We start from the raw sequence: 72089 nt of genomic DNA on the forward strand, positions 1-72089 counted from the left end.
CTGTCTTCTCTTTAAATTAATAAATAATTTAGTTATCTTCTCGGTATTATATACAATGTCATCAGCCCATCGAAGGAAACGGGGCCTTTTCTCAAGGTACTTTGGGTGATGAATGGAAGTGTGCTCCAGGAACTAAACCTATATAAAATCAAAGTAAATTTTAGCAAATCAATTTGTCAAATTAAATGTTTAATTAGAATTTTTTTAGCACTCATAATTAGCAGAGGCACAAAATCATTGACATAACCAGCTGGCTTGTTCTTTGAAATCTTTGTAAATACATTATTAAACTCTTCAACCAGGCATTCCCAAATCGACCATGCCCAGTTAATTGATGAAAAATCATCAACATTATTTGATATTATTTGTAACAACACAGGGATTTTGAAGTTGTTTTGTTGGAAAAATAAATTTGAACATAGATATATAATAAATATTTTCAACATAGTCTCTAGAGAAGCTTTGTCTAGTCAACTCTAGCATTTCAGACTTTATATCCTTTGAAGTGATGGTTGAAGTGGGCAAGGTAAGCCAGGTAATCTCTTCACCATTATTTGGAAGACCAGAAAGGAGGACCACTTCATCAGCTATAAAAGGTAAAACATGACCCTCTATAATAAAACTTTACTTTGGTATATTCCACATTATCATCAGATGGTAAATAAGTGTGGTGTTTTGCTCGAATCCAGAAAATAAAAGAAATTGGTAGATATTTAGGTTCTTCAATTTGTCTTCAATTTTAAGAGGAATTATCTCGGAAAAAGTATCACAAATTTTTCTAAATGTTGAAATATAGTATCGATAAGATATAGGATGGACGTAAATCTGCATAAATTAAGAAAATAAAATTAAATTAGATAAATAAGTGATACGCATTAATTACGTATAAAAAATGCAATATATATGCAGAGTATATGCAATATATATGCAGAGTAAACACATAATATGGTCATACGGTATGCAAATGTATACGAACAATATCAACATAAATAAAAAATTATTTACACTAATCTTTTTTCTTTATTGGAATTTTTTTATGATTTAAGATTCAAAGTATTTATTATAAAATATTAGGATTTGAGTCTTCAACATATACACAGAGAATAAGCAAAATATATGCAGAATATACACATAATTTATAAAAAATATACGCAAAAAGAACGTAAAAGGTGAGAAAAATATTATATTTTATCATTATCATGATGTTATTATTATTTTTTATTTCTTTAGCAAATATGTGGTGAATACCAAAGAAATATGGAGTATATTTTATCACAATGTAAGCATTAACATACCTTTTTCTTTGCAGGTGAATCATTTCCCATGTCCATTTGAGCAGAAGAGATTGCTGAATGTTTTCTAGAATATTTTTTTGTAGGAACCTCAAAGAACTGGAGCGAATGGCGGAAATTGTTTAGGCACTTGAAATGTGAAAATTTTTCGCCTTTTCATCTTTTTACCATTTTATTGGGCGAGCGGGGCGGGTTTCCCTTCGTCTGCAGTCTCGAAAAGACAAACGGGTCGGGTAGCAAGTCAAATGAATATCCTAACTTTCAACGTAAGCACGCCACGCGTAATGATTTCATTGGCAACCGAACACAGCTCTATGACCAGATTCCACACACAATAATTTCTCCCTCATATGAGGCATTGTCACTTGAATCTTCTTACTCTGGATTTGCCCTTAAAGCATTCTTCTTCTTTTTGAAGTACTTTTTCTCCTTCTTATCCATCTTCCTGTCCTATTCTTTTTCTTTCTTTTTGTTTTCATTTATTAGATTTAGACATTCTTCCCTTATATGTCGAGGCTTTTTACAATGGCAGCACACAATACTTTCACCAATAAAAGATTTTTCAGTATGAAATTTATGAATCTTAGATTTTCATCCCTTGGATTTTCTTATTTGAGCATATATATTTCCAATTATTCTCGAAAGCATAACAACTTAATCATTACTAGCTTCTAAATTTGAAGGTGTGTCATCGACATCCACATCTGCATGCAAAGAGAAAGTCCTTCCTTTTTCTTTCTTTTGAAGATCGTCAATTAGATCTCGTTGAGTAAGTACATATTCATGTTCTATCAAAGAGCCTAAAAGCTGATCAAGTGGATATATATGAAGCTTATCAAATAATGGTTGTTTATGTGTAGAATATCCTTCGGGTAGTGAACCCTTAGGAAAGCTTTATGACAGTGCAAAAAGTGATATACTCTAGGATGTTAAGCCAAAAAATGATCTAAGACTCTAATACTAATTGTAAGTTATTATGGCATCCAACAAGGTCGTGAGTTAAGTGATCTTTGAAATTTTAGTTCTAATAAAATACTAATTTTGATTTTATAAGAAAATGATATGGAAAAAAAATAATTATGATCACGATAAAAAACAAGTGCAAGAAAATAAAAAGAGAAAACAGACCTAATATTTTTATATGGTACGACCGAACCCTAAAACTGACCAATGTCCATGCCTAGCCACCCTTGGCTAGAATTCGATTAATAATCTCAAATGATTACAAGACCTTTGTATTCTCCTATACTTGGGCAAGTACAACCCTTTATACAAACAAAACATGTACTTTCCAACAACATGTGATAATATAAAATATTATAATAATTTATCACTCAATATTTTTTTAAAAAACAAATTCTCATATACACCCAAATAATGGATAACTATTTATATAAAATTTTTGAAGGGACTAAGACAAACCTATCATGTAGAATCATTGTCCTTGCATACAAGCTGGGGGCCCATTATGTCAAATATAATGCTTCAAAGTTGCTCGACAAATGTCCCAATAGCTCACTCAAAGATATAAACATAAGTGACACAATTGTAGAGGAAGCTCGCCTACCAAACAAAATCCATTTTAAGGACTTCAAATAATTCATTTGACCTTTTTGGGGGGGAGTCACCAACCTAACTCCAAAGGAGGTCACCATGACCTCAGTAGAAGCAACCTCTCTAGTAAGCATCAATTATACTAAACACACAAGGGATACTCACCTTGGGAACCACATATTCAGTGGCACATCTTTAGAATCAAAAGGATAGTCACTCTCCCAAAACTCGATGTATCACCAGGGGCAGATTTACACTGGGGGCACTGGGGTCACGTGCCCCCACTGAACTTTTTACTTAATGTCTTATTAAATATATTTATTACTATCTAATTATAACTTAAAGCAAAACTTAGGATTTTCGGCTCTAAAATTAACGCTAGGACGGGAAACCAAAAGGGATGAAACTCAAAAAGTTTAAAATATTTCTCTCTTGCAACCAGAGGGCGGAAGATAAGGAGGACCGCGTAGACTTGCATGCTCGGCGGTAAGAATATGTCACTCCTCTCTCTTCATCTCTCTCTCCTCATGCTCGGCGGTAAGAATCGCGAAGGCGGAAGCCGCCGCTGCTCGCCTACTCCCTAGTATTTTGTATTTGCTGGCCGCTGACGCCCCTGCTTTTTAGATATTTTTTTCTTTGCCATTTAGTGATTAAAGCAGTTTTGCTATTTATTGGTTGCAAGCTGATTTCTGTTGTTTTTTTATTTCTTTCACCCCATTTTGATTTAGTGCCTTAGAAGCTAGAAAGTATTGACATTTTTACATTTTTTTTTCGGAAATTACATGTATATTATTGCTTGGACTTATTTATTCAGATGCAATTTTTCTTATCTACTCCTGTTTTATCCATCGAAACCAGATGCATTTTTTTTTATCTGTGCGGTTTGTCTATATGTGGGCTGATTTTTTGTGATGACTTTGCATATTGAGGTGATATTGAAATTTGAGGAGATATATGTGGATACAGAATTGCGAGTATTCTACTAATCTGTAACAATTGACAGGCATATATTTTAGTTATTAATCAATTTAATAGCATTATTTTTTTATGTAAGTATAAAATTCTTAAACTAGTTGTTATTAAAATTAGAAATGAAAAGATATTTCAAAAGAAAATTCGAATGAGATGATCAGAAACGTTTTTTCGAGGAAAAAAACACTCAAATTCAATCAGTTTTTATAGAAACAAATTTAGCTGATATCCCTGCCGATCCTGCATTGAGAAAAATAATTATGGATTTTCATCCTAATGAGAGGGATAGTGTGCGCAGACATTACTTGCTGAAAGGACCATGCCAACCACGTGATCATGAATTCCCACGTACAAAATTTGGAGATAAATTACGTAGATTTAATCCTGCATGGTTTGATGAACACAAGACTTGGTTAGAATATAGTATAAGCAAAGATGCAGCATTTTGTTTGTTTTGTTATTTGTATAGACCACAAAATGGTGAACAGTCTGGCGATGATAGTTTTGACATGAAGGGTTTTAGAAATTGGAAAAAAAAGGATAGATTTTATATTCATGTTGGTAATATCAACAGTGCACACAACATTGCTAGACGTAAATGTGAAGACCTAATTAATCAAGAAAGAGATATCAGATTTGCTTTTGAAATACCTTCTGATCAAAATCGCAAAGATTATTATACACGATTAAATGCAAGTGTTGATTGTGTACATTTCCTTTTGCAACAAGGTTTAGCATTCCGTGGACATGATGAATCTGAGAATTCAGATAATCAAGGAAACTTTCTTGAACTTTTGCATTTTCTTGCTAGACATAATGAAGATATCAATAAAGTTGTTTAGGAAATTGCTTCTCGAAATAATAAACTAGTAGCTCCAGAAATCTAGAAAGAAATCATAAAAGCTGCAGTAATTAAGGTTTCGAATGTCATAATCAATGAACTAAGAAATAATGTATTTGATGTTTTACTTGATGAATCTCGTGATGTATCAATTAAAGAACAAGTTGTTGTTGCATTACGTTATGTTGATTCACACGGTTGTATTATTGAGCGTTTTATTGGGATCGCTCATGTTAGGGACACTTCAGCTCTAACACTAAAGTTGGCTATTGAATCACTTTTTTCAAAATATGGGTTAAGTGTGGCACAACTACGTGGTCAAGGTTACGATGGAGCAAGTAACATGCGAGGTTAATTTAATGGACTGAAAACATTAATCATGAATGAAAATTATTCAGCTTATTATGTACATTGTTTTGCACACCTACTTCAATTAGCATTAGTTGTAGTAGCAAAGAATCATGTCCTAGTTGCTTCCTTTTTTAATAGTGTGACTAGTTTGTTAAATATCATTGGTTGTCCAAGCAAACGAAGAGATATGCTAAGAGGAAAGCATTATGACAAAATACTTGAGCAACTAGAAAGTGGAGATATTACCAAAGGTAGAGGTTTAAATCAAGAAATTGCTCTTCAAAGGCTAGGAAACACTCGTTGGGGTTCCCATTATAATTCACTGATCAGTTTAATTCTTCTATATGGATCTATAATTGAGGTTCTTGAGATATTGATACATGAGGGATCTAGTAGTGAGAAGAAAGGCGAAGCTTATTCCCTACTTAAAACCATGCAAATTTTTGAATTTGTTTTCAATTTGCATATGATGAAGTCTATATTGAGAGTTAAAAATGAGTTATCACAAGTACAAAAAAAGGATCAAGACATTATAAATGCCATAACTTTGGTCAAAGTTTCTAAACAAAGACTTCAAAATATGATAAATGATGGGTGGGAAAATTTTTTAAAGGAACTTGGATTATTTTGCGAGAAGAATAACATAAATATTCCAGACATAACTGATACATTTGTGCTGCGAGGAAGATCAAGGCGTCATACTGAAAGTATAACAAATAGACATCATTATCAAATCGAATTATTTTACACTGTTATAGATATGCAACTTCAAGAGTTCAACAACAGATTTAATGAAATTAATACTAAATTACTTATGTGTGTGACATGCTTGAATCCGCGTCAAACATTTGCAGCTTTTAATAAAGAACGATTGCTACGTCTTGCAAAATTTTATCCGTCAGATTTTTCAGAAATAGATCTCATTATACTAGACAATCAAATTGAGAATTTCATTGTTGATATGAAATCGAATGATGCATTTATGAGTTTAAAAGGACTTGGAGAACTTGCTCAAAAAATGGTGGAGACTAGGAAAAATGACATTTATCCTTTGGTGTTCTTACTTATAAAGCTTGTTCTGACATTGTCAATTGCTACAACAACAGTTGAACGAGCATTTTCAGCAATGAATATTATAAAGAATCGTTTACGCAATCATATGGGGGACTCTTGAATGAATGACTGTTTACTTACTTAAATTGAAAAGGGTATATTTAATAGTATTGACAACAACTTGATTCTGCAACGATTTCAAAACATGAAGACTCGACGGGAGAAATTATAGATGATAGTTAAGAAGAATCTCAAGAATTATTGTTCTCAATTGTAAGTTTTTTTTGTTTATCATATGTTTTATCTTTTTTCTAATGAATCAAATGATTAAATAAAAAAAATAAAACCGCCCATGCCGGTCCCAAGCCCGAATGAAAAATGTTGAGGGTTTTTTTACTTCAATGATTTGTGCCCCCACTTGAGAAAAATCTTGACTCCGCCCCTGTGTATCACCGCCCTTGATTGAGACCTTAGAACTCGTTGCTTTAGTCGAGAGAATTATGTTACCCTGATTCAAATTTCAATCCAGGAGAAGTAGGCTCACTAGACCTTACATGATTTAGGCCATGTCATTCGCCTCCTTACACCCCAAGAAGCATTCACCCTCTTGTCAGCTGTCACCCTTTCTAAGGCAAAATGTTACCTTCATCAATTTCATGTTAGACAAAACTAACTAGGCATGATCAATCATTTTTATCATACTTGCAAGTCACTACAATTTTTTAAAAATGTTGAAAGAGGTGCAAATTCATAGTGAAGTACTCCTTATTAAAGCCGATGCTGTCACATCATGACCATCATAGAAAATCTATGTAATAATCAATGCTATAGTAAAAATAAGACAATAGCCCTACATATTTTCATAATTGTTTGGCAAACTAATTAAATAATTCCCTTATTTTTTTATCACTCGCCCTCCAAGAGTCAAGTGAATAAGAGAACTAAATGCATACTCGCATATTATCTTCCAATTATTCAACAAATAGTCGGCACCAAAACACCAAGGCTACTCGTCACTACCTATGATAGAGCATTACCAACCATCCTCATCACCTCAACTATAAGAAAATATCTATTCAAGAGGATTCCAACTCAACCATCAAAGTCATCCAACCATGGAACTTACCATCCCCATAACTCGAGCACACTCACCTTACATTCCTAATTAATTAGTTACAACATAGGCCACCAATGACAGACACATTTGTTCAACAAGGTCGGGTATCACCTGCAAACCAACTTGGATCCAACAGAGATTCTTTTTGGTCAACAAATCACCGCCTCGAAATTTTAATTTAAAAAAAAACGAAGATTCTTATAATCCAGAGAAATTTTGATGAAATCATGGATATTTTCTTGATGCAACATTTTGTTTGATCGGAATGCAACAGCATGGAAGATGGACAATTTGCACTGACAATTCTTAACGGATAGACAACAGCAGAACAGTTATTTCAACTGCTTAATTAACAATATTTAACTCAATTCATTGAGACATTGATACAAACGCCATATAGAGAAAATTGTCACGGCTTCGCTTCCTGACGGCTGATTGTTATTGGGTACCAATGTTACGGATAAACAATAATATATACATTTTTGTTTATATGTTAATAACTCAACAACCGCAATGGTGATAGATTAATTAATTAAACTAGCCATTATGAACCCAAATGCCCAATCACACCAACACGGTTAAATCCTTTAGCTGCACCCAACCATACGCACATCGATCTCTGATCTTCTGTATCACTGGTACTGCAAGAGTAACGGCAGAACGGATGATTGGGAAATCCATTTCAAACGCTGCTATTGATTTTTGATCGAGCTGCAGACAATATCAATGAGTTAATACAGAGTTCATACTATAACAGCAAGGAAAACGCCATGAATCTGCTTTCAAGGAGTTACCTTCTCAATGCACCTTGTAGCATCTAGCACAAAAGAGAAGTAAGAAAGTTGCCGATACAAGTCTGCCTCATTGTACTGCAAAAATTGTTGCAAGCAGTTCTTCAGGTTGAGCACAAAATAATAAGAACTGAAATGGCTCAGAGTACCAGATTATATAAGGAATGCTACTAAGAATAGGAAGAAAAATATTACTTGTCTCACAAGGCGACCATTGCAGCGAGGGTAGTTTGGGCAGACAGTGCCTCTTTCAGATTCGCCTATGACGCTAAGGTTCAAGCCACGTGTGGTGTATTTACACATCTCATCATCACACTAATAAAAACATAGAACCCACTATAAGTGAATGAATTTCCAAAGAAACACATAAAACAGAAGATCGTCATAGTTATGAAGGTCAGAAGTTGGAGTTATGATGATTTAGCTCTTACCGTCATCAGTCCTTTATAGTACAAGGAGATGAAACTCTCCGCCTGCCTCTTCACCTGAACCAGAGCGCCCCCATTAGTAGCTAACAACAAACATGATGTGAAACTGTGATAAAAAAAGGTATTCACCTGATTAGCTATCATTGCTGGTGTTATTTTGCAACCCTCAACATGATCTGGGCATCTTGAGCATTGCATTCTGTGCCAAAAGTTTGCATCTGATTTGTTTCCTGCCTGCGATTCAGATGTACTTTCATTTCCCCTGGAAGAAAAGAAGCTGGATACAGGAGGGCAGTCAAACGAGCTAGAGCAGCTTGGGCATGTTAACCGGAGTGGCTCGCAGCCATGATACCTGCAAGGAGTTACTTATTTATTCAAAAACAATATACTCATCAAGAGCAGTCAAATATCAAATTAATTGAAATATTCACCTCTCATCATCATCTATTACAGACACAACTATGTTTGACGAATCCTTAGTACCAGCATCAGATGACTTGTATTGGAACTAAAGAAGGTTTAAGGATCATGTCAATTAACAAGAAATTGAGATGCTAAAAACAGCAAAAACTGTGCATTACCTTTGACGAATCAAGCCCAAGGCAATCAGCTAGCCTTGCTGGACTAGTGCCTTGAATACAAGCGCATAAGCGTGAAACTACTGGATGAATCTGCAGAAAGTTATACACTCTTTCAACTGAAAAGTATTTAACTTAAAAGGAAACGTATGGTCATTCTGGAATACTCTAATGCAATTAGAAACCTGTTGCGACAAGTAATAGTCAATGTCAATAATCCATTCACCATTGTCTCTTGTCAGCTCCTCAGGATGCCTGGCCCTTTGTGCTATTCCACCGGAGGCACCAGAAGAACCATCCTAATAATAATAATAATAAATTAGTTATTAACTAAATCAAACTAATCATCAAAAGATCACATTATCATTCTCATTTAGTATTAGGAGAACTAAAAAGAAACCGACCACTGGTTTTCATCAACTCAGTACATGACAATATATTATTGCTAATATCTTATTTAATAAAAGAGATTAGCATATAATCAAACTTATTAAAATGGATATATTAAAACAGTGATTATTTTCTTATAAGTAAAATAGATCATTTATATCGCAAAAATTATAAAGTTATTCCTAATGAAAGTTTATGTATCCAATATTGCTGATTAGTTTAAGACTTTAAAATGAAGGGATAGAATAAAAAAATGAAATAAAATATTATCCTAAAATTAAATCGGAACATTTAAAAAACACAAACAAAAAATATTTCTAAGAATATTTTGACTATGCATGAGGAAACTAATGTTATGTGGGAAAAAATAACTAGTGTTATTATGAATATTGCAAATGACATGCATGAAATACTAAAAGGAAAAGTCCTTAATAGTAAAGAGTATGTGATTTATTCAACAAATGTAGATGAGATATTTTGATAAACTATTCAATAAAAATTATAAGAATACGATTAACTTTAATAATCTTAACACCCTAAAGAAAAATATAAAATTTTGTTTATCGTCGTATTAATAAAAGCAAAATTAGAGAGGCTTAAAAAAATAAAGTCTAAGAAAGTTGTTGAACATGATGATATTTCAATAAAGGTAAGAAAATGCATAGGAGATTAAAGAACTTCTTAGCTTACGAAATATTTCAATATTATTTTAATGACTAAAAAAATGTCATATGAGTGGAGAAGTATGTAGATCCTTATTTTTAAGAATAAAGGTGATGCACAAGAGTATGTGATTTATAGAGGAATTATATTAATATGTTATACTTTAAATTATGAGAGAGAGTTATTGAGCACAGGTTACGACATGATACTAATATTTCTCAAAATCAATTTGGATTCATGCCGAATACATCTCTATGGAAGCTATAGATCTAGTGAGAGATATGATGGAGAAGTATAGAGAGAATAACGAGGATCAACATATGATATTTGTTTATTTAGAGAACGCATATGATAAAATTCCAAGAGTAGTGCTTTTGAGAGTTGTAGAAAAGAAAAAAATTATTAATGTTTATATTACAGTCATTAAGGATATGTATGCAGGAGTTGTTATTTGTGTTCAAACACAAGGTCATTTGACCAACTATTTTTCTATTTAAGTTGGATTACATCAAGGATTAGCTTTAAGCCCATATAGTGTTGCTTTAATTATGAATGTTCTTGCTAGATATTTGTAAGAGAATGTAACCTAGTGTATGTTTTTTTAATGATGATATTCTTCTTGTTGATAAGATTAGAGAGGGAGTTGAAGGAAAACTTAAAATATGGAGGTCAAACATAGAATCTAAAGATTTTCATTTAAGTAGATCTTAAATTAAATACATGGAGTTTAATTTTAGAAGCATCAAATCTAGCGGGGGATTGTAACTTTTGGACGATCAAGTCACTAAAAAGAGTACACATTTTAGATATCTTAAGCTTATTATTCAAATTAGTGATGGCAAAATGGGAGATATTATAAGTAGAATTCTAGTTTGATGGTTGAAGTGGAGGAATGCATCAGGCCTATTGTGATACAGAATAGTACGTTTCAAACTTAAGGGTAAATTCTATAAAAAGTGGAGAGACTAGCACTACTTCATGGCATAGACTATGTTGCACCGATAAAAGCAACATCATTTGTAGCCTTGTAGCTTATGATATCAAAATTCATCTCGGAAATGAGAGAACCTCGCTCGCAACCGCGGAAGTAAATATGATGCATCATTTTCTTAGATTTTTTTGGTTTTTCAACAGACGAACGTATCGAATACGCGTATTCTTTTGCAATTAAATATTATTTTAATTAGACACAGCTTTGCCGTATCTAACATGTATCAGTGTCGTATCAAAGGCGTATCCGTGTATCGATGTATCGGATACAACACGCCTTCATAAATAGGTGTATCGGTGCACCATAGGGCACAAAATTATGACCATTAAAAGAGAAAAAAAAAACTTAAGCTAAGTGTTGCAAAGATGAGAATGCTTTGCTAGACAAGTGGCTTCACTCTTGGAGAAAGACTGTAAAATGGTATATACGTGAAATGGTTGGAATAGCTCCAATGGCAAATAAGATTAGAGAGTCGCCTTAGATGATTTGGTCACATAAAACAGTGGCCTTCCCATGACCCTGTTAGGAGAGTAGATGCATTTGATTTGGTCTATATTAAGAAAGGTAGAGGTAGACCTACCAAAAAAAATTAGTTAGAAAATATTAGAAATGATCTTTTTATTAGATTTAAATGAGCATTTAACTCTGAACATGACATAATGAAAAAAATCGATTCATGTAGCTGACACCAAATAGTAGGATAAAGGCTTGATGAAGTTAAGGGGCTGTTTGAGATCAGTTTACATTTTTACTTTTTATTTGTGCTTTTATTTTTGAAAAGAAATTAAAATATGTTTAGTATCTTAAATATATGTCATATTGTTTTCATTGAATATTGTGTAAGTCAATTAATGAAGTGAGGGTGGTGAAAAGCGGGCAACAGTGGCAATCAACTACCATCATTGGCAAGTAGGTGGTTGAGAGTTCATGTTTTTTAAAATAAAAAAAGTATATATATATATATATATATATATATATATATGCACGCCCTCTAAAGTTTTGATGCTATGGCTTCTTCCTTTACAGAGAAATCAAATTATCAACCAATTTCTTTCTGTATGTTTTGAATTTATGGCTAATTACATTTTTTATGAGAATACCAAACAATATGAAAAAGCTTATCATCATCAGTATCAAAAGGATGATTCATAAATGTTAATTCTGATGCCAATAAGTATCATGCTGAGTCACTTTCTGTCAGTCTTAAACATAGTTATAGTTAAACATGTTCAATATTATCATCAATAGTTTCAACAAGCATGCATGAAACTCAATCTCAATTGGCAACATTATGGCGAGAACAAATATCTAAAAAAGACATTACCGAAATTCTAAAATCATGAAAGAGGCACTTGCTCATTTACAATCGAAAATCATAAAGAAATAAATGCAAAAAAATTTAGTAGAGCAACCTAACATTACTCCAATAATCAAGACAATGTCAAAGTTTGTCAATGTTGCCTTCATATTTTTATACTCAATTTGTGCTTCCACTTCCACCACAGACCTATCTCAACTCTCAAGACTGTATCCTTTATTTCAACTGAAAAGTTGTTATTAGTCACATATGCTCGTCTTAATTCTACCATTCTTCTCTCAACTCATCCTACCATTGAGTTTGTACAACCACTACTACCATCCATTAATTATAACATGATTTAAGTTAATAACATTCATTGTCAGGACCAATATTTTATATTGCTGCCACGAAAACTTCTGAATATCTACCATCTGCTCCTTGTATCCTCTGTTGTTAATTACATATCTATGCATGAGCTAATTTCACTTCCATCACCACCATGGTACCTTCAAACTCTACAGATAAAGGTTTCTTTTAAGCCCAAATGAATGATGCAAGAAATATGGCTAAAGGATTCTTTTCCAAATTAATAATTAGGCATGAGTATATTTAGTTTAACATGTTTTAGATGTTTTAAATATTTCATCTATATATAATAAAAACATGGTTCACTTCCTTTATAGTTAATAAATCTGAAAAGTATCGAAAGAAATTATATGTAATAAGGATGCATGATTCGCTTATTTAATACATAAAATATTATTTGATCAATCGTGTAAGCACTAAGTTTATATAAAAGGTTATAATCTCGTGTTAAGAAATGTTTATTATTGATTAAAATATTGATTTCTTATTATTTTTCTTGTTTTCTTGGTGGATTATAACTAAATCTCCTCTCCCCTTTGAACCACTCTTTCAATACACATTCACCTCCTTCTTGTTCACGTTAGATCACAAGTAAATGAAGTTTTTGTTTAAATTGAATAGTCCCATATTATTTTAAAATTTAGCTTGCATGGACATGACACTTGTTATTTACTTCGTTATGACAAGCCAAGTCAATTAGATCATTTTGTGTCTGACATTCACAGTGGATCAATATCCAAACTTGACACCAAAGTAAGAATCTAATGACCACCCAAAACAACCCAAATAAGGAGGTCAGATATGATCATAATACGAAGGCTCAAACCAATATAATTCTTTTTTAAGATTGCAAATAAATTTGGTTTAATAAACCACATATTTTCATCTCAATTAAACTAATCTAAAGCCAATAACAAATAAAATATTAGCCAATTTTATCATGATTCAACCTGAACTAATTTGGTTTAATCCTACTTCAATTGACTCATTACGCGATGATTTAGCGTCGCTTGAGAATATGCGGGCTCTGACTATGACCGCAATTTAATTGTGACATTTTGATGTAGGCCAAGGGGGGGGTCAAAACTTCTTGGGTTCTTTGGTCCTTTGGGCTATTGTTGCTTCTCGGGTTGGGCTTTGGCTGCTTTGGTTTTGAGCTGAATTTTTGGGACCTACTTGGTTCTAGCTCATTACTGCTTGAGCTAAAAGTTTAGCTCATTAATTTGAAAAGATATTCTTCTTGATTAGCTCATTAAGTGGAGTTAGTTCCTTGACTTTTCCCCTTCTTTGTGTCTCCTCGGTTTCTTCCTGTGTTGTTTCCCGTGGTTGCTCTTTCTCCCTTGCTGGGTGCTGGTTCTAGTCCCCTTTGTACCCCTTCGGATCCTCCCCTGGCTGCTGGTTCCGGTCCCCTTTGTGCCCCTTCGGTTCCCTGCCTGGCTGCTGGCCCGGTTCCTGTGCAGTCCCTTCGGTTTCCTCCTTGGTTGCTAGTCCCGTGGCTGATTTTTCCCAGTTTTCTATGGCCTTTTGGGTGCTGTTCTGGACTGAAAACTGGCCTAATTTAATGGGTTTAAATGAAGATAATTATGGCTGTTTGGCTACCTCTTATCTCATATATATATTTGATGTTTAGAATGTGAAAGAGAATGTTATGATGGAATTTTTGGAGTCAAAAACCCGAGGGTTTTTCTTCTTTCTTTGGAAAAGCATGCGAGCTTGTTCCGTGCTTATCTTCTCCTCTAGGAAAGCTTGCGAGCTTGTCCTCCCTTCGTCTCGGACTTCTTATCTCCTTCTCCCCGCAAGTGTCCACCCCACCTATATCTTTCGTCTCAAGCAAAGAAGACCTCCTTTAGGTGTTGTTTGTGTTTGCGTTTGTTAGTGTCAAAAGTTATAAGTGTCGTTTTATATTATAAAAGTGAAGTTGTATTTCATTTTTGTTGTATTTTGTCTTAAATGTCATATTTTGTCTAATTTTGAGAACTTTATGTAATTTTCTTATTATCCTAGGAAGAGTCTCTCTTGCTTGCAAAAATTAGGGGCTTTTCCAAATTTGTGCTTGCATCAATTTGGTATCAGAGCAAGTTAGTATATCCTAGGTTTTGGTGTCATGTTGTCATGTATGTGAGTGTCATGTGAGTTTTGTTTATGAGTATGTTAGTTTTAATTAAAAGTTTTGTTGAGTCTTGGTTGTATCCATTAAATGGCCGATCATGAAGTCGACAACGGGATTTACAATGCTCAAGGTAAAGTCGATATTCTTAAATCACCTTTCTTCGACTTTGTTCCAGAGATAGATCAAGATGTGGAGGAATATGTGGATAGAATAATTTTTCAACTTGTTGCCATCATCGAAGAGCAAATTTCTTCCGTCCATTAGATGATTGTCGCTAAGGAAAAGAAATATTCCGAAGACAAAAATCAATTTTCATTGCGAGCAACCTCATCGGGAGATGAGTATTTTCAACCGGTGGAGAATTGATGTAGGCAAAGGGAGGTCACAACTTCTTGGGTTCTTTGGTCCTTTGGGCTGTTGTTGCTTCTCGGGTTGGGCTTTGACTGCTTTGGTTTTGAGCCGAATTTTTGGGAGCTATTGGTTCTAGCTCATTATTGCTTGAGCTAAAAGTTTAGCTCATTAATTTGAAAAGGTATTCTTCTTGATTAGCTCATTAAGTGGAGTTAGTTCCTTGACTTTTCCCCTTCTTTGTGTCTCCTCGGTTTCTTCCTGTGCTGTTTCCCATGGCTGCTCTTTCTCCCTTGCTGGGAGCTGGTTCTGATCCCCTTTGTGCCCCTTCGGATCCTCCCATGGCTGCTGGTTCCGATCCCCTTTGTGCCCCATTGGTTCCCTGCCTGGCTGCTGTCCCGGTTCCTGTGCAATCCCTTCGATTTCCTCCCTGGTTGCTTGTACTGTGGCTGTTTTCCCCAGTTTAATGTGTGGCCTTTTGGGTGTTGTTCTGGACTGAAAAGTGGCATGATTTAATGGGTTTAAATGAAGATAATTATAGCTGTTTGGCTACCTCTTATCTCCTATATATATTTGATGTTTAGAATGTGAAAAAAAAATGTAATGATGAAATTTTTGGAACCAAAACCCGAGGGTTTTTCTTCTTTCTATGGAAAAGCTTGCAAGCTTGTTCTGTGCTTCTCTTCTCCTCTAGGAAAGCTTGTGAGCTTGTCCTCCCTTTGTCTCGGACTTCTTATCTCCTTCTTCTCCCCGGAAGTGTCCACCCCACCTATATCTTTCAAGCAAAGAAGAGCTCCTTTATGTATTGTTTGTGTTTGTGTTTGTAAGTGTCAAAAGTTGTAAGTGTCATTTTATATTATAAAAGTGAAGTTGTATTTCATTTTTGTTATATTTTGTCTTAAAAGTCATATTTTGTATAATTTTGAGAACTTTATGTAATTTTCTTATTATCCTAGGAAGAGTCTCTCTTGCTTGCAAAAATTTGGGGCTTTTCCAAATTTTTTCTTGCATCAATTAAAATAATAATAAAATAATAGTATCAGAGCAGGTTAGCAAATCCTAGGTTTGAGTGAGTCTTAGTGAGTCATAAAGTTGCCAAGATGGATAAACATCAAGTGGAAAGCAATCAATAAAGTAAGCCAAATGAGCTTGAAGAATCTATTCCTAAAAGCCAATGGATCTCACAACAAAAAAATTCTTCAGACCCAATACAGATCGAACTACTCATGATTCAAGAACAACTGCAATTATGTTACGAGAGATGTGAGTCTAAGAAGCGTTCACTTCTAGCAAAAATTGAACGAGAAAAGGAAGCCATCAAACGAAAGTATGACATTCTAGTTCAAGAATCTGAAATGTCAGATCTCCAAAATTTTGAAGACAACTCATCAGGAGATGAGCATTTTCAAGCAGAGGAGAATTGATGTAGGTAAACAGGGGGTGGTCAAAATAAGTTGAGTTGAAAATTTTGTATGTTTTTGCTTGCAAAAATTAGGAGTCTTGTTGTAATTTTTGCTTGCATCAATTTAGTATCAAAGCATTGTTTTGTTATAGGAACCTCATCCCCTTCCTTAAACCAAGAGATTTTATTTGGCAAGTGGTTTGGATTTCAATTTAAGCTTATCAACCATTAGCTTTGAAACAAAATTGCCCGGACTAGGAAGAGTTCTTTTCTTTTGCTTGCAAAAATTAGGTTTTCTCCTAATTTTTGCATGCATCAATTTGGTACTAGAGCATGGTTGTCGAGTGAGTCTTGGTGAGTCATTAGGTTGTGTGCAAGTCCTTTTATGAGTATTTAGAAAAAAATATTTTTACAATAATGAGCAATCCAAACAATCATCCTATGGGAATCTCAAGTTAAGAGCCGACAAAATTTCAAGATGAATATGATCCTGCAAATGTTGGAAATCAAAATCCATTGCTGAATACGATCCTGCAAATGTTGGAAATAAAAATCCATTGCCCAGTACTCATGAAGTTGTGGCATTCCAACAAACATCAGTCTCTCGCCAGATGGAGATTCAACAGTCCCGATTCAAAATGAACTTTACAAGATACAAAGATCGATGTACTTGTGAGATGAGAAATTCAAAAAAAGAACTCAGGTACTCCTCACTGAACTTAATCAAGAAAAGGATTTGATCGAAAAAAAGTACACGGCAAAGATTGAAGAATTGGATTCGGAGTATTTATCTCATCGAAAAAATTTTAAAACAACCTCATCGGGAGATAAGCTTCTTCATCTAGAGGAGAATTGATGTAGGCAGGGGGGGTCAAAACATCTTGGGTTGAGCTTGGGCTTGGCAAGCTTTAGATGTGCTATATGCTTGAATTCTTTTGGTCTTTTGGGCTGCTGTTGCTCTCGGGTTGGGCCTTGGTTGCTTTGGTTTTGAGCTACATTTTTTAGAGCTATTTGGTTCTAGCTCATTATTACTTGAGCTAATGTTTTAGCTCATTATTTGGAGGAGTAATTGTTTCCTTTCCCTATGTCCCCTTGGTTTCCTTCCCTTGGCCTCTTCGATTTTCCCTCCTGGTTCTTCTTCCATGGCTGGTTCCAGCCCCCTTATGCTGTCTATTCTGGTCCCCTAAGCTGTTGTTCCAGTTCCCCATATGCTCCCTTCAGTTCCTCCCTTGGCTGCTTTTACCTGATTTCCTGTGTGGCCTTTTTGGGTGCTGTTTTGGAATTAATTATGCCCTATTTTTTGTTGTTTGACTGTTGTTTTTGTACAGCCAGCTGGCCCTCCTTGGTGGCTTTTAGGGGTGCTATTCCTATCAGTCTTTTGGCCTTCTGTATGCCCCATTTTAATGGGTTTAATTAATGATTATAATGGTTGTTTGGCTGCCCCTTTTATCCTATATATATGTGATGTTTAGAGAGTTTTTTGGAGGATGATATGTGAGTGATTTTTGGAATAGAAAACCTACAGGTTTTGTTGGAAAAGCTTGTGAGCTTGTTCCATCCCTTCCTCTCCCTCTAGGAAAACTTGCGAGCTTATCCTCCCTTCGTCTCGGAGTTCTTATCTCGTTCTTCTCTTCGCAAGTGTCCACCCCACCGGTATCTTTATTCTTGATAAATGAAAGGCACTTTTAGGTGTTTCCTGGTTATAAGTTTGTAAGCGTCATTGTTATGTTTTAAAGTGTTTAATGTGTCGTTTGTAAGCGTCCTTTTATATTATAAAAGGTGTTTTTTTTAGTATTTTGTGTAATTTCTATTTTCTAGGAAGAGTTCTTTTCTTTTGCTTACAAAAATTAGGCTTTTCCTAATTTTTGCATGCATCACATTTGACGACATAACAACCTAATCATAGGGTCCTGGTTATAATCAATGATTAGAAGACACGTGTCACGTCCTTACTAATAAAAGTCTCTTTGAAAATGAATACTAGTGATATTCTCGACCAGAAATTCTCTCTTTGTGAGCTGAAGTATTTTCATATTAATTATCTCGGCAAACTGTAGTGGAGGATGGATGGTTATTTTGCTTTAAATATTTAGGTGTTTTATTTCAATTTTAAACATCAATATCATTCATGGAGGAGGATGAATACGTTGAAGTTTATTGAAAGTATTTTATGAGAATTTGGAGACATTTTAAATGTTTGGGGTCCCCTCCGATTGAGATTTCATGTCAACACAACCCTCATTGGAGATTTTGGATAATCTTGTTCTATTAATCGAACCTTGTCGACTCTATCCATTTGTCGATAAAGGGACGGGTCCTTCGTCGTCTTCATGCATTTATTAATGAAGCTTTCTTTTAATACACCTTGAAGGCCTAATATGAACGTACAAAACAAATGTACGGTGTGTTATGACCCGGCCCGATTAGTCCAACTTAACAAGACGGGAATAGACGATCATATGAAGAATGTTTCAAAACTTTCATTTAGCATATAGGTTCTAATACATCAAAAGTATCAACCCCATAATCTTAATATATCAAAAGTACTAACTCAAAAACATAAAACTACTACAAGTAAACCATAATATATTTTTTATATTTTTTTATTTTTTATTTTTTTAAGTAACCCATAATATATAAATCATAACTTAGTCCATCACAAGATATATAATAACCATAAGAACTTATCTCCTCGCACTACTCTACAATGGTACGTAACAGGTTCTCCCAAAAAGTATTCCCACAACCAGGGATGAGCTAACGCTCAGCAGGTAATAAATGTTTCTATTAAACTCATAAAGCAAAAAAAAAGAAGACATTATGCATGAAATTTTCATATGACAATACTTAAATCACTTTAGGAAAAAGTACCATAAATATCAAGAATTGGTGTTAAGTATGCAATATTCCATATAACATTTGGAATGCTCATTTTTCTTTAATATTTACATATAACCATAACTTTCTCATTTTTCATTTTTTTTACTTTTCCTTTATTTTCTTATATGCATAGAAGTATAAAATACTTATTCAAAGATTTATACATTCGTCCCAGAAGTACCAACATTTTTGTACTGATCAGATACACATTTAAATGTGTTCCATCATTTCATTTATTTACTCCGAAGAGTCTTTTACCATTTGCAACAGAGAGCCCTTTAACATTTGTTCCGAGAAACCCTTTATCATTTGCTCCGAAAAACCCTTTATCATTTTCTCCGAATAGCCCTTTACCATTTGGTACTCCGAATCATCATACACATTCAATCATGCATTATTTAACATAGGGGAAATAATAACATGCATCCAATCCTGGATGACATCAGCATCGAAGCCGAACAAGTACCGTACCCTTTTTTATTTTAATTCACTTATAAATAATAATAAAGTTATTATTATTAAAATGATAAAATGAGAGAAATAGTCATTAAAATAGTCAATACATCTCATTTTATGTGACGCTGTGTCAGGATTCACGCTTATTTTCATACGCGATTTTCGTTGAGTGAAATTACAATTGCGCATCGATTTTAGGTGTCGTTCGCCGATTTTGTCCGTCTCCATCCGATTTGATTATGAGGGGCTCCCTCTTAGTTAAATTCAACGCTCTGATCGCAACGGCACAGTCCGTTTGACGATCAGAGGTCGCTTGACCACTTAAGATACATGTCGCGCCTGCCGACCATCACTTAAGTCATCAATTTTTGCTATTTTCACTCATCTTTAGCGTATGGGTCAACAGTTTAATCAGGTTCAGTCTTGATTTAATTCAAAATAACTTGGTTTGCTATGTGTCAGTCCTAAATACCCCAGCATAAATTGATCGAAATGGGCTGAATTAACTCAAGTTTTGTCTCTTCTCAGTTTAAAGACAAGAACTAGCATTAGTTTCAAATAATGACTAATACAATCCGATGAAATATACCTTGTCTCAAATTGAATAAAATATAATCCAATTTAATCATATTAGAACTATTCCAATAACGAGAAGTATGACCAGCATAACAAATATAACTAAAATAATCAAAAGCATAAAATTTAGCATCAAACATTAAAAAAAATTACGACAAACCTAATAACTAATCTGACAAGATCTGACAAGGAAGTGGTAAAAGTTTTTCAATGAGATCATCCTTTGATGGTTCTGCATCAAAACCTATGCACAGAAAATGTATTTACATTTAGTAAGCTAAAGCTAACATTGAAAACTGTGTCAACGCCGAACATCTTGATCTTGATTGTTCAAGGACATATCAACACATACTTAACGAACTCGATAATTAATTAATTGTTAATGATTTAACTAAATAAAAATTCTTAATATAACTATATCAACTTAATTTTTAGGATGGACTACTTCAGACTGCGGGACTAAATGTCCAAAGGAGGCCTGGTCCTCGAGCCTGGCTGCAAATGCCACAAACCAGTTAATAGCAAACTTAATTACATTAATCTCCCAAATTGATAATAAATTATTTAATTCACCTTTCTTTAATTTCAGCAAAATAAATTAACTTAAAAAAATTGGTTACTACTGGATAACCCAAGCCTACGAGGCAATTAAGTTAGCCCCAAGGAGGGAGAAATAAATCTCACGACCTCAGTAAGCAACAAAGGTAGTAATCAACTAAATACTAAAAATAAACTCTTAAAATCAATCTTAAAACATTAATACTTAAACTTGATTTAAAATTTTCCTTTAGCTTTTAATAAATAAGATATCCAACAAAGGATACACCAAAACCGCATAGCCTACATATAGAACTATTTGTTAGGACACGACTTCTAACATTAGGTTAGACCAGTATTTTTTTTCTTTTTATTTCTATGACGTGGCGATTTGTATGTAAAACGTGTGTTGGTTGACTTATAGTTTGTGTTAACTTTTTGTGATTATTCATGTGACATTATTATCTACTTTATGTACTGTGATGTGTGATAGATTACCCATAGGTTATGAGCGATAATGATATTTACGATATTTTCTGCAGGTGACCATGCTTATATAGGACTAAAAGGAGGCTAAAAATAAATAATAAATAATTGCTACAAGTGTTTCAGTTGCTTAGCCCCCAAATAAATAAGAGCATGGCCAAGTGTGGTTGGTTTGAGCATTTTTATTTTCATATATAACTACTTGGGATATTTAATTATAACTGCTTAGGCTAACATTGCAAGAGAGTAGATTTTTCTTTTATATTTCTGATGTAATTTTATTCAAAGTATAGAGCTGTTATAAGGGATCCAAAAAGAAAAGAAAATCCCTGACAGAGAATTTCTTTTCATTTAGATATCCTTTTGGAGGACATACTATGAGGAAGTTGAAAAAAGTAGACCAATAGAGGAGCCAGAATATGAAGATCAAGATAAAATATCTTGTTTTTAAGATTTTCGTCGTTCCATAGGATTAGAATCCAGGTTATTGTCAGTGGAGCTTGGCCACCATTACTTTTCTAGACCCTGAGTTATATATTATATGACATTTGCCAAGAACTTTCAAAAGTTAATGCTCTGGTTGGTATTTTATTTTGATGATGTGTTTACTTTATTTGCACAGTAGAAATAACATGTTTTTTTGTAAGTTTCTTTCTTGCATGTGCATGTGCCTGAATTTCGCTAGGCTCTTAGAAATAAATTTTTTTACTCGCAATTATAAATTAAAATTTTTAAAATTAAATAATATAGAAAAATAACGACCTAAGGAATAAGCCCGAGGTCGTCCAGGGTCGCATGCATATTATTGTACTTTTCTCATTCCTTGTTTAAACACTTCCCTGCCTGCGGTTAGAGTTTACATAATCCGACTTATAAGGATGAAGTGCTGAACTTAGGGAAGTCTAGTCTTCTAAAAAAATATTTTTTATAAGCCTTTTTAAAATTTCAAGCATTCACAATTTGAATACTTTGATTAGCATGCATCACATTAGAAATCAATTAAAATTAAAATTTAATTGCATTAGTCTTAGATGCATAATATTATTCATAAGTACAAAACAATTTAGGAATCTCTCTAAACGTCGGACTTGAATTCCAAAAACTTAACCAACCACCTATCTTTTATGAAGACTAGACAACATCGATTTTATACGATAGGTAACTTAGCTGGCTTTCTTTTTCAGGCAAGATATAAGTCTAATTTGCATAAGTTAGCTCATGGATGTTAGGACTATATGTATAGTATTATGCCCCTTGTAGATTTAGGATCTAAGACTGGCAGTATTGGCATATTGTTGTATGCCTTATCGGTAGGTAAGCTCTCTATCTATCAGAGGCTATAAATCTCACCCATCCGCGTCACATGAATGACACCAACTCCATCTTTCTCTCGTGCATGCTTGAAGAGCAATATCTTTTTCTTCCGTTTCCTCTTCTTCTTACTGGCTGAATGATGACATGATCCGTGTATGTTGCTTAGCCTAATTGAGCCTATCTCCTTTTAGATTAGGAGAGCCTTAACCATGGGGGCTTACGCCCGTGGGAAACTGATCCCCACATCAAATAAATCTCATTCAAGCTTATATATCGAATGAGGGAAATCTCGTAACTTTAATTAGGTCATATATTATTACCCATCGAGGTGTGTAGGTGAAAGCCGCTATCCTCCATGATTAATCGTATATATGATCTCAACTGCTCTTAGATTGGCCTGCTTGGGTAGAGTGTAAAAGCTTACGACCGTTTTGTCATACAGGATAATGCGATCGTACCCTTCGCATTATGTTCCCCGCTAAGCAGAATCCTTTCAGAAACCCACATGAAGCATATATAATATATCTCAAATAAAATGCGATTTTCAATTAAAATATAGAGCTTTACTAAAGAATTTACACATAATTTAGTAATAGTAGTTACAGATTTTAGTGGAAACCGTTACTTGATTTAAATTAATATTCTGGGTATTATTGCTCCTACACAAATCAAACACAAAGATCACAAAATTTTAACTTGTAGCAAGCTCCTTAGCCAAAGAGGACGATGGTTTCTAACAAAAAGGCTACATGTTACAATCAAGATTTACTGCAAACCAAATATCAAGAAATCAATCTAAATAGACAATGGAGGACAAACTATGGGATTAAAAGATGGTTTACTCAGCAAAATCTATTGGGCACCTGCTCGATGCATATATTCGAAAGATTATTTCCTTTTAATTATAATAGGTGCCAGCGCCTATTGGAAATAAAACCTACTGTAAAAGCCAGAGAAGACTGAAAACCCGAGGTTTAATCCTGAAAGTCAATTTAAGATGTTAATTAATTATGCACTTTTTTTTTTTTGTTTATAGTGGATGCAATCAAGTTGAATGTTTACAAAAAAGGTGCTCATACTTAGAAAAAAGTAATATCCATGTAATAAATTCAATAAAGCACTACGCTAAAAAACTGAGCAATAAATAACTCCGAAAGAAAGCAGCAACTTTGTTCAAATGAGCATGGCTGGCTCATTTACAGATATAACCCAGAAATCTTGTCTAAGAATGTAAAGTTAACCTGCACATGAGGGCTCAATACATTGATTCAGGTTCAACCCTTACAGCATAAATCTTTCGCATATTAAGAATGCCAATACCTGCTGGTAGCAAATAACATAGGGGATTGTGTCACCAGCCGAGCAACAAGGGTAACCATTTTTCTTCAATCTTAGAGCCACCTACATAAGATAAAAGTAGGGAAAATAAAGAAAAATAATTAAAAGATAAATCAAACATAAACCCCAGAATAAAAATGCCCACCTGCACATGCGGCTGGTTCCTAGCATCAGGATAATCTTCAGGCGGTTTTGTTAAGCTCTTTGTAATAACAAACTTTTCAAGTGCAACCTCTCCCTTCCTCATTTCCTCTTGCACCTATGTACAAAATGCTACAAATAAGTAAAGATGGCAGGAAAAGATCAATGAAATTAGAGCTTGTGACTAGTTTTCAGAGATAAGAACAAGAAAGAGAAGACTCAGTTGGATAGAATAAAAGTCTCAGACATATTTGACCTTCATTAGATAACCATGAATTGACTCCACAACGTCATCACACGTCCTGTAGAATTTAGACACCATTTCATAAAGGGTGTAAAAATTTTCTAGTATGCTAATACTAAAAAAGCCAAAATGTACCTTTAGATGGGCATCTAACAAGTCAATAAATCTCACATAGAAAATGTAAGAAATGTTTCAAAGGAGATGCTAAATTATGTGAGAGGAATTTTATGATTTTTTTAAAGTTCCTACCCTCCAGACAATATCTGGCCGAGACAGAAATCACCTATTTCTTTTGATAACAGACTCCAATCACGTCGAACCATATCAAGACCCTTGCGTTCAATAACCTGAAACATGAAACAAAAGCCACTTTGTCATTATTTGCAATATTGAGAGATCCATACTTGATAAAGAAAATGATTTGCATTTACTTCAACCTCATAGGCTATTCCGTCCCTAAATTGTACTTTAACGGCAGCATATTTCTTCTTCTTAAGAAGAAGCATTCTTTTGTATAAGCCATCAAGGTCAATCTCTAGACAGCGATATTTCTTATTAACCTGAGCAGGAATAGCTAGTTAAGTTCCATCATCAAAAACCAAAATTATTGCAGTATTTAAAGTATAAAATACCATAACAGCTGACTTTTGGCGGCTTCTCTCATGGTTATCCATAGAAAATTGGGTACCAAGAATTAAAAAACAATCCTCACCTCTTGAATGACTTTTGCAGCAATTGCCTTAGCTTTAGAAATGTCATCAAACCCACTATAGATCATAATAGAATCTGTATCACCATAAACCACCTGTCGTTAACAAAAAAATTACACAGTTAAATCAACGCAATGGCATTGTTACTTTAAAAAGGTGCATTAATTGATGCAGGATGACAGGAGATTATGGTTTCTTAATATAATTAATATGATGTGAGATGTCTTAGTGATGATGCAGGATGAATCCGCAGTAAAGTCTCCTAATATAATTAATATGATGCAGAGTATGATTCCAAACAAAATAAACAAAAGATTTACATATCACAAATGATACAATAGTTCATTAATTATTAATGTAAACAAGTAATATTAGAATGAAACCTAATGATAACGAAATAATCAAATTAATTTCGTGAAGTTCAATGAGTAATTAGAAATATAGAAAATTGGCAAGCAATTAAATTTAATTTCTATAAAATGAATTTCCAACATTTCAATTGTTTATCAAAAGCAATAGCATTAAACAAGTCAATATTAAATTATGATGACGAATTAGAACAAGGAATGAAAATACTTTTTAAGTAAGAAAAAAATAATCTTCATGCTGATAAAAGAAGATGACTTCCACTACAACAACACCCCCACCTTTATCCCACTATATTTGGGGACGGCTACATGAATCTATTTTATCCATTGTGTCATATTATTAGTTAAATTATAATTTAAAGCTATCTAGAAAAAGATTATTTTTAATACTTTATGATGTAGGACTAAAATGCGTGGGTTGATTTGAAGTAGGAAATTACATGTTTATTGCAGAGTAACCGCAATTATCCACATCTAGTAATTTTAAAAGAAAAATTAAAACAATAAAGAGATGAATAGATTAGGCAATCAGTCACACGATAAGCGTAGGAGCACAAAATAATCTCTTTAAATCAAGCTTTGCAGTACAAGGAATCTCGATGTTAACATTTAGACTAGTCACTATGAAAAGAAATCACTCACTCAACTCTTTTAATGATTGGTGAAAAAGGAGAGAACTTACATAACCTTTATGACGACACAATGAAGGGAAAACTTAGAAGAGAAAAGACTTGGAGGAAAGTTCACCTTTGTTAGGATTCGGAAGCAAGTCGCCACTGGACGGGAGGGAGTTGTTGGTCAATAGCGATGACGAGGGAGAAGAGGATCCTCTCTACGTAGTCTTCAACGAATTGGTCTTTTGCAAAGTAGATGTCGAAGAACGAAGATCGAACGATGTCGATGAACCCTTGGTCGTCGAATACGAAGACATGATCTTGTTCAGGATCTGCCATACATGAGGGGCAGCAGATTTCAATGTGTTGGAACTTCTGGACAACAAACGGAGTCCTTTCGGGTAATAGGACGGCGAGGGAAGTTGCTGCAATTTCTAGACATCGACCTGAAATCGTCCGGACAGCAAATTGGGTGATCAATGAAGGCGGGACAGCAGGATTATGTTGCTGAAATTTCTGAACAGCAACTTTAGGTTGAGCGGGATTAATTTGGCAGGAAAAAGAAAAGAGAAATAAGAGTAGGATTTGGAGGGGAAGGAGGGGGGTTTAATTATAGGTTTTGAATTTGAATTGGGAGGGAAGCAAATTCAAAATTTCTGAAATTAATTTCAACCAAAAGGGTGGAGATAATTGGGGAATTGATGGCTTATTTGGGGAGCTTTAATGGGCTTATTAATTAGAGGAGAGAGAGAGAGAGAGGGGGGGGCAATAGGGGAAGGGGATATGGGAGGGGATTAAGGGATTGCCAATCAAAGCCAATCTAAATTAAGGAAGAGGCTTTAATGTAATTATCCTTTGAAATTAAATTAAAATTTAAACGACTTTGATGGGAGGGGCTTTCCTAATGTAACTACTCCTAGTTTAGGAAAGAATTTCAAATTCGAATTGAAATTGAAATCTAAAATTAAAACTTTCATATTTTAAGATTCATCACATATGAAAAGTAATCAATTTGGGAATTTGAATTTTGGAGGCAGAGGAGGGGTGACTGGCCGGCAGTTGAGGTTTAGGGGCAGCCGGAGGCTTGGATTAGGTTAGAGTTGGGCGGTGGCTAGGATTAGGGTTTGACTAGTGGCAGTGAAGAGGGGGGAGGGGGGGTGTGCTTGTTGCCGGTGGTTGGGAGGATGGAGGGTTTTAGGCCTGAGGCTAGTAGTATGGAGGAGGTGGAGGGTTTTAGGCTTGCGGCTAGTAGTAGGGAGGAGGTGGAGGGTCTTGAGGCCGGCGATTTAGAGGATGGAGGGCTTTAGGCCAGTGGCTAGTAAGGAGGAGGGGGGAACCGACAGCTAGTAGAATGGAGGGGAGGCCAGCTGATGTGGAACACATATAGAAAATGGAATTGCTTAAGAATTAATAATAAGTTGCTAAGATTTGATAATTTTAAACTCGATGTTTCACCAAGATAAGAGTCTAGGATTTCCTAATTACAGTTGTGCTTTGGCATGCAGTTACAGAAAGATTAACAAGAAAATTTTAAAATAAGAACAAAAAAAATTGTAGTAACACCAGATGAAAAATAACAAAATTCACCATTTAACAAATAGAATGTTCACCTCGAGTTCCCCTTGCTTTCATTCTTGATAGTGGGGTCAACAGGGGAATAATTTCAACAAACCTAGAGATGCCACCAAAAGAGAGAGAACGCCTACAGTATTATCCAATGAAAAGTTAGTAGGAGAGGAAGAAATTGGAGGATGTCCGATAACTCGCCACTGTCCGAAGGTTTGGTGTTCTTCGATAGCAGATGTCAAGATGAACAGGATCCAGTCGACGGTGTCGTCAATCTCCAAGTTGAGGTTGAAGCAGGGAGACCGAAAAATATCTACTCATCCTTGAGGATCATACACGAAGCCATGGACTCTTTCAGGATTGGCCATTCATCGAGAGGAGGCCATTTGCGAAGCTTAACCCTTGGAGGTGTATGAGGTAGCGAAGAAGAGAAGAAAGGAGGGAAGGAGAGAGTGAGGAATTTTGGCCAAGGCTAAAGGATGAGGCCTCTTGAATTTTCAGCTTTTAGTTTATGTGGAGAGGATGTAATCAATTAAAATATGAATTTAATTTCAGATTTTTGTAAGTGGAAAAGGAGGGAATATTTAAATTTTGAATTCCCACTAATTGGGGGAGAGGGAGGCGGCAGACCACCTAGATGGGGCCTTGATTGGGGCAATAAGTGTAAGGAATTTAATTAAGAATGGAGAGAGGGAGGGGTACATCCATGAGCAATAGAGGGAAGGGATTTGGGAAGTGTCTACATTCAATGAATGGTCTAAATACAATGAATGTAGGATTTGGCATTAAATCATTATTAATTTCGGATTGAAATCAATCAGGGGAGCTTCCTAAATAGGTGTAGGCAAATTAGGAAAGATTACAAATTTCAAATTCATTTAAATTTGAATTATGAAACTTTCCAAATTAGTAATGATTAAATTAGGAAAGTAATAAAAGGGGTGATTGAAGGGGAATCAAGGGGATGGGGATGGGTAGGCCGACGGCTTGGGGCTTGGGATTTGTAGGACGGCGGCTTGAAGAACTGGGCTAGGTTCGGTGAAGGGAGGGGGTGACGGTGAGGCTAGGGAGCCGTACGGTTGAGGGTATGGGAGGAGGGGCCGGCAACTTGAGGTGGAGTGGGGTCAGGTGGCCAGCGGTAGGGGTTAAAGGCAAGGTGGTCGACAGTTGTAAGGAAGAGAAACGAGGAATGAGGAATAAAACGGTTACGAACCACGAGCCCGGTCTCTACCGGCAGCTGATAGGTATTGCTTGGCCCTCTCCTAGTGTTATCTTCTCTCAAGTGCTTTCAAAGAGATGAAGAATAAAAATTGAAATTTTCATTAATCAATCATTAACCCTAATACAATGACTAAGGCCTTACTATATAAGCCTCCAAAATAAAGAAGATCAAAGACTAAAATGTCCTCAGGGCTACAACATAAAAGAAAACCCTCACAAGGGTATAATGGTCAAAACTGAAATATAAATAAAAAATACATAAATGCACCATAAATAGAGACTGTGAATCGTAGCCATCGATCTACAATTCCTCCGATGGTAGACGCGTCAAAATTTCCTACTGATATCCTCATCATTCTCCCTCGATGGGAGAAAGCTAGATCTCGTTGAGCAAATGCCTCGGGAACTCTCGTACAGCTCTAAAAGATCAGGGTCCAATCTTTGTAGCTCATCACGATCTATCCATGTGTTCTCCGTCTCCGGTTCCCCTTTCCATTAAACTAAATACCTTTGGCGCTCACCATCGTTAGTGGAGATGATTTCATTACTATGTATTCCTTCAATTTTCTTCGCATTAGATAAAGTATGGATATTTAAGAGTAGGCTAGGATTCTCACCAGGTAAGGTCACACAAGGCTCAATATTTAGTGGATTTGTGGGATTAAACTCTGGTCCATCAAAGGCTACTAGATCTTCGAAGTTAAACATAAGATTCATGTTAAAACCTTCAGGAAAGTCTAGCACATAAGCATTATTATTTATTTTTTAAATTATTTTAAAAGGTCATGCACTTCTAGCATGCAACTTTTTAATGGTCCCTTATGGGAGCATGCAACTTTTTAACGGTCCCTTATGAGAACCGCTATGGACGAATCCGTACCATTACAAAATCTCCAACCTTGAATTATTTAAATCTTTTCTTAATATCCACATTAAGTTTATAATTAGCATTGTTTATTCAATTTTTTATTAATTTCCTTATGCAATTCATGGAGATTTGATGCAAATGCAAATGCAGATTCATATGCTCTTAACTTAGGATACATAGGGATCAAATCTATAAGCTGCCTAGGTTGGTATCCGTACACAATTTCAATGGGACTTAGACCTGTGGTTCGATTAACATAATTGTTGTAAGTGAACTCAACTATAGGAAGTTTGGAGAGGCAATCTCTAATATGTTCTCCCATCGAAGTCCTTAAGAGGTTTCCAAAACTCCTATTCACAACTTCTATTTGCTCATCAGTTTGCGAGTAAAAGGCAGTGAAAAATTGAAGTTTGGTACCCATTTTGTTCCATTAAGTTTTCCAAAAAAAAACAAGTTAATTTGACGTCTCGATCCGACACTATGATTTTGGGTAGTCCGTGAAGTCTAACAATCTCATCGAAGTATAATTTCGCGATCCAAGAGGCATCAAAAGTTTTGGAACAAGGGAGGAAATGGACCATTGATGCATGCAAAGGGGGGGTCAAAACAAGACGAGAATTTGTTTTGACCCTTGGACTTCTGGTGTTCTCGGATGAGCCTTAGTTACTTGGTAATGAGCTCAAAATGCTGGAATTTTACTTAGTTTTAGCTCATTAATGTTGAGCTGAAGTTTAGCTCAATGATTGGGGGATTTATTGCACTTCCTAGCTCAATAATTCAAAAAGTTTGCTATTAAATCTTGGATTTATTTTGGAGTTGAACTTGCCTCTTCTCCTTCCCCTTTTCTTCTCATTTCCCTGTGCTGGGTGATTTCCCGTGTCTTGCCCCTTTGGTTCCCGTGACTGGCTGTTCGGTTCTGCGGCTGGCTGCTTGGTTCCTTGCTGGGCTGCTCGATTCTGCGATTCTCTGCTTGGTTCCGTGGGTTTTCTGCTTGGTTCCCGTGAGTTCCCTCCTCTGTTTTGCTGTGCCGTTTGGGAATTTTTGAAGTGTCTGTTAACCTTTCTTTTCTCTAAATCTTATTGGCTTATTTGGAGGTGATATGGCTGTTTGGTTCCCCTCTCTTGCCTATATATAGTAGATGATTTTTTAAGGCAAAGAATGGTGAAAAATATGATTTTTGAAGATAAAACCTGAGGATTTTTTGGAAAAGCTTGCGAGCTTGTTCCACTTCTTCTTCTTCTTCTTCTTCTTGGGAAGGCTTGCGAGCTTCTCCTATCTTCGTCTTGGTCTTCTTCCCTCCTCTCCGCAAGTACCATTCCACTTGTTATTCTTCTTCTCGACGAATAGCAAAGCTACCTTAGGTGTCTTTATTGTGTCATTTGTAAGTGTCCAAGTTTGTAATAATCTTTTTTATTATATAAGTTTGTTTTTGTGTCTAATTTGTCTAGTTTTTGTGAGTCCTTGTAATCTTCTATTATCTAGGAAGAGTCACTTTTTGTAATCAAAAATTTGGGGCCCTTCCCAAATTTTTGATTACATCAATTTGGTATCAGAGCAAGTTCTTATCTCGGTTTATCGAGTAAAGTCTTGATAAGTCATAGCAGTTGTTGTGAGAGTCTAAGTTTCTTTAGGTTGAGTCTTTCTTTCTTTGAGTCTAAGTTTCTTTTTTGAGTCTTTTTAGAAAAATGGAAAATCAAAATCAGCCAAATAATCCGGTGGTGGAAGAAAATCATCCAGAATATCGTGAAGTCCAAATTACAATGGATAGATGGGTTCCAACGGAAGAAAGTTCAACTGATCCGCTACAAAATGAGTTGTACAAACTTCAATATCACATGTTCTTATGTGATGAGAAATTCGAGAAAAGGAAGAAATTTCTTCCAGATCAATTCGAGAAAGAGCAAGAAGAAATCCTGAAGAAATACGAGCCAAAAATTCAAGAACTTGAAGCGCCTTCTTCGCCTCCTCAAAAGAAATCTAAAGACAACTCATCGGGAGAAGAGTTTTTCAAGAAGGGGAGTATCTAATGCATGCAAAGGGGGGGTCAAAACAAGACGAGAATTTGTTTTGACCCTTGGACTTCTGGTGTTCTCGAATGAGCCTTGGTTACATGGTAATTAGCTCAAAATGCTGGAATTTTACTTAGTTTTAGCTCATTAATGTTGAGCTGAAGTTTAGCTCAATGATTGGGGGATTTATTGCACTTCCTAGCTCATTAATTCAAAAAGGTTTGCAATTAAATCTTGGATTTATTTTGGAGTAGAACTTGCCTCTTCTCCTCCCCCTTTTTTTCTCATTTTCCTGTGCTGGGTGATTTCCCGTGCCTTGCCCTTTTGGTTCACGTGACTGGCTGCTTGGTTCCGTGCTGGGCTGCTCGGTTTCGCGGTTCTCTGCTCGGTTCCGTGGGTTTTCTGCTTGGTTCCTGTGAGTTCCCTCCTCTGTTTTGCTGTGCTGTTTGGGAATTGTTGAACTGCCTGCTAACCTTTCTTTTCTTTAAATCTTATTGGCTTATTTGGAGGTGATATGGTGATGTAGGACTAAACGGATGAGATGCTTATGGATTCATTCCGACATTGCACAACTCTTAGATTAGAATAATTTTAGAATAAAATTACTAGCAATTATCAACAACGACTAAAACATTCAAGGAGATAATTTTGCTTAGGCTAAATCACATGCTCCAAGATTTGAACATTTCAAGACAAATAAGAAAATAGAACAAAACAAAGTAGTAGTCTTCAAATTAATCCCTAATCTAACAACGAGAATTAGGATGCATTGAAAGTTCGCTCAAGACCTATGATAACTAAGCTTTAGCAAGAGCACTTGGGGACGCCGTCGTGACTACAATCAAATCAAAGAGAAGTTAGACTAAAAGAAAGGAAAAGAGCAAAGTGAGAAAGTTGACCGTCGTCAAGAGGATGTAGAGATCCTCCACTCAATGCCTTCAAAATGCTTGTCGATAGCTTCCACCAAGTAGATTAATGTCCGCTCCAAGTAATCTTCGACGGTATGGTCCACTCTTGGATTCACGTCGAAGAAAGTAGATTTGAGGATATCTCTTCCTATCAAAATCTGAAAACAGTTCAGATTTCTACAAAAAAATCTGATATGAATTTTCCAGATTTTAGTAGAATAGGATTTAGAGAAGATTGGGAAGAGTCACGCCTTCATGGAGATGACAAGGCTGAGAATAAATTCCAAGCTTCAGGTTTTGCACTGGAGAATCCGTTTGGAGCAATTAGTAGAGAGGAGGGAGGCGGTGGAGCATGAGAGGCGGTAGGGCTTAATTCCAAAAATAAAGAAAGTAATGACTGAGCCGAAATAAACGAGGATGGGGCTTGGGATTTTCGACCAAACAGAATTCTCAGGTTGGAAATATTTCCAAAGAGAATAAATTGGCTTTAAGGCAGATTTTCTATTCTAAATTTAATGGGGAGGCCGGCGGCAGTTAAAAAAAAAAGGCTTGAGATAATTATTTAATGCATGCCAGATTAAGATATGCAAATTAGGAACAGAAGATTTTAAATCCAAATCAAATAGAAATTGATTTGAATGAGGTGTGAACACTTTCCTAAAATAGAGAGAGTATATTAGGGAATATTTTGAAATTCAAATATTTTAAATTTAAATTCAAATATATTCCAAATATATTAAATCAAAATAGGAAACAAATAAAAGATGGAGGGAAAGGAAGGTGGTTGGCGGCAAGGAGGCCAAGGCCGGCGATTTGGGGAGCCAAGACCGGTGGTATGGGGCTCGGGTGGAGGTTTGGCCGTGGGTGGTGGATGGGGAAAGGAGAGGGTTTTCAGGTAAAGTTAGAATCCGGCGATTAAACGAAGGTGGGGAATGATGTATGGGAGAAACAACAAAAAGGGAAGAGAACAAGATAAACGAAAGAAACCACGAACCCGACTTATCTAGGTTGGTGGGTATTGCGTCAAACTTCTTCCTCTCCTAGGAAGCTCTCTCCATTAGAACTCTCAAGCACACCATGCTCATGCAAGAAAGAATTTCAGTAAGCAATCATTCATTCCCTTGAAAATAAAACAAAGGGGCTTTAAAAAGCCTCATACAAAAGACTCTAACTGACATGACACAAATGCCCTTAGGCACATGACCACTCCCATACAAAAGGGTATAAAGGGAAAATAAATAAACACACATAAGCAAATAATAAATAGCATGAAAATAAAATACATCGCCTCAAAAATATAACGAATCGATCGTGGCCGTAGATCGGCGGCCACGTCGCTGGTAAACTTTCCATGATGATCTGATGTCCCCATCATATGGCTATTTGGTTCCCCTCTCTTGCCCATATATAGTAGATGATTTTTTAAGGCAAAGAATGGTGAAAAATATGATTTTTGGAGATAAAACCTGGGGGTTTTTTGGAAAAGCTTGCAAGCTTGTTCCACTTCTTCTTCTTCTACTTCTTAGGAAGGCTTGCGAGCTTCTCCTATCTTCGTCTTGGTCTTCTTGCCTCCTTCTTCTCTCCGCAAGTACCATTCCACTTGTATCCTTCTTCTCGACGAATGGCAAAGCTACCTTAGGTGTCTTTATTATGGCATTTGTAAGTGTCCAAGATTGTAATAATCTTTTTATTATATAAGTTTGTTTTTGTGTTTAATTTGTCTAGTTTTTGTGAGTCCTTGTAATCTTCTATTATCTAGGAAGAGTCACTTTTTGTAATCAAAAATTTGAGGAACTTCCCAAATTTTTGATTACATTAATTTCCCTTAGCAGGACATAAGTATGGACTTCGTCCTTGGATTACCAAAGACTTCTAGAAAACATGATTCGATTTGTGTAGTGGTTGACCATTTCTCTAAAATGGTTGATGTAATCTAAAATGGGTTGAATGTTTATGAAACAAATATAACTTTAAAAGTTTTAATATTAAATGGGTCTATTATGAATGTTATTGTATGTCAAGTGTCTTTCAAAATAAATGAAAGAGAATTTGAAGCAACAGTAAATGTTTTACCATTGTAAAAATTTGATATGATATTAGGAATGGATTTATTATCAAATCATTTTACGATCATATACCACATTAAGAAAATTGTCAAATTTCATTTTCCGAGAGAAGAAGAATGTAAATTTTATAGAGATAGAGAAATTTCGTCGATGATCATCACTAATATAAAAGTTTTCAAATTTGTATCCAAAAAATGTTAGTGTTTTTTTGCTCAAGTAAAGGATTCAAATAAGAAAGTTAAAGAGCTGAAAGAGATACCTGTAATCAAAGAATATCCAGAAGTTTTCTCTAGATGATTTGTCAGGATTACCACCAGAAAGAGAAATATATTATTCTATTGAATTGTTACCGGGTTCAGAACTACTGGCAAGGGCACCCTACATAATGGAAGTTAAGGAATTACAAGAGTTAAAAAGCCAACTTCAAGAATTGCTACATAAAGGGTTTATCAAGCCAAGTTCCTCGTATGGAGAGCTCCAGTTTTGTTTGTAAAAAGGAAAGATGGGAGTTTCAAAATGTGCATAAATTACAGATAATTGAATAAGCTTACTATTAAGAACAAATGTCCTTTGTCCAGAATAGATGATCTATTTGATCAACTGGAGAGAGCTACAATTTTCTCTAAAATTTATTTGCGTTTAGGATACCATCAACTAAGCATTAAGGAGAAGGATATAGTTAAAACTGCTTTCAGAATCAAATATGGTCACTATGAGTTTGTTGTAATCATACCTGTTAACGGTGAATGGCGCACCATGGCGCAAAGGTCCATTTGGAGCCATGGCGCATAGCGCACGGTGCGGCGCGCGCTATTTTGAACATGGCGCAAGCTATATAAAAACTATAAAATAATAAGCATGAATATGAAATATTATTAAAAATGAAAGACAAGCTATCATAATAATAAAAGACAACTATAACATATATAAGTTCGACTAAGTAACATTCAAATATCTCATAATTCAAATACAACAATCTTTTTTTTAAAAAATCAAATAAGAATTTAATCTACTCTTCTTGGGAATCATCATCATCAGCAAATGTTAAAAAAGCTTCATTATCTTCTTCAACATTGTCTCCTACTTCATAATCCTCTTCATCACCCTCGGTACCACTACTTCATAATCCTATAAGAACTGAATCTGACATTTTATGATCACCTAAAAGCAAACAAATTTAGACAAAAGAAACATAATATTGTCTAAGAAACATAATATGGGGGTTGACGGGGGGTCCAAGGGGGCGCTGCCCCCTGGCGGGGTTCGACCTTGCGGGGGTTTCCGGGGGCAACGCCCCGGGAACAAAATTTATTTGTAAGAGAAATTTTGAAGTTCGTTTGTATGGAAATTAGGGAGCAGTACCGAGCGTGTACCTAGTTGTACCGAGCTGTACCGAGTGGTACAAAGCATGTAACTAGCGGTACCGAGCATGTACCGAGCGGTACCGAGCATTTACATAGCGGTACCGAGCGGTATCATGCATGTACTTAGCAATACCGAACGTGTACCTAATTGTACCGAGCTGTACCGAGTGGTACAAAGCATGTACAGAGCGGTACCGAGCATGTACCGAGCGGTACCGAGCATGTACCGAGCGGTATCATGCATGTACTTAGCAATACCGAGCGTGTACCTAGTTGTATCGAGCTGTACCGAGCATGTAACTAGCGGTATAAAAAGTATTCATAAGTATACCATAATTTAAAAACAATTTGGCGCCCTATTTTGCGTCGTGCGCAATGCGTCATGGCTCACATGTGGCGCAAATAGCGCGTGCTATTTTAAACACGTGCGCCTCGCCATGATCATGGCACCGTAGGTGCGCCGCGCCGCACCGTGCGCCATGGCGCGCGCTATTTTGCGCCATTGACAGCTATGGTTGTAATGCCATTTGAAGTGACAAATGCCCCAACTACATTTATGGATTTGATGAATAGAATTTTCAAACCATTCCTGAACATATTTATAATTATGTTTATAGATGATATCTTGATTTATTCAAGAGATGAAAAGAGTCATTCGAGTCATCCGCGCGTAGTGTTGCAAATGCTTAAAGAGAACAAATTATACGCAAAATTTTCAAAATGTGAATTTTGGTTGAGCAGTGTAAACTTCCTTGAGCCTGTGATTAGAGGTGAAGGCATTTATGTTGATAAAAATAAAATTCAAGCCATTGCTAAGTAGCCAAGGCCAAAAACAATTTCAGAGGTGAGGAATTTTATAGGTCATACTGATAATTACAACATATTTGTAGAAGGATTCTCTCTGATTGCAATGTTGTTATCCAGATTAACTCAAAAGGCACTAAAATTTGAATGAAATGATCAGTGTGAAGGAACTTTTCAAAAGCTGAAAATTTGTTTAATGACTGCCCCAATTTTAACAATTCCATCAGGTTCAAAAAAATTTCAAATTTTTTGTGATGCTTTGCTGAGGGGACTTGGATGTGTATTAAAGCAGCATAGTAGAGTGGTGGCATATGCTTCAAGTCAATTGAAAGTTCATTAAAAAAACTATCCCACGCATCATTTAAAATTAACCATTGTGATTTTCGCGCTCAAAATATGAATAAATTATTTATATGGTGTTAGATGTAAAGTGTTTATAGATCATAAGAGTCTTAAAACTATTTTCAATCAAAAATAACTTAATTTGAGGCAGAGAAGGTAGTTTGAGCTCATCAAAGATAATGATTTGGATATATAGTATCATACTGGAAAGACAAATGTCATGGCAGATGCACTTAGCAGAAAAATTCTTAGATATGCAAATTGGCTAATCACCGAACAGAAGCAGATAATCAGAGGCATGGAAAGATTATAGATTTCAGTAGTTAGTTAGAAAGATACTAAAGACATGTTATTAAATTAGTTGGTGATATAATCCACTTTGAAGGATATAATATTTAGTTCATTACATCAAGATGTAAAATTTCAAGACATCATCAAAAAAGTACTAGCAAGACAGTTAGATAATTTTGTATTTGATGATAAAGGATTGTTAAACTATAAAGGCAAAATCTATATTCCAAATGTTAACAATTTAAGAGGAGAAATTGCAAGAAGCTCACCTCTCTAACTATGAAATTCATCCAGACAGTACAAAAAATGTATCAAGAACTGAGAGGATTGTTTTATTGGTCAGGATTATAAATGAGTGTTGCATAATTTATGGAAAAATATATTCCATGTCAAATGATTAATACAGAACATCAAAAGCCAGGTAGTCAACTACAACCCTTACCTATACCTGAGGAGAAATGGAAAGAAATTGCAATGGATTTTGTGATTGGATTACCAAAGTTAAGGCAAAGTCAGGATGTTATATGGGTTATTATTAATAGATTAACCAAGTCAACTCATTTCTTATCAACTAAACAGATAGATTTGGTAGAAAAATTGGCAAAGATATATGTTGATGAAATTGTGAGATTGCATGAAATTCCAAAATCTATAGTCCTAATAGAGATGCCGGATTCACTTTTCAATTGTGGAAGAAAATTCAAGAAGTTGGGTACCAGATTAACTTTCAGTACAACATTTCATCCTCAGACAGATGGCAATAAAAAAGAACAATTCAAACTTTGGAGGATTTACTATAGTTGTGTTTTAGACTTTGGAGGAAATTGGGCAACTCACATACTGTTGATTGAATTTACTTACAATAATAGTTTTCAGTCTAGTATTGAAATGGCACCGTATGAAGCTCTCTATGGAAGAAAGTGCAGGATACCTTTATGTTAGATGGAAATAGGAGAAAAAAATAATTTGTACTGAACTAGTGGATAATATTACTATAAAAATTCGATTGATCATAGATAGATTAAAGGCAGTACAAGATAGGAAACAAAAAAATTATGATGCAAAACACAGGCCATATGAGTTTGAAATAAGAGAATTTGTTTTTCTTAAAGTCAATCCAATGAAAGGTGTATAATGATTTGGGAAGATAGGAAAATTGAGCCCATAATTCATAGGTCCGTTTGAAATCATTGAGAGGATTGGAAAAATGACCTACAGATTGGATCTGCGAGTGTATATGCAAGGAATTCATAAGGTGTTTCACATATCAGTACTTCGAAAGTATGTGTCAGATGAGTCAAAGAGAATCCAATCGAATTCAATTAATTGACTTGCAGCCTGACCTAAAATATGTTGTAGAACTTAAAAGAATATTGGACAATGATGTGACACGATTGAGGAATTAGGAGATATCTTTTATAAAGATTTTATGAAAACATGCAACATATAAAGGTATCACTTGAGAGAAAGAAGCAGAAATGAAAAGTCAATATCCTCATCTATTTAATTAAGGTATGTTTTCTTATACTTGATTTAATTTAGAGGACGAAATTTTTATACGGGGATATTATAAAGACCAGTCTAGCTAGGCCATTTCAACTAAACCGGCCTGCATCAATTAAATTTGAATTCAATAGAAGAGGGAGGAACAGGCAATCGCGACCTAGGCGACACCCACACGAACCCGGACCAAATCTAGGCGGTTCATTTCGCTATTTTAAGAGTGATAGCATTTGGGGATAATTTTTACCAACTTCTCTTAACTACTTTTTATTTTTATCGCTAAAGGAAGTGGATAATAAGAAGAGATAGCAGTGAACAAGATAAACGATAGAGAGAAAGAAGGAGAAAGTTTGTTTTTCATTTTTGTATAAATCTTTCGATAATTCTTCATCTAATCAGCAAGGAATATTTAATTGAAGATAAAAGAAGAAATTGGAAGCGGAAAGGATGAGATTCTAAGAAAATAGAAAAGCACTCAGAAATTCTTTTCTTCTAGAAGTTACGTAAAGTAAGTAAACTATCAATTAAGTTCTATTTAGATAAGAATGTATATTCTCATTTTCAAATTGAAGAAATTATTGTTGTAGGAAGAATTGAATTACAGCAAGTCGGACAGTGAAAGAAGCAAATTTGCAAGGGAAACTATTGTGAGGTAATTTTATATAGAAGAAATCAAATGTTTGTTGAGACATTCAAATTGGGATTTAATATTAATTATATTATTATATTATTGTGAACAAATAAAGGTTCTCAATACAAGACGAAAATTGGAAGAGGAAACAAAAGTGGGTAAATATAGTTGTGAAAAATTTCAATATTTTATCTTCATTTCAAATTGAAATGAGTAGTTCATATAATTGTTTTACTTCTTTTTGGAGGCTATCATGAATGAGGCAATGTAAATTCAAATGCATAGATTGATATAGAAATTATTCTAACTGAAAATGATTGAAATATTATAAGAATATGAAAGTATATAAATATGTAAAAGAAATACATGCAAAGAAAATAAATATAAAGGAAATGAAAAGTGAAGTTGAAAAGTATACATATATATACAATATTTATATACTTATAGGAATGTATATACATATAAGAATGCAAATAAATAAATGTTAATGAAATGATATAAACTATAAAACATAAATAAATAAATGAAAAAGAGAAAAGAAAATGCATATAAATTATAATTCACTCCCATATGGTACTAGCTAGGGAAGCAATGTACTCATACACGTTAAATGAAAGAGTGTACCTTTAGTCCATTTAGACGATACTCCTGAACTAATTAAATTGAAAAAGGAATACATGTTAATGGAAAAGGAATACATGTTAAAGTGTTATAAATATTATAAATACATATGATATGTGTGGGCTCCGAAAATTCGGCCCCAGCCTCCCCGCCTGCACTGATTTGTTTTTTGCTTTGCGGCGAGGGAGTTTTAACGGAATAAGTTCCGGGGTAAATTTTGGAAAGCAGATGGATTTGTAGATAAGACACTACCCAGAGAATTCGCCCTCATTTTGTGAGGACTTTATGATCTGAGTTCTGGTTTCCTATAGGCGCAAGCCCCTATAGTTAATTACCCCTCCCGATAATGAGAGAGAACTTTCGATTAAGGCTAGTCATCGATCAGATACGTAACCGAGCCGACTCGTGAGCCGGCTCGAACTCGACTCGTTAACGAGCTCGCGAGCCGAGCTTATCGAGCTTCGAGCTCGAGCTCGAGCCTATAATCGAGCTCGAATGATAAACGAGCTCGAGTTCGAGCTTGAGCCAGATCGGCTCGTAAGCTCGCGAGCTGGCTCGTTAAATATTTATTAATTAAAATAATATATATTATATATTATAATATATTAAAATATATGTTAATGAATAGATAAGTTAATTAAAATAATATATTAAATATATTAATATATGCTTTGACAAGATATCTGCCGTTGCTTTAATTAAAGTAATGTATAAAGTATATTATAATATAGGTATGTGAGTTCCAAGACAAGGCTGCCAGCTTTTTGGTTTTGGGAAAAAAAAAAGTTGCTGCCAACTTGACAGCTGATTTCTTAGGCGGAAAAAAAAAGTCGGACTCATTTCGAGTCAAATGAAAAATAGAGCTCGTTTACCGCGGAACGAGAGCCATGAACCGCTGATTGCTTAGGCGGGAAAATTCCAAACTGAAACCGAGCCGGCTCGCGAGCCGTCTCGAGCTCGTTTACCGCGGAACGAGCTTGAGCTCGCCTGTCCAGCTCGACTCGAGCTCGAGCTCGAGTTCGAGCTTGCTTTTTGAGTAACGAGCTGAGCTCGATAAAGCCTAAACTCGACTCGACTCGTTTACACCCCTACGCACCACGTCCTTATTGGCAGGAGATTGTTTGAGAATGGATCCTAGTGATATTTTCGACTAAGCATTTGGCTCTTTGTGAGCTGAAGTTTTATTTTGATTTGTCTACCTCGGCAAACTGTTGCGGAGGGTGGATGAATTTTGCTTTTAAGTGTTTTGATGGATTTATTTCAAATTTTAAATATTTTTGGATTTGGAATTTCATTGGGATTTTGGATTTTTGGTGGGCATTTGAAGTATTTGGAATGGACCCCTCCGGTTAAGATTTGCATTCAACACGACCATCATCGGGGTGTTGGGTCATTCATTGACTAAACCTTGTCGACCCTATCAACCTGCCGATAGGGGATTGGGTTTCGTAGGCTTCGTGCCTTTATTTGTGAATTTTCTTTGTTAAAGATCTTGAAGGCCTAATATGAATATACAAAATAAATATTCCTATTTATCTGCATAGGAGGATCGGATTTTGTAGGCTTCATGCTTTTGTTTGTGAATTCTCTTGATTATAGGCCTTGAATGCCTAATATAAATGTATTGAAATAAATACACCAGTCGCCACAACCGTGTATTTGTTTGATTGTTCGAACTCTGTCGACTCCTATTAATCTATATAGAATGATCAGGTTCGAACCTGAATTTACTTATCGACCCGCGCAGCATCCCTAGACGTCACGTGTGTTCCTACAACATGCTCGCCGAGGCCCATACAGGTCGAGATTATTTTTTCCCCTTTAGTGTACCTATGTGTATACAATTTATAGTACACATGCAGGGGTACTTTGAAATAATTGTAATTGTGCAAGTAATCGTCGTGTGGGTACACAACATTTTATTTGAGAGCTTATACACGCCTTCTGTCCGCTAATATGAGTATTGCGAATCCAGTGGCAGTGCGTTGTAGATTGTGGACGCCTTCTATCTACTTGCATAAGTGTTGCAGATCCGGTGGCGGTGCGTTGTATATTGTAGACGCCTTCTGTCTGCTTGTACAAGTGTTGCAGATCCGGTGGCGTAGCATCTGGTGCGGTGAGGCACCTTACCACCTTGATGTTGACTCCCCCCTTTCTCATTCACCGGGGGGTTCTTCTGGACTTTGAAGTTTGTTGCTTTAAAGAGAACTCCTTTTAAGATCATCAGTGTAGTGGATTTGATATTTCTGATATTTGTGGATGCCAGAGTTATTTTCCTTCCTGAGTATAGGATCGAGAAGGAATTTTAGAACACCAGGAAGTTTAGTTTGAATTTGCTCAAACAACTCCATTCTGCCATGGGGTGTTCTTTTTCGTACGTCGAGTTGCCCTTGTACTCGAAATACTTATAGATCTTAATCACCGTTGTCGTATGTGATATTCGTATTTGTGTTCACAGTGGTTCATTATACTTACAATATACCTACTGTTGTTACCCACAAGTATTCATTTGCAGGGGACCATTGTATCTACTATGAGCTCCTAGGAGTATTCGTAGAAGAGCCGTTTGCACCAATGTCATACCCACCTTTCACCAGTCTCAGGTGGTCTGATATCTTGCATTTGTTTGTAGGGACGGGTTTTCTACCATCGACTGATAGTGTTGCCATCTCAATCTCATAGGGATCGAAGTAGGAATTCATGCATTGAGGTCTTGTAGTTTGAGTTTCCTCGTATATGATTCAGGCTCTATTCTTTGGATATATTTGATTCCAAGTTCAGTTTCATTCAGGCTTGAGTTTCAAACTCAGTATGAGTCTTCCACATTCATTCAAGTCTTCTACTGCCATATTGGGTTCATCCGGATTTGAATCTAATGCTTGCAAATCCAAATTTCACTTGGCGTCGTACAGTTTAAGCTCAAATGCATAAGTTATTGTTATCCACATCTTGATCTAGTTTTGAGTTCAGAGTACAAGTCCAAGTGTGTAAGTCTCATGTTGTCCTTGCAAGTGCAATTGCATATTCAAGTGCAAGTCCTTTGTGGTCCAACTCAAATTCTTATTTGAGTTCGAATGATTGAATCATGTTTCAAATTCAACTCAAGTCTAAGTCCAATTTCATTGTCACTTATTGCGAGTCCAAACTTACATCTGATTTCATTTAAATTTGAGTTCATTCAAGTTTGATTTAGGCTTGATTTTGTGTTCAGTTTATTGTCAAAATCAGGTCTTTATTGGTTCAAGAAGTTTAAGTCCTTAAGTCCACTGTTCATATTCATTTGAGTGCAGGTTCTTGTTCTTTTGAGTTCAAACAGGTCCGGGTTCAAGTTCAGCTTGTTCAGATTCTGCCCAAGTCCCCTATTTCAGTGAAAATTTCGGCAACCTCCCGGCATCTCACCTGTTTAGGGGAAAATACCAAGACGTAACCTTCCCCTCGACGCTACGTGAGCGCTTCAGGTAGGTGTCAAAAAAATGACACCGCGGTCGCATATTTTATTTTTATCCCCGCCCGCTAGGTGAGAGTTTAACGGTGTATTTTGTTTTGTTATTATTTTATTCCCCTCGCGCTACGTGAGCACTCCGGGGATTACCCATCTCATCCCAAGCGTCGCACCAGTTTCCCTCCTTACAACGCTATGTGAGCACGTAGGGCGTTTGCCGGCCCGTCGCAAGCATCGAGAATGGGATTTTAGGAGACTGCCCGCCTCGTCGTAGGCGTCAGGCTAGCTTCCCTCCCCACAAAGCTACGTAAGCGCATAGGGAGTTTACTAGCTCGTCACCAACGTCGAGAACAGGACTTTCGGCAATTGTCCGCCTCGTCGTAGGCGTCGGGCTAGTTTCCCTCCCCACAACGCTACGTGAGCGCGTAGGAGGTTTGCTAGCTCTTCGTGAACGTCGAGAGCAGGTTTTAGGCGATTGTCCGCCTCGTCGCAGGCATCAGGCTACTTTCCCTCCCCACAACACTACGTGAGCGCGTAGGGGGTTTGCTAGTTCGTTGCGAACATTGATGGCAAAAATCTGAGTTTAGATTATACCTTGGAGACCCGGCGGACTGGCGGTGGCTTGAGACAAGAGGCAAGAGGAGGGGCGTGCATCTCTCATTTTTTTTTAAATCAATTTTAATTAATTATAACTAATTACCTCTTTAACAAAAAGAATTAATTATAATTATAATAATTAACTATAATTACAATAATTAATTATTTTTAATTTTAATTAATAACAATCAATTAAAATTAAAACAATAAATTTTAATTAATTTTAATTAACTATAGCTAATTATTAATCATAATAATTGACTATAATTAAAATAATTAATTAAAATCAATTTAATTAATTTTAATTGATTATCATTAAGAACAATTAAATATAATTAAAATATTTAATCATAATTAATTATTCATTAACTATAACTAATCATTATTAAAGTTAATTAGCTGTAATTAACAAAAATTAATTTTAATTAGTAATAGTAATAATAATAATAATAATAATAATAATAATATATAATAATAATATATAATAATAAAATAACCCTCCCTCTCTCTCTCTCTCTCTCTCTCTCTCTCTCTCTCTCTCTCTCTCTCTCTCGCTGCGTTGGCCCAAGAGTTAAAGGAGGCGAAGAAGGGTCGGCGAAGTCGGAGTAGAGAGGGTACCGAATGGGAGAGGAAGGGAGGTCGAACGCTCTCACCTCCTTTTAACGATGCGGAGAGGTCGTGGGCGATGCGACGTCGGGTGTGGCTTCGAAGTGGGAACGACGTACGGAGACACGACACCAGTCGTGCATGCAGGATGGGGAAGGTACGCGACATTTCCTCCCTCTTTTTTTTGTGTTACGGGTCAACAATATGATATATGAATGAATGAAATGAAAGGAAACAAAGAAAGAAAATGTATATCAAATGTTAAATGAATAAGCATATATCAAAGGTTATATGTATTATATTGTATACATGGTTAATTGTTATACCTATAGAAGTTACTCACTGAGTTTAACTTTGTAAACTCAACCTATCCAACTAATAATTCAGTAAGTCTTCAAAGAATTAAAAATGGTTGAAAGGGAATAGTACGTCTATAAAAGACGGCGTGTAAATGAAAACATATAATTTATGATTTATACAAATGTTAAGTATTTGAGAAAATTTTGTAATAGTGGCTCTTCAGTTGTTTTGAGAAGTTGTATGTTAATTTGTTTATGATATGAATTGAATCGTTACTATCGTCCGATTTTTCGTTCCCACCTAGCTATGTTGAGTTTCCAGGCCGGATCATGACACTTTATGAATGCTTGTTTTCATTCATTCATGTTTAGCAGTGCATAAGCTATTAAATATATTCTTCAAAAATCATAATTTAAATAGCTTATATCCATGTAACCTAAGGTCTATCTTATTTAATTATGTCATATATCCATCTTAACATTCTTATTTTTATCACACCCAACTTGAATGTTAATATTTTTTATTGCCCAACACTCAAATATATACAATACCATTAGTTTAATTGCAATTTTATTAAATTTATCTTTAATTCTCAAATAAATCTTCTTATAACATAGTGGCATTTCTTCATTATAATCATCCAGCTTTAATTCTTAACATTGTATTCCATCTATATCTTCATTATTCTATCTAATAGAAGCAAGATATTTAAACTTATCATACATAAACATCATCTTATCTTATAATGTTAAAATAATTTTGATTCCTTGATCTTCCCATCTATAGCATCCCAATAATCCATGGATAGAATAGCTTTCCATCAACAATAATCCAATAATCCATGGATGATAGCTTTCCATCTACAACAAAAAAGATTTATATCTACAAGAATCTAATAATATGTGAGCATTAACATTCCATTTATATTGTGTTTTTAATTTTGGATTCCATAGTAAAAGATAGCATCCCAATAATCCATGGATAAAACAGCTTTCCCTTGACAACAATCCAATAATCCATGGAGGATAACTTTCCAACAACAACAAATGAGATTTTTAATAATTTCAAAGTAGGCACACCTTTATGGCCATATATAATGTGCAACAAATCAATTTCCACGATACTTGATCATATTCCTTCTCAAGATCAACAAAAAATATATAAAGATCCTTTATGTGCTTTTTATTATTTTTTATTAATTATCTTAACATAAAAGTACTTCCATATTAGATTGTCCAAGCATGAAATCAAATTAATTCTTTAAAAGTGTGTAATTTTTTTACTCAATGTTCCATAATTCTCTGAAGCCCTTTCTAATCATATAACTCAAAATTTTAATTCATCTATAATTAACATAATCTTGAATATTTCCTTTGCTTTTAGATATTTGTATAAACTACTTCTCTTATCATTCCATATGCACTTGATATTCAAAATTGCATTGAAAAAATTTGTTAAACAAATCACTAAAATATTCATCATAACTTTCAAAATCTCAATAAGTATATCATCTATATATCAAAGGCCTTACATTTATGCATCTTTAGAATTCACTCCAATTTTTAAGATTAATCTACAATATACTTTATTATATTTCTCATTAAGTTTTTCAAAAATAATTTTTTCCCTAAAATCACTATTTATAATTTCTAAAATTAACATTTTTATATTACAGTAGTGTCTTCATTCTTTTCTTCAAGCTTCAAAATTACACCTAGAGCCCTCCCATCCATAAAAATGTAAGAGTCAAATTTAAACCTAAACAAATTTAAGTCAACGAAATCTAATTAAGCTTAAGGAAAAAAAATAAAAAACTATCAAACTTTCAAAAAAAAAAGTAATTCAAATAATCAAATAAGTCTTCTGCTTAAATTTCAAGTAAACCTCATATGAACTTGAGTTTTAATAATAACATCCTCCTTATCTTCTAAAAACTTGTAAGAGTTCCCCAACCTCCAAAAACTTCAAGAAGGATCTAGAACCTTCTAGAATTTTAATAATTCTTAGAAAATTCTAAACATAATTAGCTTAGATTTGTGGGGGGAGATCCTCCAAGGTCATGTACCATGCCTCTCATGCTTCTCCCTAATGTGGTTTTATTGAACGCTTACTAAAATAAATAGGTTTCCCAATTACCCGAATATGATTAAAAAAAAAAGTCAATCATGCAAGTTTATTCCACGAAACTCTTATGCTGCAGTGTACGAGGAACAAAAATCAATGATAACATAGATTAATTGAATGAAGACTGGCACCATTGAACTCTTTTGAAGTCCTCAAGTCTTCAGAAAGTTGCAAATAGTCAAAGATGTAGCAATAAAATTAGTACCTCTAAATTCAGGTTGTTCTGGACCAGATCCACAGTGCTTTGCAAAATTTCCCTGCCCTGTAATCAACATACAAAATTTGTGAAGTCAGTTTGTACTTACTTTAGCTAATTTATTTTATACTATTGAATTGGTTGTACTTACATGGTCAGATAACGAGATTTCAACACCATACAATCTTTAGCAATTCACATTTCTATAGAAACTTGGCTTATATATACTTTATATCCGGCATTCTCACCCCATTAAATCTTAACCAACATAAATTATAATTTTTAATTGAAAGATTTAATCTATTGAATAACCTTTACTTTTTCATAATTTCATTGATACCCATTCTTAATTTTTATGTGTGTGTACTTGATAGATCCAGAATGGTGATAAATTCTTACGTAACGAACTGCAAGAACCACGCTTAGCAGAAAGCTACTATATACGGCAACTGAAATATCTTATTATATTACACTGAGCATTTTGCAATTTACTTGCCCAATTTTTAATCATCAGGTCTAGAGAATCTTATTCATCTTCATTGTTTTATCCTAATTGTTCACTTCAATTACGAAGAGCATCATTTTATGGGGTTTAGAGAATGATTATCTGCTAAACATACTAAAATATTTTTTAGGAACAATCATAATGATATATTCATTTGTTTTGAAGTCTTATATTTGGCTATTCTTTATTTATCATGCATGTCATCTTATTTCTTATTTCTTATTTCATATTATAGCAAGTGCATTGGCACATGTACGCAGAGTAAAGGAGGGGAAGCTTGTTGGCTTTTGGTCCGGATCCAGTAATCCTGTACTTATCTTATTTTTAGAAACCTAGACACACCTCATACCCATATCAAGAATGCTTGGACAAGATATTGTTGTGATATGCATTAAAGTAGGCATTTATTGTCATATCAATTACTACCTGTAAATTATGATTAGGAATAGGTATAATAAATAAATATAACTATAAATACTCAAAGATATAACAACAACAACAAGTCTTTATTACATGGGGTCGGCTATATAAATTTTTTTCTCTATTTTGTCCTATTAAGAGTCCAATTTTCATTTAAATATAATAATAAAGGTCATTTGCAATACTTTCTAACAAAGTCTTTTTATGTCTACCTCTACCTTTTTTAATATAAGCAAGATGTAATAATCTACTATCTTAAATGGGTCATCAAAAGGCGAAGTTTTATGTGATAAAATCATCTAAGATGACTCTCTCTAATCTAATCGGCCACATGAACTAATCCAACCTTTTCACATATAAAGATTCATAGATGAGAAAGAAAATCATTTTATATCTTATTAAGGACAAATATGATGAGCAAATTACTCAACCACTATAATGTATGTTACTTATTCTTTTCTATATAATGAATAAACCCTTCTAGAGAAGGGCAAGCAATTTGTGCACAGCTTTATTATTCATGGTATCAACGCCACTAAATCTTCTTAGTGTTTTTCCCTCCAAAAGAATCTGTGAGGATCTTATTTCCTCTACTCCTTCACTCAAAACAAAGATTCGTCTTCATTAGGGCCTATTTGGATGCATGAATGATTTAATTTAAGTAGAATTTTGTAAATCCTCTAAATTTGGATTTACTAAACCTTGAGAAGGTTAAATCCTAAAAATTGTTTGGTAAAAAATAAGTTAAATCTTGTGAGATTGCTTTGCAATGCTATTCACGATTTAAGACGGTTAACTCATATCACATTTGTGTTTTAAATATGAGTTACTCATCAATTCTAATTTTTATTAACACCAACAAATTATAATTATGAATACTATAATTAGGATGTCACAATAATTAGATTTTTTTAACTTGGATCTGATACCAATTTCTATCACACCACATTTTGACCCCCTACAGTCAATCTAGAGTGCAATAGAGAAGGAAAATCTAAACAGACCGTCTTCTTACTTACCCCCATTCTGAAAACACTGGTAACAGAATTAGATAAGTAAAAAGTAGTCTATTCAAACTATCCTCACATCACTAATCATAACACATCAAAGTTTTCATAATAGGAAGCATATATAATAAAACATAAATCTCAAAGGAAATACAGAACTTTACTAAAACCTTTAAATTTTACTTACATACCCAAAAGTATGTACAGCTATCACTCTGATCTTTTTGTACACCCAAAACGTATATACATCAAAAAGAACGGTCACCCCTTTTCCGCCTAATACCCTACTGGCTATCACAACCCGGCCCGAATACCCGATTCAACGAGGCGAGACGACAAGTCGGACTATAGTAGCATTTTATTCCATTTAATAACACATTAACATAAAGCTTTTCAACAACTGAAGAGCCACTAACCTCAAGAAAATCTAATCAATCTATGCCAAAACTGAGCATTCACATCAATCATAATTTACTTGTTTCCAATGTTGTGTCGTCTTCTATAAACGTATTCTTCCCTTTCAGTCATTTCTTCTTCTTTGAAAATTTACCTGAAACATTAATTTAGTGGGTTGAGCTTACAGTGTAAACTCAGTGGGTAATCATTATCATATATAAAATACTTAAGTCTATTCATTTAACAAGTGGCATACATTTTTTTTCTTTATTCATTTTATTTCATCCAGTCATTTATACATCTCATAACATATTCATTTACATACATAAAATACTTTACTTTAACAATTATTCATTTTCCCATTTAATTAGTACATAAGCACCGTCTAAATATACTAAACGTACAACCATTTTGTGGGCTCCAAAAGTTAGTACATAAGCACCGTTGTGCTAGAGGTTGCCATGATGTTGAAAATTGTTCGCATATTGCTGTCCACTGCAAATTTCTTATTGACATCATTCGCAAGTTGAGATCTTGGGGATTCACTATTCCTATCTTTCATTCGTTAAATAGTTGCTTATCTTAGTTGAGAGCTTTATCCAAAAACTGCTTGAATATTGTTAAAATCTACTGCACAGCTATTTTCTTCTCCTGAAAATGTCAAAATGATAGCAAATATGGTAACTCTATTTTACCTGCTTCAATTGTCGCTGCAAATATTCTATCATCTTCCATGAGCAAATATCCAATGCTAGTCAACTGGGGTGCTTCTCTCCATTTGGAGTTTGGTTCTTGTTGGCACCCCCCACCTCTACATTGGATAAAAATAAATGTGGATGCTTCTTTACTGGGCTCTAATATTGCAAGCATTTGAGGTATAATTAGAGATTTTAAAGGTCGTCTTCTTCTTGCTTTTGGTAAAAGGAGGATGCATTGGGATATTAACCAACTTGAGTTGGAGGCTATTTCTTCTTTGAAAGAATTCTTACATGATTGGATGTTCGATTGTAAAGGCATAATAATTGAAGGTGAAAATTACAATGTGATTAAATTCCTTCAAGATTCTATGATGAAATCAACATATGCAACATACAACTTGATTTCGGAGAAGATGTCATTTTTAAATGACTTCGGCAAGGTAATTTTTCATCATATCTCTAGAGATTGTAATAAAGCTGCTGATCTGTGTGCTAATATAGCTTTAAACAATAGTTTTTGTTTTGACTATACTTCTTTTTCTGATATTCGTTCTTCCTTGTATAGTCTTTTGAAGAAGGAATATGATAGTTATTTTGTTGATTAGTCTGTAATAGCTGTGATCTCTTTTCATGCAAATTGCAATTCTCAAAAAAAAAAATGCAAACATGCAGACATATTTGTTTGTGAAGGTGACAACACAACAAAGGCATCAAATTCTAGTAGGCAAATTAGTGCTTTTTGACAAATCAACATCAATTTGAGGGAAGATAAAAGTATGATATGCATAAAATTAGACATTTTTTAGAGTATCAATAATTGCTTGTAAATTATGGTTAAAATAGATATAATAAATTAATATAACTCTAAATATTCAAAATTTAGAAGGATATTATCTTTTGTCATATTAGGACAAATTTGATTGATCAAATCACTCAATTACTATCTTGAATGTTATCTATTATTTCTTATATAATGAGAGAACCGTTTAAAGAAAAGCAAACAATTTGTGTATAAATCTGCCTATCACAAGGGACTCATGCAAGTGGACGACGGGTGGAATTCTGCTTTGACTGAACATCGGATGTTAAGATTGCTTCAAATAAATATGGCAATTGGCACTTTCATTTATTAATCACGAGATATTTGAACAGAAAGGTTCTATCATCAGTTATTTTTCAAAGGTGTGCAGTCTTTTTAAATCCTAGGCTTAATATTGTATATACTTCAACAAGTAGGCGATATAAATTATACTACCAAGTCAACTCCAAGTTGGGAACACCTCTAGCTGGTCCCAAACTAAAACAAACTAATGTACTAAACCATTTAATTTTACACAAACATGTTAAATTCAAGTTAATAGTCAGATTTCAGGTTTACCCAAACCAATTACCATCCCTAATGTGGACCAGCATAGATAGACTTATGGAATGCAACGTAAGATATCTTACTTGTGATGTTATGAGCTCCGCAATTGGTTTTGCATAAAATCTGGAATTGGAAAAGCCCAAACAACCATACATACTGCAAATGCCCATGCAGAAAAATACCACTGTCAGAAGTACACTACATAAAACCTAAATATGCTTGAACAACAAGTATTGACCTGTTAGCAGTGAGCTTCAATGCTTGTTGTTGGATATCAAGTTGTTGTACTTTCAGACCAGACGCATTCTTTAGCAATTTCTTAACAGTTCTTCTTCTTTCAACCAAGTTTCTCAACAACTACAAAGTTCAAAGTAATGAGTTGAACAAAAATGAAAAAATGAGCATACAAATGTCATTAATCACCGGATACTATGAAAAATCAGTTAGTACTAAAAATATCAAAGTTAATACATACATCGCATTCATTCACATTAAACGTTATAAGAAATATCTGGAACAAACGTAAACAGATGCTTATTCGAATAAACAAATAACATAATTTCCATGAGTTACTTTTAGCCACTAATTTGAAAAGGATTTATGTTACTTCTTGTATAAAGCATAATGATCCAACATCAGAAGAGTTCTATAATTTCACTTTATGCTTCACCCAACCACCTCACACCACTAAAAATAAATATGCAGGAAAAATATCAAAATTGTCCCTTGACTCTTTATGAATGATCAAAATGATCCCTTAAATGATCACCAACTATATTAAAGAATCATTTTGATCTCTCAAATCTTTAAAAATGAATCAAAATAATTACATGGTGGGATTATTTTGATTCCTCTTTAAAGAGTTAAGAGACCAAAATAATCTTTTGATATAGTTTGGGAATATTTTGATTTATAAAGAGTCAAGGACAATTTTGATTCTTTTTCTCATAAATGCATTGTTAGATTACCTAATTCATTGCTCTGACAATGAAGCATCAAGATAATTTTTACTGAACACCATGAGAGAGATTGGCATTCTCGGGCACTAAAAAGAATGCCAAAACCAAATGCACTACTTTGAACATAATAATGCATTTATAACAAGGAAGCCATAAGAAAATTTTTTTTAAGTTTTTCAGGAAATGATATAAAAACTGAGAAATTGATCGAATCCTAATCAAAATGAATCAAATAACCCCTTGATTTTTGCTTTTAACAACAGAATATGAGCAAGGACAGCATCATAATTTCAATAGTCTAGCTTGAATTTTTAAGCCTATTTTCAATACTTTATAATCCCTTATAATATTGCTGTCCATGGCATGAATGTTATGCTAGCATAAAAAAATACAAAGCATAGAGAGTCTAGGTTGATTTTTTTGGCTAATTTTTAATACTTTAAAGTATACCCCTTATCATATTGCTGAAAAGTTCTATCGAATGCAATTTCTCACTGAAATACTTAATTCCTGTAAGTGCTGCTAAGCAGTAACTAAGATAAATCAAACAAAAGTGAGTATGTGATGGGCTAATATTCAAGTAGAAGCATTAGTTGTCTACATAAGAAGAAAGTACCTCAGGTAGGATTCCAGGATTCCTGGATGACGGTAAACTTGGAACTATACCATCATTAGGCCTTTCAACTGTAGTAAAGCAAATATTGTACTCCTGTGTGAACAAAATCACAATCAAATCTCAGGCATTAAAAAAAAACTACTAGAACATGACGAATAATAATATGAAAGAACAAACAACAAAAATAATAGCTGAGCGAAAACAAATTTGGGATCAATTTGAGCAAGACAATACCTGAATAATAGAAGGGTAAAGGCTATTAAAGTCCAGTAGTAATATGTATTTGTCATATAGACCCTTTTTTGGCTCCAAAACCAATCCACCAGAGTAGGTAGGACTTCTCCTTCCTTTCCCATGAACAATATGTTGCCCTTCATTTTCAAGAACAGCATCATTTAAGTCAACAGCATCCTCACCAACCAAACCAGCTGTTACTTTTCTTTTATTTGTAGTAGTCTCCATCCTTCGTGCAGAAAATTTGTCTGGAAGCATGTACTTTTTAGCATGAAAGGCGTGTAACAATAAATATTCCACCCGCTGCGCTCTTGCACCCTGAAAAATTCAATGTGGAAATCATGTTAAGCGTCTTAAATTGGACATAATTAGAACGGTTTGGGATAATAGACAATAAACCTGGAGAGTTTTCCCCCAGAGATTGCCACTGATGTTTGTTAGCTGCCTTGTCAAGGGAAGAACACTCAAATAAAACATAAGTTCCAGAGATAGCCAAGCATCAGTCTCTCCATATTCAACCTACACCCACATGTTCCAGCATTTAACTTCCAATAAAATGTAGTGTTTCAGAGATGAATAACGAAGTACCAATGTGCAACCACAACTAAACCTGTGTTTTGGAAAGGTAAAGCAAACAACTGATGTACGTCACTATTGCAATAGCTAACATAAATACCTACCAATTGGAGCAGTGCAGCTGATGTTTGGAACATCACAGGAATATCATGCGGGTTAATCTCCTTCCTATCTTTATTCAGTTGAGTTTTCGCCAGTTGGGTCAACGAATAGCTTACCTTAAATTTTGCATATAATGCAAGAGGAATGAAAAAAAGGGATAAAAGAAAAACTCTTTCAAATTATGAAATCTGGCATAAATATGATATACCTCCTTCAAAAGGTCTCGAGAGCTCAAATAGGTGTCACACAAAAGTCGACCTGCAATGCAAGACATGATTCCTGGACTAGCTCCAGACCCATAAAGTGCATTCCCTGTGGTAAGCTTCGGCATTGTAGAACGCTTTAGACGACCTACCTTAGACCACATGCTGCTGGGTACCTTACAAGCCTATACAGGTGGAATAGCATAAGAGGTGTTTCCTAAACAGTTACATCAACTATTTAGATATTATTAAAGGCCTTCTTGATGAAAAGAATAGCAAAGAAGGTGAAACAAAGTCTTCTCATTGAAATAGAAACTATAGCAGTATTTACATGAAAGCATTCTTAAATGAAGAAGTTGAATCACAAGTGAAGTATATCTTCCGGTTGCCAATTAAAACTAGTGCAACTCCAATGAAATTATTTTTTAATCATAGTCTGCATCTTAAAGATATCCTCGCATGCAACTAGTAAGGTGTTCTAGTTAAATGTTCGGTTAAATTTTCACTTTTTAAATGATGTGAATAGCTCAAGAACGAACTAAAAAGTTTGGCCATAATTCAAACCTGAGCTCGGTGGAGAAGAACGTCAAGATCAAATCCAGAAATGTTGTGTCCAACAAGCACATCGCAATCCAATTTATGGAGTTCAATCAACAAACGATTTAACAAGGCCCTTTCACTGCAGGAGATCCAAAACCACCAACATTATACTTCCCTCCTGTGATAGGGGGAATGACAATACAACATTTACCAGAAATGAAACTATGATACAGCACCTGCTTTCCAATGACAATAAATTTGTGCCAGCCTTCGAGTTTCTATCCGCAACCTCTTTTTGAAGGCCTAATGGGAATATAACTCCATCAAGCTTTCGAATAACAGTAAAATGGCTAAGCATTCCCTTTCTTTTCCATTCAGAAGCCATCATTGGGGCATCAACCTGAAGTTGTAGGTGACATGGGAGAATTAAGAATAGTGGGCATGCCATTGAACTATTAAAATGTAGGAATCAGTGATAAAACAAATAAAATTATATTGTACAAACAAAAACTCTTGCAAATGCATTCATTTAATCCCATTTTAGGTCAGATTTATATGAAAGAACAGAAACACATATAACAAACTATTTCAAAAGTGAACATCAAACCTTTGCCTTATGACAACAGATCACAGAAGCTGAAACAATTTCATTTGCATTTTTCTCGGTGATGATAGTCTTCAAGTTAATCGCTGCAACTACCACTGGAGGAATTTCAAGAAAAAACTTTGAACTAGAACCAAATACATCCTTATAGCAATCAACAACTACTTCAAATTTGCACCAGCTGACCTGTTATAATATTCAACAAAAATATAAGTTCAAGGTTTAGTACACAAACAAGCCATATGGAAACATTAAATGACTGTAGGTCTTTCAAATGAGGGAAATATTATCACACTCGTTCCGAAGCTGCACTGCTGACAAATCTTGAAATTGACAACCAAGAGGGGCCCTTGATTTTCCTTTTAATTAAAAACAGCTCGAGAGCACTGAAAAATAGGATCTTGGTCAAAAGGTTATTTTAAACTTAGGAAAAATGATTTATATATCTATTGGTATTTAATTAAAAAAAAACATGATATAGATGACCTTCTACTATCGACTTCCTGAAAAAGAACACATAAAGCTTAAGAGTAATTTTACAAGTAAAATGGTGCAGCGACCAAATATACTCTAGGCAAGTACATAACTCAATCATCAATGACTAAACTTCAAACATCATGAAAAAACTTCATCTTTCAATCAGCCAGCAACATATCAACTCTGACTTATACCATTTAGAGTGATTCTCAGATGTTTCACAATGATTTTTGTTTCGTGTGCTGGTGACACATTTGATTTAACTTTTAATAAATAACATCCATCGCATGCCAACAAGGAGAACTTATAAAATGCACATCAAATAGTACACACAATATATTTAGACTATTTTTCTGGAATAAAATCAACCTGCTGCTGCATTGACAGTTAAAGCATAGACCACAAAAACAAACCTCCCATGTTCCAATTTCAATATAAATAAACTTGTGTATTGAATAGGCTGACAGGTCACGGTACTTTGCAAGACATAAGAAACTCAAATTTCAAGAGTTAAAAAGTTCTTGGCTTACTCTGCAGTTTAACAGCAGACAATTTATTGACCTAACGTTCAATTATCTTTACCTGCATTGTGTTCCAAGTACTGCAACGAAGTTCTGACCTTTGAGATCTGCTGGGAGAGGTGGTTCCTGGATGCAAGCAATTATTACAACTTAAGCTAAATTAGTGCAAATTTAAAGAAACAAACAATCACATCCAAATGGACGCACCTTGAACGGGTACCTGACCTTGAGGACGTAATACTGTCCTCTGGGTATGTCAGCACGCTCAAATGCATAACCACGCTGATTTTCAATGAAAACAAATGCAAAAGAAAAGACTGACTGGACATTTCAAGTACTAATAGACATCCTTTGGTGTATATTAAGTTGACAGCAAACCTTAACAGGCAACATGCTAAACGTTGAAACATTAAGATCCAATAATCTTAATGTTATTTCATTTTTTAATACTGATGCCATCTCCTGGACCAAAAAAAGAAAGATATATTTCATCAGCCCAGTAAATAAATCAACATGGTCAAAATCAGGGGAATAACTCTACAGCAATTAGTTGAGAATAAGATACCACTAACAAGCATTACTTTCGTTAACAAACAAGAAAGCATAATTGTTATTTTCATTATAACCCGATTAAAATGTTTAATTTAAATGAAAGTTGTCGCTGACTGACTTGGAGAGCTCCTCGTGAAGCTGAAGAAGAATCAGGAAAATTTCTCTCGATGTCGGCTACTTTGTCGCTAGGAAACACGGAGCTCTCAGGGATAACATACACGCATCTCTGCATGTTCTTTACGACCACACAACAACTATGATATGTTCCAGCTGCTTTGACCTAATATATGTGCAAAGGTAAACAATTCAGATCAATTCACCGCGTATTGAAAATTTAAATGCGCCTTAACAGATGCCTGCTTGTCAATTAGTTCACAGAGAATATGAATTACTTAAACCAATAGAATTATTTTCATAAAATAAATATTAATCTTTTATAAACATTGAAGACTATTAAATTATTTTAGCGGATAGAAAGCTGTTGATTACTATCTACGTTATCAAGAACAAAACCATGAACCAGGAAAAAAAACTAAAGAAACAAGGCTTCGCGTTATAGCGTCCTACAAAACTTACCTTCCCAAAAAGATATAAAATTCCCATATTGGCACCATAAGATTCCTCATGAGCATCAATAATGTAGAAAGGCAACGAATTATCGGAATCAAGCTCAAAATCGGATTTCTCGTCTAAATTGCCATTTAATTCAACCTGAAGACCACCGCCATATCCCTCTTCACTGCAGACAGCCTTCCACCCAGCAGACGCACTAGCCGTAGCATTTTCATTTTCCTTCTTAATCTTTGCATTGAGTGAGAAGCCCTTCTCGTTCGGTCTTGATTCTGCTTCCACTTCCACACTTATGTTTGCCTTACCAGCATCCAATTTCGCCGTGCCCACCTCTTCGACCACGGAATGTAAGCACGTGTCATCCTTCTCTATTTTAACATCCTGTCGAGAATCCTCACTGCCATTTTCCTGAATCCGCCCCCTATATTCAGAAATGGAAGATGTTTCTGGTAATACAATTTCAGCAGAAAAAGATTGCATCTCCGACTTGGTTGGCGCAATCGGATGTAAGGCGGGATTTCGTGTTCCCGTTGCAGATCCCCTTCGCCTCTTCTCACGATCAGTTTCGTCGGGAGCAAACTCAGCAATAACATCGTCAATTAAACCATCTGAAAAAAGAGGAGGACCCTTCCCCCTATCATTCTTCTTAAAGACGGAGGAAGTGAACATCGAAGAAAGCCTCTGCTTTCCCATCAAGGAGGCCGCAGCCGATAGAGAAGAAGGCTGGGATTTCTTAATTGCAGGTTCCTTCTTCGCCGATTTCTTCTTCCTTTGCTTCTCGTCTTGGCCTTCAGAGGACTCCTCGTCAGAGGAATTGGCGAAGCTGGGGTTGTTCCAATCCTCCTCGCGGCCATCGTCGGCGTATCCGAGGCCATCGTCGTCGACGATAAAACCCCCGACGTCTTCACGCCGGCGGGCTACAAGGGCAGCGTAGTCGTCCTCTTCGATCGTGTCATAGATTGGATCCTCTACTTTTATCTGAAAGCCGACGCCGGCAGCAGACCGCCGCCCGCCTGAGCTACGAAGGGCCTTGAGGCGTTCCAGGGCCTCGGCACGAACTGTGGCATCCTGGCCTTTGGTACGACTCCGGCGGCCGTAAACAACTGAGTCCGACATTGCTCACAGGTCAGAACTTCCCCGTCGTTTGATCTGCCAATCAAAACCCTGATTATAGATTTTTGGCGGGAAAATATAGTGGATTGGCGCCTTTAACTTTAGCTTTGTAAGAATTTTCTCGTTTAATTATAACTAATATCGATATCTAATACTTAAATTTTAGGTAAATTTACTGATTTACATACATATCATTTTATATTATTCTATTTTTATATTTAACATTTAAAATTTTAATATTACATACTTACTATTCATGTTTCATTTTTATATCAAATATGAGTAGTAGAAATGAAATATATGAGTGATAGAAAAGAAATATGAGTAGCATATTTGATATTAAAATAAAATAGGGTGATATGTATGTAATATTAAAATTTTGAGTGTTAGATATTTAAATAGGATGTTATAAAGTGGTATGTATGTAAATTTCCCTAGATTTTAATATATATTTATATAATAATTAAAACTTTAAATTATATTAAAATATAATTATTATTAATTTTTTTAATAAAATATATTTATATACATATATTTCAATATAATGTAGTTATTAAAATATTATATAAATAAATATGATGGCATAAATATTAGATAAACAAGAGAATTTTGACTTTATATGCATTATAAAATTTATAATTAGACAAATTCCATTATTATTTATTTATTTTAAGAAATATGTCTAATGATTCATTGCAGTTGAGATGGCCGAGTTGGTCAAAAGCGCCAGATTAAGGTTTTAGTCCGAAAAGGCGTGGGTTCAAATCCCACACTCAACAAAATTGGATTATTGCTAGGTCATAAATCCTAAATAAGAAAAGTTGATTATTGCATTAGGTAATCGACAGCTAGCATAAAACTTATCGAATAATCATGGCATGAATCTTTTAAAAATTGTGTTAATTCGAGGGCTTCCTATTGAGATTGTTACAACTTAGTTATTCGATTGTTGAGATTCATGCAACATGTTTGTTTTTTATGATTCCAAATATTATTGTTTTAATTACACTTTCTCCTAACATATTTTGGATATATTGTTTTTGTTGTTTTTGTATATTAATATTTCAGGAAAATCATAGTTCAGATTGTTGAAGACTTCAAATCAAATTAGATTAGGTTTCATTATAATTGGTCTGTATTTTTTCTTTTTATTGAGTCTGAAAGAGTGTGATTGTAATTGAGTAATCGTGCAACACACACACACAAGAAGAGTGTTTAAAATTTATAAAAAAATTTAAACTAATCGTACTGTACGAATTACTTTTGTACGGGGCAATTTATTTAGTTATTTCCTCCAACGAGTAGTTAATCAAAACTTGGGCGAGAAAATTTTCTAAGTACTGTTTGTAAGTTGGCTTCATACAGACGACATCCAGAGTTTGAAAATATGAGGAACATTTTCGTCTAGATGAATATGTAAAATATTTGAACTATTCGTCTAGGATGATATGACATTCATATAGACGACGTCTAGAGTACGAAAATGTGGGGAACATTTTCGTCCAAACGAACAGGTAAAATTTTTGAACTATTCATCCGGGACGATCTGGACTTCATACAAACGTCGTCTAGAGTACGAAATTATTGGGAACATTTTTGTCTAGACGAATGAGAACTTTTTGATAATTATTCATATTATACTATAGGCAGATCGTATTATAAAAAATGATTGTATAAAAACAATTCGTATAAGATCATACCAGGAAATCTTAAATTGTTCGTCCGGAATGAACATCGATCGTAATGTACAATAGTAAACGGTCAAAATATAAATTTTTTTTCTAGACGGTTTTTCGTATCTTTCATATAAAAGGTCCATAGAAACTGACAGTAAAAATATCATTCTTCGTGATTTTTCAGGAGTAAGTATAAGAGTGTTTATAGGAGAGTGTTTAAGAAAAATTTCTTGCAAGTGGAGTGTGAAGGAATCACAATGTTACTTAAAGGTAAGAATCTCTTCTTCTTTTTTTTGTTATTACGCTTTCTTTCCTCTTCTCTTTTTAGTTGCTCAAGAGAAGATCTTTGAAGAAGATTTGGTACTCTACCGACACTTAAATAGTGTGAACATACGTTAATTCTCTGTCGACACTTGGAGGGTGTGAAAGGACAACATTTCTCTACTGATACTTGGATGATGTGAAAGGATGATGGTTCTCTACCAACACTTGGAGGGTGTGAAATGACGGCAGTTCTCTACCAACACTTAAAGAGTGTGAAAGGATGAGGGTTCTCTATCGATACTTAGAGAGTGTGAAAGGATGATGGTTCTCTACCGCATCGGGGATTGATGGAAGAGAGGAATTGTAAAGGCTTCTCTACCTTGCTGTTGGGGCAAAAGGAGAGTCACTTTGGTAATAGAGGAATATCTGAAGAGGAAGTCTTCAGGGAGTGGATGTAGGTCGTGGTTTGACCGAACCACTAGAAATCTTTGTGTCATTTTATTTTCTATATTTTTTATTTTCTGCAATTTTATTGTTATGGTTGAAAAGCTAATTTCAAAAAGATAATCAAATTTGATAATTTGTTAAATCAATTTTCTATTAAAAAATCCAAAAAAAATTTAAATTACCAATTCACCCCCCTTGGTTAGTCTTGGGACAATTGCGTAGATTTATACTACTTTTTAAAAATGATAATGGGTACTTTTAAAAACTGAAACACACCTGAAGTATATTCGATCACTAGACCTCTGTTATTTGATAATATCCCTTTCGATTTTTGGAAAACACGTATGTCTATATTTTTTCAATCGCTTGACTATCACATGTGGATTTTAGTTCAGGAAGGGTATACTAGGCCAACTAGACTTATAGATCGCATTAGATTTGAAACACCTTTTGCTGACTAGAATATAGAAGAACGTGACTTAACATAATTAAATATAAAATGTTTAAATAGTTTCTTTTGTGCAGTTAAGTCTAAAGATTACATACATGTTTTTACTTGCAAAAGTAGAAATGACACTTGGGATATGCTTTGTATCACATACGAAGTGACTAATGAAGTAAAGCAATATATATTAAATATAATGTTCTATGATTATAAATTATTACATATAAAACCTAATGAATCCATTTTCTAACATGTACATAAGATTCTCTCAAATAGTAACTTCTTTGCATGCATTAAGTAGATAACTAACGAATACTAAAAATTTTAATAAAATTCTTCGTTGTACGCTTCCTAATTATGATGCTATAATAATTGATATTACAGAGTCTAAGGACTTAAATATTTATTCTATTGATAATCTTCTTGGATTACTAATTACTTATGAGCAAGTAGTGAGTCAAAGGAAGATTGATACAGAAGAACAATGAAAGGAGAAGCACATAGCATTGAATGTGGATGACTCGGATTATGATCAGTCACAACCTGAGGATAAGGATGACATTGCTTTGATGACAAGGCAATTCATGAGTTTTCTTAAAAGAAAGAAAAAGAGATGCCAATAGTGGAATAGAGATAAGTTCCACAAAAATGTTAATGTTTCTAATGATGTTATTTGCTATGAATGTTGGAAATCAGGACATGTAAAATTGAATTGCCGCAATCTCAAAGCCACTCCTAGTAATGAGAAGGTGTAGGAGAAAGTGAATGTGAGGAATGGAAAGAAGAGATTTCAGAGAGCTTTCTAGGTGGACTTAGATTTGGATTCATCAAAAATAAAAAAGGAAGAAGAAGTCATCAACTTGTGTTTAATGACTGATAATCTTGATCAGTTAGATCAAGAAGATGTATATGACTTAACCTATGATGAATTGTTTGAAGTTTTTGAAAGAATTCATACTGCATATACAAAATTTAAGAAAATGTATGCTAGATTAAACTTAGAATTATAAGAGTTACAAAAAAGGAGCATAAAACCCTTAAGAAAGATCGCACACTAATTAATAATAACCACATGAGCTTACTAGATAATTTGATGATTTGAATAAGCTAAATGATCTTCTAAAATCATTCTATACTGAACTAAAAAAAGAATTAAAATCTTTTAAAGATGAATCTGAAAATAAATAACACTATTTGAAATATGATATTAATGTATTAGAATATGCTAATTCATTTCTTAGAATTAAGGTGAAAGCTCTTGAGAAAAATATGACACCCCCTACACTTAAAGAGTTTACTTATCCTATTTTGAAGGCAAAAAATCTTAAAACCTAGGAAGAGATAGATTTATTATCGAAGATTAAAAAATCCTTTTCCTAGAGTTATGGGATGATTTGACATTTTTCACACACTTGTACTTTACATAAAAAACTCATTTAGTATGGAGACCTAAGATGCATAAAATAAGTCATATTATGCATGCATCTAGTTAAATTTCTTTAAGAGGAGAATCCAAACTTGTTTGGATTTCCAAGTCTAACATTTGATTATTTTGTAAGTACGCTCTCATACAAGACCTCGTGAGAGCATTTGGTACCTGGATAATGGTTGCTCGAAGCATATGACTGGAAAGACTACACAATTCATACCGTTGGAAGCTAGGAATAGAGACAAGGTTATACTAGGAGATAATACCATTAAGAAAGTGGTTGGCACATGTATGATAAAAAACTTGAATAATTTTTTCATTGAGAATGTTCTACTTGTAGAAGGCTTAAAGCATAATTTGTTAAGTATTAGCCAGCTATGTGACAATGTGTATAATATTAAATTTTTTCATACTAGCTGCATATTAAGCCTAAATGGAAATGATATATTACATGAAACTAGGGTAAATAATATTTATATGCTAGACTTGAACTGTATTAAAACTTCTAATGTTTTTTATTTAAAAATATTTTTTTTATGAATCTTGGTTATGACATAGGAGACTTTATCACACTAACATGAAAAACCTTAGAAAAATTACTCCAAAGGAACTGTTTAGAGGTATATCTAAACTAGACTTTACTAAGGACCACATTGGTGATGCATGTCAACTAGGAAAATAGGTGAAGTTCTCATTTCATTTCACTAAGGATCTTAGACTAGCAAATTATTGGAAATAATTCATATGGATCTTTTTGGACCAGTTAATACTTTAAGTCTACGAGAGAAGGTATATTGATTTGTGATAGTTTATGATTTCTCAAGATTCACGTAAGTTAAAATTTTATTTCATAAGAGTAAATCATTTGATGAATTTGGAGATTTTTTGACTTGGATTCAAAGAAAACTAAGATGTTAGAAATTTTAGACTTTGATTCAGAGATTTTTTTTATTTGTGATAGTTTAACAATTTAAAGTGATCATAAAGATGAATTTAAAAATAAAAAATTTAAGGATTTTTATAAAAATTATGGAATTGATCATAATTTTTCTGCACCTAGGACTCCTCAACAAAATGTGGTAGTCGAAAGAAAGAACATAATATTAATTGAAGCCGTTAGAGCCATGTTGGAAGAATATTCACTTACTAAATATTTTTTGGATGAAACAATCAATACTGCATGTTATATTCTAAATAGGGAGAACATTAGATTCAAAACTAAATAAAACACCTTATGAGCTTCTTAAAGGGAGAAGACATAATTTATCACATTTGTATATTTTTTGATGTAAGGTATTTATTCATAATAATAGAAAATATCATTTATGAAAATTTGATCCAAAATTAGATGAATGAATTTTTCTTGGATACTCTAATATTGAAAAATGATATAGAGCCTTTAACAAAAGAACTTTGGTAGTATAGGAGGTCACACATGTTGTATTTGATGAATTTGGCATTTTGAAAGAGGATGATATAAAAAATAACTCCTAAAAGATTGAGAAGATTATTTTAGATGAAAATTTGGAATGAGAGAATCCTTTGCCTAGAGAAATGAATTTTTCTAAAAACTATCCTAAGGAATTTATTCTAGGTGAACCTAGTGAAGGTGTTAGGACTAGCCGTGGACTTAGCAAAGAGGTCAACCATTCTACCTTTATTTCAATGATCAAACCCATAAATGTTAATCAAGCACTTTTGGATGGATTTTGGATTATGATCATGCAAGAAAAGTTAAAGCAGTTTGTAAGGAATGATATTTGGGAATTTATTGCAATGACAAATGATCAAAGTATAGTTAGAACTAAGTGGATATTTAAAAATAAAATGAATAACTTATGAGTTGTTGTTAGAAATAAGGCTAGATTGGTGGCTAAGGGGTATAATCAAATTGAAGAGATTAGTTTTGAGGAAATTTTTGCCCTTGTAGCAAGACTTGAAGCAATTAGAATTTTGTTAGTCATTGCTTGGTTTAGAGGATTTAAATTGTTTCAAATGGATGTTAAAAGTGTATTTTTGAATAAGGTGATATAAGAGGATATTTATCTTGAACAATCTCCAGGTTTTGAAAGATCTAAATTCCCTAATCATATGTATAAATTAAAAAAAGGTATTGTATGGATTGAAATAGGCACCTAGGGCTTGGTATGAGAGGTAACCACTTTTCTATTAGAAAGATATTTTGTAAAAGGAAGTGTGGACACCACTCTCTTTAAAAAAAATTAGGTGACGATATACTCATTATTCAAATTTATATTAATGATATTATTTTTAAATCAACAAATAAAACTCTTTATGATGATTTTTCTAAAATAATGAGTAGTGTATTTAGGATTAGCTTAATGGGAGATCTTAGTTATTTTCTTGGGTTTAATATTAAGCAAAATGAGGAGGGAACATTTCTTAGTCAGTCAAAATATGTTAATGATATCTTTAAGAAGTATGAAATGGATAATACTAAATTAGTAAGTACACTAATGAGTTCCTTTTTTCAGTTGGATAAGGACTCAAAGGGAAAATCTGTTGATCAAAAGAAATTTAGAGAAATTATTATATCTTTGCTTTATTTGATAGCTAGCAGACCATATATTATGTTAGTATTTATTTGTGTGCTAGTTTTCAATTAGATCCAAAAGAATCACATTTGACAACAGTAAAAAAGATTTTTAGATATCATTTGAGAACTCAGTACTTAGGGATTTAGTATCCTAAGTATAGCTCTTCATTTGAAATTATTAGATATTCTAATTTAGACTTTACAGGTTATAGGGTTAATCGAAAGAGAACTTCTAGAACTTATCAATTCATAGAAAATTCATTATTCTATTGGTCCAGTAGAAAATAAAATTATGTAGCCCTATTTTCTGCTGAAGATGAATACATTGCCTTAGAAAGTTGTGTGGCACAAGTTCTTTGGTTAAAATAACAGTTGATTGATTTAGGATTTACAATAAGCACAATTCTAATTTATTATGATAATAATAGTGTCATTTTCATTTCAAAGAATCATATTCAATATTCTAGAACCAAACATATAGATATAATGTATCATTTTATTAGGCATCATGTAGTCAACAGAGAAATTAAATTTAATCTTGTTTCAATTAAAAATCAACTAGCAGATATTTTTACAAAACCACTAACATTTGATACTTTTAGCACCTTAAGAATAAGGTTAGGTGTGATTGATTTTGATGCTTAGATAAGATTTTCTGCAAACTTGATATGATTGTTATGTGTGTTTCCTTTTGTTTTTTTGTTTTGTTTTTTGTTTGTTTTTGTTTTTTGTTTTGTGAGTTTTTCAGTTTAGACATTTGTCACTTATGTAAGGATGATTGATTTTGAGAAATTTTTCTAGATTTTACTTTCTAAGTGTTTTGGATCATATTGAACGAAATATTTTCATATTGTACGAAGTCTATAACTCATACATGTTTGATTGTGAGAGTTAAATAATACAAAACATCATTTTTTTGGGTTCATACTTTATGATGTTGTCATCATCCAATATGATCAATATGGTTTTGTATGTAAGCATGGGGACAGTTTTACTGGTTATAGATCATCCTAGATGAACACCTGTTTGTCTGTATGATCAAGGTGTTAATTTCTATGAGGGATGATCCTACTGTCTTTAAAATGATCTTAAATTTTTTTATCATCCTAGACAAAAACCTGTTCTTCTGTACGATAATGTAGTCAAAAAGTTTGTACGAAAGGAAGCATCGGAAATAATGTTTTATAAAAAAATCATTTCATCTTTGACAGTTTTCATTCGTACGTACGAAAAAACATTTGTCACGTACGATTTTTAAAACCGTCTATTCAAACCAAATTTAGTATAGTACAATATGTTGTTTTCTTTAAATAAAGGGTTTTGAAAAATGTTTTTCATTCACTTTCATCTTCACTTCAAAACTCTTTAGAGCTCGTGTTTAGGAAATGGCGAGTTCTAGCAAGAAGCATTCTAGAGGTTCCAAAGGTTCATCTTCTATTCTTCTGATCCTGACTTCTTATCTAAGAAGTATGAAGATTCTTTCTGTAGGTTCAATGCTATTAAAATCACCCCATCTCGATTACTAATCAAAAAGAATCTGAATTTTTCAGTAATGCCACTTTTTACTTCCACACAACTTTCATTCATTCTGAACCTCATATATAGATATCACAAATAAACCTTTCAACATTTCTTAGATAATATGAGAGTAAGCGAGGATCACTTTAGGATAAGTTCATTTGTCTAAAGGCGACACATAGAAATTACAAAACCAGACTTAGGAAACTACCTCTATTTAAGAACTGAATGGGTTAGAGCTCATACATTGACATCTAGATCTAACAATGACTAGATTGAGATTAATAAAGTTATTAGAGGTGTTACCTTAGTAAATCATCTATCACGAGTTTATACTTTAAATCAAAATGCTAGGGTCATCTAGCATGTTTTGAGAACCTCTCTTATTCCAAAAGCTGGTGATAGAGTGAATATGACTCCACTTCTGTCTACTGTCACATATCTTATTATGACTAAAAACCTATTGATGAAGCTCAACTCATTATGAACTACCTTTACAACCTTTCTGAGATTAGTCAACCTTATCATAAAAGGAAAAAGAATGTGACCTTAGGACATCTTGTTGCATATGTTCTTGAAAAGAAGTATAGTCTAATTCACCCTGAACATCCAACTGAAATCCCAATTTATTTTACCGATGCCTCTTTTTGATCTCTATTTGGGAGAAATGAGAGTTCTAGTGAGGATACTGAGGGCGAAGGGGGAGCACCTGCACCTGCTCAGGGAGCTGATCAGAATTACTTTCAGGAGATGGTCCAACAATTTGATCGGTTATAGACTCATTTTGATCAAATTCAAACTCATATAAACCTGTATGATGCACGATACCCAGAAGATATGGGATGGATCTGAGGTCAATTTGAACAGTGAACACAAATGTAGCTATGATGAATAGCTATTTTTTAGTGTTCAATCAGTCACCTCCTCCAGACCAGGGTCCCTTTGACATTTAGTTGTACTTCTCTGATGTTGTTCATATTAAACTTTAGATTATGATGTGATGTTGTATTTTTCTTTAGTTATTCCATTGCACATTTTTGTGACTTAGGTGTACTTATGTTATGTGATGTTATGTTTGCTTTGATATTGATATTAGAAATTATATGTTGCACATCTTATTGATATCAATGAAAATTGACATGTTTTTGCATATATGTCTTTATTCTTAGTTTTTGAAATTATAGTATTCCTATACAAGAAATCTTTTGAAATTGATCATTAAAATTGAATTTAAATTATTTTTCTTTTCAAATTAATTTCAATACAAAAAAGTCTATCTTTCAAAAATTTTAAATTAAATTTTAACTGGATCTGGATTAAGAAATCAATTTCATGTTCTTTAGGCAAATATAATTTGAACATAATTATTGTAATTTTGATATCTTACTATTTTTATTTTCTTTTTTAATATGTTTATTTTTGTTATTAGTGACATTTAATTTTAGATAACTGATTTTGAAAAGACTTAAAAAGAAAATTAAAATAAAATGCACAATGTGTGCAAAAAGAAAAAAATAAAAAAATAAATGTGCAATAGTTCGCAAATAAAAAAGATGAATAAAATGTGTCACAAAAAGAAAAGATATACAAAGTGCGTCATTAAAAGAAAAGATGCGCAAAGTTGCCAAATTGAAGGTTTTATCATGTTCTTTCCTTTATCATTTTATCTCTACTTTAAATCTATCTAATTAACAATTATACTCAATATTAAATTTGAAATTCAAAAATTTTCATTTCATTATTTTTGTAATAATCATCCTTATTTAATTTTGTTTAGAATGAATTATGACTTTGATTAACGGTTGTTTTCTTAGTTGTTCTTTAGTTTAAAATTTTGAATTTTTCTATTTTAGTGTAAAATTAATGTTGTAATTGCAATTGGTTTAAAGAAATTTTACCAATCATTTCTTTTGATTTCTAGTTTGCCTGCTCTCTTTTCAAATTCTAAATCTTCTTCCCTTTTTATTGTTGTCAAAAAGGGGAGTAATAATATTGTTTGTGTTGAGTATTATGTTTGTTTGTGATTGTTTGTGTTTGTTTTTTGTTTGATTGTATTTGTTTGTGTTTGTGTTTTTGGATTTTGTTATTTGTGTTTTTTGTTTGATTGTATTTATTTGTGTTTGTGTTTTTGGATTTTATTATTTGTGTTGTTGTTTGTGTTTATATGTTTAAAAATAATAATAATAATAAAATTTTTAGTGTATTCTTCATGGAAGCTCTATGTATTCACATGTTCATTCATTTAGGATGAGCTAAGGAGAAATTTAGGATATAAAGATTAACTCAAACAATAATTATTTTGCTATCATAAAAAAAGGGGAAGAATGTTGAGATTGTTGCAACTTAGTTCTTCGATTATTGAGATTTATATAAGATGTATGTTTTTGATAATTCCAAATATTATTATTTTAATTACAATTTCTTCTAACATATTTTAGGTATATTGTTTTTGTTATTTGTGTGTACTAATATTTCAGGAAAATCATACTCCAGAATGTTGAAGACTTTAATTCAGATTAAATTAGATTTCATTTTAATTGGAGTTTGTATTTTTTCTTTTTATTGAATCTAAGAGAATGTGATTGTAATTAAGTAACCGTGCACACACACAGGGGGATTGTTTAAAACTTATAAAATTTTTGAACTAATTATACTGTATGAATTACTTTCATACAGGAAGATTTGTTCAGTTATTTCCTCCAACAAGAAGTTAATTAAAACTTGGGGGGGAAATTTTTCTAAGTACTGTTCATACTATACGAAGTTGGCTTCGTACATATGACGTTTAGAGTTCAAAAATACGGGGAACATTTTCAACCATATGAATATGTAAAATTTTTGAGCTGTTTGTCCGGGCGATATAACATTCGTACAGACGATGTCCATAGCATGAAAATATGGGTAACATTTTCGTCTAGACGAACATGTAAATTTTTTGAACTATTTATTCGGGACGATCTGGTATTCGTACATATGCGTATAGAGTATGAAATTATCGGGAACATTTTCATCCTAATGAATGAGAACTTTTTGATAACTATTCATATTATACGATAGGCATATCATACTGTATGAAATGATTGCATGAAAATAGTTCGTACAGGATCGTACCAGGCAATCTTGAACTATTCATCCGGGATGAACATGGATCGTACTGTATGATAGTGGATGGTCAAAAGGGAAAATTTCAGTTTTCTGGATGATTCTTCATATCTTTCATATAAAAGGTCCATAGAAACTAACGATAAAAATGTCGTTCTTCATGATTTTCCAAGAGTAAGTATAAGAGTGTTTATAAGAGAGTGTTTGAGAGAGATTTCTTGGAAGTGGAGTGTGAAGGGATTACAAGTTTACTCAAAGGTAAGAATCTCTTTTATTTTTTTGGCTATTACTCTTCCTTTCCTCTTTTTAGTTGTTCGAGAGAAGATCTTTGAAGAATATTCGGTACTCTGCCGACACTTGAAGAGTGTGAACAGATGATGGTTCTCTGTCGACACTTGGAGGGTGTGAAAGGATGTCGGTTCTCTTCTGACACTTAGAGAGTGTCAAAGGATGACAATTCTTTGCCGCATCTAAGATTGGTGGAAGAGATAAATTATAAAGGCTTTTCAACCTTGTTGTGGGGGAAAAAGGAGAGTCACTTTGTTAATAGTATAATACATAAAGAAGGAGTCTTCAGGGAGTGAATGTAGGTAATGTTTTGACTGAACCATTATAAATCTTTTTGTCATTTTATTTTTTATATTTTTATTTTCAACAATTTTGTTGTTGTGGTTAAAAAGCTAATTTCAAAAAGATAATCAAATTTGGTAATTTATTAAATTGGTTTTCTATTAAAAAATTTTTAGAAAATTTTAAATTACCAATTCACCCCCCTCTTGGTTAGTCTTGGGATAATTGCATAGGTTTAATAACCTATATGGAATCAACACTTCCCTTAGAAGCGACGTGTTGTATGGCTTGAATATAGTGATAAGTGTGTAAATGCTGTTGCACTAGAGCCCGGGTGCACTGTTAAATAGGCAAGGGTTCCTATATTAAGGATGTATGTGGGCAAAGAAGCTAGTCCTTAAATTAAAATTATGATATGAACTTAGAATATAGGTTCCCTTATAAAAAAATCAATGAAATTAATATATATTATGTTTAATAAGAAGATAAATATTTTGTGCGTTCAGGAAATTAAGTGAGTTGTTGAGAAGGCTAAGCATATTGATAGCTTAGGATTTAAACTATGATATTCATATCGAAGTCATGCTAGAAATAGAGTATGTGTGATTATAGATAAGAGTTTGAAAAAAAATGTTATAAATATTAATAGAATTAGGAATAAAATTATAGTTTTAAAGATTATTGTTGATTTTAAGATAAAATGGTAGAGAGGTAAATGATTTTAAAAACATTTATGGTGGCTATGGGTTTGAAACTATAAATGAAGGTGGTATGATCATATTAAATTTTTTTTAGCTTATAAGTTTTTAATTGCTAATATATTATTTAAGAAAAGAGATAATCATCTCATCATTTATAAAAATTGATATAATTAAATTCAGATTGATTATTTTCTTATAAGAAAGTTAGATTGGTTAGATTACAAAGATTGTAAAGTTATTATGAGTGAAAA

The 72089-nt window shown here is 33.9% G+C and overlaps 1 protein-coding gene across 2 annotated transcripts; it reads right to left on the reverse strand.

The window, feature by feature from the left end:
* Window positions 1–7458: 7458 nt before the first annotated feature.
* On the reverse strand, window positions 7459–59239 carry LOC110098665 (DNA polymerase alpha catalytic subunit). Of its 2 annotated transcripts, none has more exons than XM_028693714.1 (31): window positions 58023–59239; window positions 57565–57726; window positions 57273–57356; window positions 57102–57176; window positions 56956–57020; window positions 56192–56282; window positions 55900–56082; window positions 55529–55692; window positions 55317–55431; window positions 54758–54937; window positions 54552–54665; window positions 54271–54390; window positions 53872–54189; window positions 53638–53730; window positions 52301–52419; window positions 52146–52218; window positions 47680–47736; window positions 25232–25324; window positions 24951–25079; window positions 24769–24866; window positions 24532–24577; window positions 24280–24393; window positions 24117–24197; window positions 9163–9276; window positions 8981–9070; window positions 8831–8907; window positions 8529–8751; window positions 8403–8456; window positions 8167–8286; window positions 7975–8049; window positions 7459–7891 (listed from the first exon to the last, which is right to left on the reverse strand). In XM_028693714.1, exons 1-31 carry the CDS (start codon window positions 59130–59132, stop codon window positions 7745–7747), a joined length of 4584 nt encoding a protein of 1527 aa, XP_028549547.1. In that variant the 5' UTR covers window positions 59133–59239; the 3' UTR covers window positions 7459–7744. The 2 variants fall into 2 exon arrangements, with proteins under 2 accessions (XP_028549547.1, XP_020681221.1); XM_020825562.2 differs by having other exon boundaries at window positions 24957–25079; window positions 58023–59238.
* Between the last annotated feature and the right edge of the window lie 12850 nt (window positions 59240–72089).

The sequence above is a fragment of the Dendrobium catenatum genome, unplaced genomic scaffold, assembly GCF_001605985.2.
Source record: "Dendrobium catenatum unplaced genomic scaffold, ASM160598v2 fragScaff_scaffold_338, whole genome shotgun sequence".
Lineage (NCBI taxonomy): Eukaryota > Viridiplantae > Streptophyta > Magnoliopsida > Asparagales > Orchidaceae > Dendrobium > Dendrobium catenatum.

What these genes read in the sequence shown, in the direction of transcription:
- LOC110098665 (XM_028693714.1), bottom strand. Translation starts at nt 59,132, where the DNA reads ATGTCGGACTCAGTTGTTTACGGCCGCCGGAGTCGTACCAAAGGCCAG. An exon ending in GTAATAGATGATGATGAGAG is followed by an intron (nt 8,752 to 8,830) that starts GTGAATATTTCA and finishes AACTCCTTGCAG; the next exon opens with GTATCATGGCTGCGAGCCAC. An exon ending in ACTATAAAGGACTGATGACG is followed by an intron (nt 8,287 to 8,402) that starts GTAAGAGCTAAA and finishes TGTTTTTATTAG; the next exon opens with TGTGATGATGAGATGTGTAA.